The sequence below is a fragment of the Genypterus blacodes genome, unplaced genomic scaffold, assembly GCF_046128005.1.
Source record: "Genypterus blacodes isolate CSIRO-AG114 ecotype Tasmania unplaced genomic scaffold, CSIRO-AGI_Gbla_v1 ptg000053l_1, whole genome shotgun sequence".
Taxonomy (NCBI): Eukaryota; Metazoa; Chordata; class Actinopteri; order Ophidiiformes; family Ophidiidae; genus Genypterus; species Genypterus blacodes.
Window position 1 is genome coordinate 232,405 of NW_027466865.1, and position 51,591 is coordinate 283,995.

Here is a 51,591-nt window from a genome sequence, read left to right on the forward strand (position 1 = left end):
CAGAAATTACCAATAACAGAAATAAGTCAAGGAACACTTTTGACGACACATTTCCGTGTCTGTCCTGGAAATTTCTGCAATGCCAAATTTGGATATTTACACCTTCTGTTATACTTTGATATTTTTACCTCAAGATACACAAATGTATATTTTACATTAACAACTCTTTAAAGCTCATGGAGAAAGAGTAACGCTGCTCACCCTCATATTAAATAGATGTACATTTAATTTGTGCCAGTCTAATATACTAATTTACACCTCTAATGGTTCTTAATTTGAAGATTTGTTTCCTGTTAGTCCAAAAAGGTACCAGACGAATTAATAAGAAACTGAACACTACAATGCTGGAAACTTGGTGGTTTCAAAGTGCAGAATATTTAAAATAATAAATCCTTACACTTCATTGTCTAATTTGTCTAAAATAATGTAAGCATGATGAGTTATTGGTTGTTTCCATCTGTTGTGCATTTACCTGCTGTGTGTGAAGAAGTACATATTTCACTTCAAAGGTTAATGGAGAAAATACATTTACACCAAATAAACACTGGAAACCTTAAATTACCGTAAGAGTGTTCACATTTCAGTAAACACACTTCTGAGCATAATTAAAGATGTATTTTTCAGTGGAGAGGCCCAGAACTCCAACTGTCTGATAAAAGCTCAAGTGAAACATGAATGGCTCAACATAATTTATTTTTGTTTTATGTTAAAATGTACAGAGTTCTTTGAAAGTACTTGCTAAGAAAGAAAGAAAAACGAATAAATGGAGATACATACAGGGACAGATAGAGAGTGGAGGCCGCTGATCACAAATCAACCGTCACCGTGCGCTCAGCCATCGCTCCTCTCCATGTTTTGCGCTCTCTCTTAGCATACAACGCAACATGTACAATTACAAAGGATACAAAAAGGGAAGCGATATAAACAGACAGAAATATACTGAGCTCATTTTTACATGCCTCTTAAATGTAAGGAAGTCATCCTATACACACACAAGTAAAAAAAGAAAAGAATGCCAAGTGACCTTTAGATATTTGTTGTCCTTTTCTTTAAAATAGCATTAATATACTACACAAAGATAGAAAAACTCTAGAGATGAGATGGAATGGCGAGGTTAAAGGCATCTTAAAGTCACTAAAAGTGAGTGGTAATTTTTTTACGTTTTGAATTTCTTAGTAATTATTACCCAAGAGGCGAGCTAAAAAATATGTTGTTTTTTTTCCTGAAACAGAAGTGAAAAAAATGACAGTACCAATATCAATGTCAGAATTTCCTTTTTATATTATAGAAAAAACATTTTCTCTACAATAGGTTTTTCTAAAGTCAAAAAGAGTCAGCTTGTGTCATAAAAGAAAGCTGCCCGGTCTGATAAAATTCAGAAAGAAACAAACCGAAAAAACGAGTACAGAACAGAACAAATACACACAAATTGAAAGTATGCAACGTCTGCAAGGTCTGTAAGGAAACGGAAAAACCCTCGACTTTGAATACTGGTACACCGAGCGACGGGGTCGACCATTTCAACGCCGTCGTTAACCTCTCACTCGCCTCTCTGACCCTGCATTCGCACGAGCGCGCCTCTTGGCCGTGGGCAGATCCGCGCACTAGATCAGGCGTTCAGGTGCACCTTTCACAAAGGCAAACCTCCCGCCGCCGTGTCTCTAGCCAATGGGAGTGCAGAATCCATCAGGAAAGAAACTAAAGAATAAAAAAATACCAGCTTTAACAGAATACACCATTTCAAAAGCGACTCCTCGACCTCTTTGGGTCATTAACACTAAAGGAGGGGAGGTCAGCTAGTTAGCCGACTTTCCTTAAAGCAGTTACATGGAAATTCCACCTTTTTGTTCTGTATTCCCTAAACTGCTAAAACTAAACAGGCTGACATTGTTCACTGTATGCCAGTGGAGTGTGGTCAACAGTTTAATTGTTGCACTTCCCTGAGCTAGCCACCGGAGGGCGACAGCTAGCCAGTGTTGTGTTGGCGTGTATTGGTGAGTGTGTGTGCGTGTGCTGCTGGATATTGGGAAGTACCAGAATATTTACATCTAAACGTATCAGAGCGGTGGCAAACTGGAAAATAATGCTACTTGTTTCATATATGGACACTTGATATTTGTCAGTAACGTTCTCGTCTCTTACGACTCTCTGCTGTGGTTTGTGATACAACGCTGTCCATTTGGTAAGACAGAGGCGCTGGAAGCAGCTCGACTCCTCACGGAAAACGCAGAAGGCGCCGCGGCGTCTTGCGCTGATCTACAACTAAATGTTTTTTAAAAAAGAGCCTTCTGACAGGGAATTTCTGAGCGAGCAAGAGGGCGTGTCACCTTTCCAGAATGCCACACATATAAAGACCAAAGCATATAAGAGGTCGGACTGCACACGAGTATTTCAAAACGATAAACAAAAGTAACGACAAAAATAAACAATTCAGCATTATGTTTAACAAAAGAAGAGTCTGCCTACAATGTTCCATTGTCTCTTTTTACAAGGTAAGGCTTCCTATATCAATTAAAAGATTGTGTGCATGGTTGAATATATCAGTTAACCATTGTTTTTTCATTCGCAGTTTGTCAAAGCGAGGTCCTCCTGTTAAGTCTTTCTCTGTGCATCTTTCTCCTCGTCACAACTGCCTCTCCTCCTTTGACCCTCTTGTGCATCAAGAGGCGGAGGAGATTCTGGGGCCTGCGTAAAACCGCGTCACAGAGGACCGTAGGGGCCTGGCCTGGAGCAGCCGGCTTGGCCGAGGTCCGCGTACGCCCCCGACCCCGACGCGCTCGCTCCCATACACAGCCAGCTGGGAGGGGAGGGGAGACCAGCCCAAACAAAAGGACAATATGACAACATAGAAAAACAGGAAACCCAAAGACCCTCTCTCTGCGTCCATCTCCTCTCCCTACTGCCGGCTGCGGCACTGGAGAGGGTGAGTAGCAGTAATGGACGTCTAGACGACAGCGAGCGTCAGGTTTGGCCCTGTGCCTCCTTAGTAAAGTTCTCTGCTGTTCATCTGCTCATGTAAGGCGACTGTTTGGGGACACCAGCGTAGCTGTGATGGGAGGGGCCAGTGTACATCATGTTGCCATGGTGATTGGGCTGCATAGGCTGCTGTGGATAACCCTGCCCTCCCATCATGCCCATCTGCATCTGCATGGGGTACTGGGCCGGCTGATTCATGTAAGGGGGGTTGCCATGATAACCACTGTTCATCATTGGTTGGGGCATTCGGTAGCCAGCCGACATGGCATTAAGAGGGGTCATGTTCATTGAGTTATACGCGGCTGGCGTGGGCATGAGGTTTGGCATCATGCCGCGTTGCACGGCCAGGGTGCGCGGCGTGCTTTGCATGGCCACCGCCCCCGAGCTGCGCCCGTACAGCTGCTGCTGGTGAGGGGCCGGGGCCAGCTGCTGGGTGGCTTTGGACCGAATGGCGATGTGGCCTTTCACCGTCGCCATCTGGCCCTGCAACCGCTGAGTGTGTGGAGGGGGAGGCAGGCCAATGTTGGTGGTGGGCATGTTGCACTGTAGCTGAAGGGAGCCCAGGTTCATGGAGCCTGAGCTCAGGTTGGGAGGTGGCGTCATGGTGGGTTGGCCCTGGGGGAGGGAAGGGTGGGGCGAGGGGGCCAACTGCGCCAGCCCGGGGTTGGACAGAGAGACACTTGTAGCGTAGGAGGTGACGGAGGCCGAGTGGGAGTAGGACATGGCGTGGGGGTCCATGATGGTGTTTGTGAGCTGCTGGAGTTTGGCCAGGCTGAAGGTGGCTGAGGGCTGAGGGTAGCCCCCCGCGCCAAAGTCCTGACCCATGCGCTCATACAGGGTGCGGCCCCCACCTCCGCCTCCACTCTCTGGGATCTCCATGATCATGGGTGTGGAGGCAAAGCCATTTCCCATGCTGCATTGCGACAGAGACTGCTGCTGCTGCTGCTGCTGCTGCTGTTGTTGCTGTTGCTGTTGTTGCTGTTGTTGCTGTTGTTGCTGCTGCTGCTGGGGCGGCGGCGCCGTGGGCGGAGGCTGGGTGTTGGGGCCCTGCTGCTGCTGGGCCGGCTGCTGGGGGACCTTCTTCTGTGACTGCTGCTGCTGGTTGGTGCTGGGGGGCCTCTCGATCACTCCACAGCTCTGGGGCGATTTGATGCCACAGCCGGGCGTGTTGGACGGGGGCGGGGGCGGTGGGGGCTGGGGCACTGTGCCGGCTCCGTTGGTTGGGCCTGGTCCACTGTTTGGCCCCGGCCCCGTTTGTTGAATGAGGCTACAGCTGCCCATTGCTAGCTGGGATCCCACAGCTCCCGTAGAAGGTGTGAGGCTGGGGGCCGGCACGAAAGAGCAGCTGTTGGACTGCGACGTGGAGGAGGGTGTGGCTGAGCTGGAGGAAGAGGAAGCCGACGATGAGGAAGTTGCGGAAGCTCCTGCCACAACAGTAGCCGACATCCCCCCTCCATTCCCTGTTCCGTTGCCCCCTCCTCCCATGGTGGAGTCGTAGCTGCTGGGGTTGTCGTAGTTCTCAGTGGTGCTCTCGATGCTCCCCAGGTCGCTGAAACCGCTGTCCACCACCTGTTGAGAGTGGTCCGACACAGACGGCACGTCCATCATTGGCGACGTCTCCATGTTCTGTTGGGAGGGTGCAGACAGAGAGCTGGGATGCTCTGGAGTGATCTGGGTGTAACCCACTCCGCCCCCTCCGCTGCTCCCTGCTCCAGTGGGTCCAGGCGTCCCTCCCCTCTGCCCTGCCGACGGCGTGTCCATTATACCCGAGGACAGTCCCGGGCTGTTCACGGAGCGCACTGACTGACTTGGCAGCGGCGGCATGGGGGGATTGGGGAGAGGGCTGCTGTGCTGGGAAGCCCCGCACTCCTCCACCAGAGCCAGGGCCTCCTCCTCGGCCTCGCCTGTGTGGCTGTAACTCTGCAGGTTGCGGCACGCGGCCAGTGTCTCCTCACAGTCCTGGTACGCCCCGTGGTGAGGCTCCGGCTCCTCGTCCTGGGCTTCCCCCTGTGTCAGGGACTGGACGGCCTGCACCGTCTCCAGGTCCAGCTCGTTGGAGTGGTGATGAGGGTGGTGTTGGTGATGGTGGGCGAGCTCCTCTTTGAAGTCTGGGTGCTGGTGAGGGTGGGAGTGTGGATGTGGGTGCTGGGGTTCCATCAAAAGTGTGACAGATTTGTCCTCTGGGTGCAGAGGCTGGAGCTCCATGGGCTCGGCGGGGACGGACATGGCTGTGACTGTCTCCACCGCTGCTGCCGCTGCTGCAGACTCCTCCTGCTCCCTGCGCCGCCGCTCCTCCTGCTGCGGGTCGGCTGAAGAAGGTCGACACTTGGCCTCCTGTACTTCCTGCTCAGCCTCCTCCTCCTCTTCCTCCTCCTCCTGCTTGCTGACATATTCCTGGGCCACGTTGTTCTTCACGTCTAAAAAAGCTTCTCCTGCCTGAGGTTCCTCTTTCACAGGAGGAGAGCTCGTCCGAGAGGCAGGCTCTTCTTCCTCATCTTCTTCATCTTCATCGTCATCTTCAGAGTCCTGACTTTTTCGCTTCTTACTGTTGTTGCTCTTGTCCTCCAAGTGTCCGTCACCTTCATCGTCTGCATCGTGGTCTTCACTCCGCCTGCTTCCCGGGCCTGGTATGGCTGACGCTCGCCTGCTGCTGCTGCCACTGCCACTGCCCATACTACCACATTCCTCTTCCTCCCTTTCCTCATCATCGTCGTCTTCTTCCCGGTCACCTATATCCGTGTCCTGAGGCCGGGACTGTGGGGCCCGGGGCCCTGAGGTCGAAGAGGAGGATGAAGGGGAGAGAAGGGGACGCGATGGTGGGCGGCTAGGTTTGTCTTCTTCCCAGGTTCTTTCAGGCTCCTCTTCTTCCTCCTCCTCTTCATCTTCTTCCTCCAGCTCAGATGTGGGAGGTGGTTTGGGGGAAGGCTGCGGTGGCTGGCGGAGAGCTGGGTTCTTAGGTGGTCTCCCTCGTCTCCTGGGGACCTTCTGTTCCACAGGCTTTGGGAGAAACTCATCCTCTTCATCAGAGTCCCGCAGTTTGGCTTCTCTCTCTGCGTTGGTCCTGCAGACTCGCTTGTTGCTGCGGTCGTCCGTCTGCTGCAGAGGGTCTTTGTCAGACTGTTCCAACAACCTTCGTCTTTCCTCCTCCTGCCTCTGGGCTTCCTCTTGGGCCCGCTGCAGGTACCAACTCCGGGGTTTGCGGCCGGGCTTCATCTTGATTTTGGGGGCAAGAGAGGCACCTGCCTGGCCCCGGCTCTCGGCAGCCGCTCGCTGGTTGGCTCCGCTGCCAGGCGGTCTGCCAGGTGGTCTTCCGGGTCCTCGTTTCTTCCAGTGCAATGGCTTGCGGCTCTTGCCCTTGGGCCAGCCTTTCTTCTTCTTGACCGGTGCATCAGGGTCGGCCATGAGCGTCTCTGAGGGAGCTGAGGGCAGTGCAGCCACAGGCTTCAGCATAGCCGCTAGATCTGAAGACACAAGAGGACAAATCACCTAAATAAAGCTGCATACAGGACTTTACTCTGTGATAAACGAACATCCAAAAGCAACAATAACATCTTCATCTCCGCATCAAAACTCACCGTCTTCCTCTGACTCTGTGAGGTTGGAGTGCCGACCCCTTTTGGGTGCTGGGTCCAGCAGCCGCATGGCTGATCGTGCTGGGGGGTAGCGGCGGAGCGAGTGGGCCAGAGGCGTCTCCTCCTCTAGCCTTGGCATGGGCCTCTCCGAGTCAGAGTCCACAAAGGGTTCGTCCAAAACCTCGGTGGTCTCAGAAATGGTCTCCGTCACCACGCTGCTGTGAGGGTGGCTGCGCTGCCGAATGCGTCGCTTTCTCAAGTTCTTCTGTGTAGACAGAGGAGAAAATCAGCATTTCAAATAGGATAAATCTACATTGTTATGGTAGAATTTAAGATTTATTTGTACAATTTCTCAATTTCAAGTAATTGTTGTAACTGTTCCATCTTAAATGTTTGGCGCTGTTTAAACTGCTTTCCTGTCCACAGTGTGAAGCACTTTCAACTACCGTAATTTTCGGACTATAAGCCGCGGCTTTTTCCCCATTTTTCGACCCTGCGGCTTATATAACGGTGCGGCTAATCTATGGATTTTTACAGCTAACGGCCACTAGGCGAATTCCTAAATCTATGGATTTTACAGGTTACAGTCCAGAAAAGAGCGCGCAAAAGTAAAAGTGGAACAGCGAATGGTACGAGAGATAGAACGACAGCGAGACAGACGGACATTACGAGAGCGAGACAGTTTGTGAGACACCCTCATTATGGAAATTGATATTGCCTCGTCAAGCGCTGTAAGCTTTGTTTTTTGTTATGGTACTACTGTAGGCTATAATGTAGATCAGTGGTTTTCAATCTGCTGTAGATCACTGTACGTGCGCTGGGAGCGCACCGTTTAAGTTTGAAAGTTGAAAAGTTTGTGTGTCTGAAACGCTATGTGATACAGTACAGTTTACACAGCATAGTACATGTTCTGTAGCTACTATTGCACTAAATGGTAACACTTGAAAACGTTATGCAAATATGCAACTTGTTTGTTGAAATGTTAATAAATGGGAGCTTCCTCAAACAGCCGCCTCTTTCCCGACAATCCCCTCTGTGCACGAACCCTTACATATGGTAATTAAACATTAAAAAAAACTGCGGCTTATAGTCCAGTGCGGCTTATATATGTACACATCATTCAATTTAGCTTCTGCGTCTTATAGTATATATAGTATAATTACGGTATGTATATATTTTAGATGTTGGTTTTGTTTCCTGAGCTGGACTCATTTTATGAAAGGTGATATACTGTACAATTACTGTTGTAAATATTATTGTTATTTGGTAAATATGAAATGCATTTTAAATTCTGCCATTATTTGTCTTTTGTTAAATCTGGACAGCTTTAGGTTTGTACCTTGCATTTCAGCCCCATGGCAGGTTTGGTGAGGATGGGTGGGGAGCATGTTCTCCTTTCCTCATCGTCATCGTCGTCGTCATCATCATCCTCCTCCTCTTCCTCCTCCTCGCTGCTCTCACTAAAGCTCTTCCTGACAAGCGGGGGCTCAGTGAGCCTGGGGCCAAGGGGGAGCTGGGGCAGCCCGTCTCCAGGGCCGTCCCTCAGCCTGGGCTTCGGGCCTCTCTTTTTCCTGGGGGGTCGTCCTCTCCGTGGGGTTGTTATGGAGGGGTGCCTGGCCATGTCCAGCGGGTGAACTGCTGTGGCCTCAGGTTGTCGATCCAGGGAGAAAAGGGAAGGCGGGCTGTTGGATGAGTTTGCGGATTTCCGTCCCTCTATCCTCTCGTGATCATCGTCCTCGTCTACTGGCCGCACCTTAGGAGGCCGTCCCACCCGTGGGCTGTCCTTCACCTTTCCCCACGGCCAGTTTTTAGGCGGGCGCCCCCTCGGTCTGCGTTCTCCATTGGCTGGGGGAAGTGGTCGCGGTGGTGGTTCTGGGGCGGCTGGGGGACAGCGGACAGGAGACGAAGTGGGAGAGCTTTGGCTAATAGGAAACCCCAGGAAGCATTTTCTCTCCTCTTCCTCCTCCTCTTCTTCCTCCCTCTCCTTTCCTTGGCGCATATTCCAGGACAGTGGTGAGATCTTGTGACTTGGTTTGATCTGTTTACAAAAAAGCAAAACAAAAATAAGTAACTAATAAATTAAGAAAATTAGGCCAACTATGCAATAAAGGCATCATCTCCATTCATAGCAAACACATTACAGTAAACTCATAATCTTTTACCTCCTTGCGGTTGTCTTCCTCTGGTTCTTCATCATCTTCATCGTCGTCATCGTCTTCATCTCCGTCGGCATCGGAAACCACCGTGTTAGTAACAATAACGGGAGTCCAGCGGAGACTATCGGGGTCGACATCCAGCTGCCGCGGCCGGGCTTTGAGGCGAGTCATGTGGTTGTCCACCACCTTGTCCCGTCGCACCAGCACCAGTCTGACAAATCAGCAGGAGAAAGAAAGGAGCATTAAGTCTGTTTGTCTGGATGCATCTGCACATATATGTGATAAATACGGCCCAGTATCGTTTCAAAAAGGTGAACAATGTCCACGCAAAGGCCGGTGGGCATACACGTGTCTGACCTGTCCCCTCGCTGCTCCAGCATGTTGAGGTTGTGCAGGGTGGAGGTGATGTCCTGCGGGCAGATCCCCGTCAGCTTGCTGAGGTGTCGTATGGTGACTTGGCGGTCACGGACCTCGTGGAGACACTCCAGCACCACGCTGCGCCAGTAGGCCATGTAGGACAGACGGCCCAGGTCTGACAGCGGCTTCTCTGGAGAGCCCGGCTGACCCTCACGCTTGGACAACAAGTAGCCTGCAGGCAGAGGTGAAACAAACCCACAACTTACAGACGCTCAGACAAACATTACACACATTTTCATTGTTTTATTTTTGTAACACTATTGATATTTCTATCAGTGGAGGTAAATGGTTATGTACCACAGTCATTTCACAGTTCTAAATAAGCTATAAAGGGGTGTGTGTGTGTGTGTGTGTGTGTGTGTGTGTGTGTGTGGGGGCCTCAGGGCTCTTACTGAAGTCGATGAGGAAGCGTCCATAGCCCTTGCGCTGGTACTGTGGAAGAATCATGATGCATGATACGTTGTATTTCTGTTGACAGTGCTTCTCCTGCAGAGGGACACACACACACACACACACACACACACACACACACACACACACACACACACACACACACACACACACACACACACACACACACACACACACACACACACACACACACACACACACACACACACACACACACACACACACACACACACACACACACACACACACACACACACACAGAGAGAGAGTCAGAGAACCGTCCCATTATCCAGCAGAGGCGGCGATAATGGCGCATTCCCCTACTAAAGTGCTGTGTTTTAGCAGCGATTTGGCATATTAATGAGAGCACCTGCAACTACAAACTGCAGCGGGGCAGAGAGGATCACAGAATCAGGCTTTTTATCTGGGACTGAAAACAGCCATTTGAGCTTGAGGAATTGGGCAGTGTGGGCTGCTGCTGCTGCTGTTACGCTGCAATTTCCTTTAATTAGAATGCATTTACCCAAACCACTCCTCAGGTTTATTTCACACGCTGAACTTTGTGCGATTACAACTCAAGCTGCAATATACAAAAGTCGACCGCTTTGTCATAATACATTTACATCCATGATTACATGTGTCTCATATCTCATAGTTACAGCTTGCCAATGTATTTGTATGAATATGTTTATGTATAATGTTGTTTTGGTCCATTTATGTATTTAATTATTTGAACAGCTTTCCTCTATATATTGTATTCGATAAACAGCTGAGGTCTGTACAAGAAGGGTTTAAAGGTGTTTAAAAAAGTCCATCATCCACTTCATGTGTTTTGTTTTCCGTTTTTGTCTAACTCGGTCCAATGATTCAAGTGTGTTGTTGCATTGTGTGTCTCTTTCAGACCTGAACTGATTGGTGCAACTGTCTCTGTAACGTTTTCCACATAGAAAACCTGTTTTAAATGCTACAAACTATATTCGTCAAATAGTTTCAGAAAATAAATTTGACAAATGAGGGACACCTGAGGGAAAGCGTGAGGTTGTGAGGTGTGAGGTTGCAGCCCGAACCTTGGAGAAGTAGCCGACGAGATGGCAGCCTTTGCTGTCGTTCTGCGTCAGGACGTAAAACAGGAAGGGCTCCACGTCGTAGTACAGAGTCTTGTGGTCCAGGAAGAGCTTGGCCAGCAGACAGAGGTTCTGACAGTAGATTGTGCTCACGTTGCCATCAACCTGTCAGGGAGAAAACACCAAATTTAACAAGCGAGCTCCTTAAACGACTTCAAACTGCTGCTGGGGAGCTGCAGAACAGAGTGGAGGTGGACAGAGTGGACGCAAGTGTCAGGCAATGATCTGCACTCGGTCCCAGGAGACCCTGACAGATAGAGAGGGTGGAGGAGATTAACACAGAGCTGTAACCAGAGAGAAAGGGAGGCAGGTTCAGGCTGGCAGCTCGCCAGTCTCCTCTGCCAGCGCCACAGCTGAGCGAGGACAGAAACGAGAGCTGCAGTGGCCATCGACAGCCATCCAGTAAATTAAACTGGGTGCAGCGCCGCCAGACTAGGGGTGCCGCTTAACGGGATGATCTTAAGCGAGTACATAAGAGTAAGACAGTATTGTGATTTAAATACATGAATGAAGCTTCAAGCCGACAGCATTTGGTTTTTGTTGCCACTCTATCAGAGAGGGGTTGATTCAGCTGGGTGGTAATTGCTGAGGCCACCGTCAGTTGTGCTGTTATACACTCAGCAGCCACTTAATTAGGTACACGTGTGTGATCCAATAACAAAAATAACAGCTGAATGGAAAGCTGAATTGGAACCACCTTTCAACCAAACACAGTCTAACATAACCACCACCCAACTGTGGACACAGCAGCCACAGCGGAGTAAAAGGCATTTAAAGGCTGATTAGTGGAAGAAAAGGTTGAGAAGAGCAGCACATGTACATCAGGTATAGGACTGATTTGTAAAGTGAGTTCTTTAAAACACTGACTTATCACTGCGCCCACCTCAAATACAGAGACGTCGTCCTTCCTGTAGATCTCGTTGGCAGGGGGGTGGAACCAGTTGCACTTCTTCATGTGCTGGTAGAGGATGCTGCGACTCTTCATGTAGCGCAGGCAGAACTCACACAGGTACAGCTTGGGGAGTCTGGAGGGGAACCAGAGGAGGCACATGTGAAGTTTGGTAGTTTAAACATCACATGTGCACATCAAACCGAACTCTAAACATGAATGTTGTTTTAGGTTTGACCGTTTACTGACTGAGATCAATCAGAATCAAACAGCCTCCCTCGTCTTCAGCACTCAGCACATCAGGCTGCTGTGTTTAAATAAGAAGATGATGCCTCACCTGCTGTATTCCTGTGGGTACGGAGATGAATACCAAGTCTGGATCTCAAACTTGCCGAATTCAATGACAGAGGGACAGCGCATCTGAGGGTCCGGTGGGCCGGTCACGCCCACTTTCTGTGAGGGAAGAGGGGAGAGGGAGAGAGAGAGAGAGAGCGGGAGAGAGAGAGATAGGTCAGGTTTGCTAAAGCAGAGATGAAAAAGAACACGCAAACAAACTACACACACACACACACGCACAGCATAAACATTGAATTCCTGCAAGATCACATAGCTGAACACACCAACAACATGCAGAGGAATATGGTTGACACACACACACACAAACACATTCCTCACTCATTTGCTCTTGATTAGTGGGGGAGGGACAATACAGCGACATGTAGGGTTTTGATGTTTTGTCTTTACTATTGAATCAGTTTGTCTCTCGATCGCAGCACCAAAACAAGATCTGTGACGTAGGTAAAGGAGTGTATTCAGATCCATCCCATTTTTACTCCAAAGTAATGCCCCATACTCCATAGTCATATTAATAATCACATTAGGGCTGCACCTTACGATTTATCTACAAATTATTTTTTCCATTAATCTATAGATTGTATTCATTATGCAATATAGCAATTATTATCCCCAAAATAAATATCAAACTTTTCTAAATATTTTCTTCAATCATCTCTTGAAAACAAACAAATGTAACAAAGATTATGCAATGCATTATTCCACAAATAACAGCCAAGTTTTGACTGATACTCTCCGTTTTACAATTCAACATATTGCTTATTCAATTCAAGTAAAAGTGATCGAGTGCAAACTGCATTCAACAGCAACATACATGAGGTAATGTGATATTCAAGTCACTTCCAGAAGAAATAACTGTGCAACCTCAAGTTTAGCAGCCCAACATAAAGTCCTCTTCAATAGATATTGACATAAATAATTTTATTATATTTATTTTAATAATGTCAATATACAATTAAAAATAAAATGAGTGCATTTTGAGTAACACAAGTATAACTAAAACTTGCAATCTGAATCTAATCTCAATTAAAACACCCAAGCATACACACACACTATCTCCCATTTTTTCGTCGACGCGTGGTTATGTAAACTAACGTATTTATGTAGTCGGGTGCGCCGGTTACGTTGACCTGTCACCCCACCCCTAAATCACATCATGTGGTTTTCTCGCTCTGCTCTATGAAACTCTTCTGGTCAATCTGCTGTGACGTCAGGCGCTGATCTGCCTAATCTAATTTTGCTTTACTGAATTTACAATGCTCGAGCTGCCCTGCTTAAGCTTCCCTCCATCGGCCTTATGGGCATCATTGAGACATCCGACTTGAGTTTATACTGTCCGGCGCCTCACACATGGCGGTAACTAATGTGAAATTAAAGCAAATCGTACAGACACACCATCAACAGAAAATCTACTGAGATTTTGCGTGTGTGTACCTGTAGTGCCAGCTCCTGGATGTGTCTGAACAGTTCAATGTCTTTCTCCGTCAGGTTCTCGTGTCCGGGCAGCTTGTCATCGTCATCGCGCCAGTCGCTGCCATCCTGATTGTCTGGAAAATGAAGGACAGCGATGACATCGGGTTTAAGTTTGCAACGTCAAAAATCTACTGCAGAAAGAAACTTTCAGTAGGACAAAATAAAACTGAATCAGTGGCGTTTGAGGTGAATGCCATGTGGTCCACCCCATGAGTGTGTGTGTGAGTGAGTGAGTGAGTGAGTGAGTGAGTGAGTGAGTGAGTGATGCCTGGGCCCTTCTCCTTACCTCCCCTGTCATCTTCGTCCTTGCGGCAGGCTTTCTTGCGGATGCGGCACTGCTGCGAGTAGTCCACCACCTCCTGCCGCGCCTTGCGGCCCTCTGGCGAAGGTGTGAAAAACTTGGTGAGCGCGTCGATGAGTCCCTTGGTCTTGTTGTTGAAGCGCAGGCTGCCCTGCGACAGCTCGTCGTCATCATGCATGGAGAATAGCCGCCGGTCGTCGCCAGGGTAACCCTCGCAGGAGGAGCTTGAGGAAGAGTGTGGAGAGGCCGAGCGCTTCCGCCGACCGCGTCCACCCAACTTCTTAAAAGGCCGGCCCGGCCTGCAGATGAGGGAGGACAGAGGGTAAGAAAAGGGTGTGTGTGTGTGTGTGTGTGTGTGTGTGTGTGTGTGTGTGTGTGTGTGTGTGTGTGTGTGTGTGTGTGTGTGTGTGTGTGTGTGTGTGTGTGTGTGTGTGTGTGTGTGTGTGTGTGTGTGCGTGTGCGTGTGCATGCGTGCGTGCGTGTGAGTCCAGAAATGATAGAGCTCAACTCCTCTGCCTCTAGACTTACATGTGCACCTGCTGGATTTACACAGCTGATGAAAGAGACATGAGGGCAGATAGAGCAACACAGATAGAGAGGAAGACAGTGAAAGTCATGCTCTTCCTCGTGTTGCTACGGTCTGTCCACATCTGTCCATTCATTTCCTATTTCAACCATTATGTCCACTGTTATCACCAACTTTTTTTTGGTGTTTATTATTAAGTGGGGCACGTGGTCGACATCGTCTATGGACAGGACAAACAATTACTTTCAGCATTAAACTCTAGCTTCTATGTGATTCAAGTGCAGAAGCACCAAGACAAAAACTTAACAAGGATCTCTGCCAGACGAACCCCTGAGAGTGGAGCAGCATCTCTGTGTGTGTGGATGCTGGAGGTGAAGCTGTTAGCTCGTTTGCACACTAATGAAGCTGACGCGCAGCATCTTGCTCTGCTCCTTCATTATGCTGACAGGGAGGAAGACGCCATTAGCCGCCAGCGGGTCTTTACCTGTTTTTGGGCCGTCCCAACGGTGCGTTGTAACGTCGCTTGATCTGCGCTGCCTTTTCGTGTAAGAGCCTTTTTCCCTTTTTCCTGGGCTGGCAGATTTGACAGATCCACATGCCTGCGAACAGAGAACACACAGGTTCACACACACACAGGTACACACACACTTGAGTGTATCAGACAAGACGGGATTCAGTTAATCGTTTGACATATTGAGTCCCATTAGCAATAAAATGTTCCAGCATTTGGTCCTTTGTTTTGATTTGGATGAGAAGACTCCAGAGTGGCTTCAGGGATTTATGCTTCAAACATCAGGCTCAGCAAGGAGGCATTCTGCTGCTTTACCTTTTGGCATCCGTGTGAGTGGAGGATCGCAGCACTCCATGTGGAAGCCCCGGTCACAGGAGTCACAGAACAACATGTTCTCCTGTACAGGCAACACACACACACAAACATATATCTTTTAGTCACATTAGTGAAGACAGGGAAACATCAGCATAAACATCACTGGTCCAACCATTCCCTAATTACATAACAGGTGTGGAGCCGTCCATGGCCACTGTGACCAACACTGGTTGATGAATAGGTATGTAATGTATTTAGTTTGATAACGTATTTACTGCTGATGATAACAAACCTACAGCTCCTGTTTGTATTATCATCTATGTGTGAAAATGCATTTCTGACCAGATACAACAGTCACCAGGGTTTGGTGTTTGGAGGCCAGCTGCACGTTCGAGAATGTTGTCTACATTCTAGTGGTAAACTGGTGTAAACACAGGATAAGTAGTCTAAATGGTTGTCTACTGCCTAAGGATAATGTTAATAACTATTATACAGATCTGTTTCTAAATCAACAATAATATTCCTTGGCTCACTAAGCGTCTTAATGATCCATCAATAACTTTTCGAGTTAACCCTCTAGCTCTCACACACACACACACACACACACACACACACAAACACACACACACACACACTCTTCCTTGGCGAAGATAATTAGCCATCAAGTCAGAGTGAAAAGTGAAACGGTTTAATCCCAGAGCCGCACATCCATCAGCAGCTCTTGTGGTCCTGAAGCAGAGCGCGGCAGCGCACGGCGCTGCTCCGCCGTTATGAACTCACCGCGTTCTTGCCTTGATCCTGACAGTTGCTGCAGGTCTTGCATTCGATGCACTGCCACCACAGCGCCTTGACTCGCGTCGTGAGCTCCGGGGAGAATTTCAGACAGGACGGGTGGCCTGCAGGAAGGAAAGCACACGCACACCCCCCAACAAGTGAATAAATGTCACACACGCTCCGTTTGAGTGCTGACTGACAGCTGTGGCCCACTTGCATCATTGCTGAATAGGAAAGAAGCTCCTTTTGGAATAAAAGTGCCCTCGCTGAATCGCACCTGACAAGAAAGACTCTCTTCAATGCTAAACGACAAACTGTCAGAGCTTCACATTTGGTCTGAGAGAAGAGAGGCAAACAAGACGGCAAAGTGTGAAACTAAAAGGAATGAGAAAAGAGGAGGAACATCAGCTCTGCTCTGCACTCACTACACAGCGTCTGGCTGTAGCAACACCACCAGCACCGCCCGATAGATTAAACATCATTGTTTAAGAAAACTGGGATTGTTCTGAATATTTAAAGTTAAGGGTCAGTGCGTCTAAATTACTAAAGCATCCAGGCTACAACTGTTTCAGCTTGGTCCCATATGTCGGAGCCAAAACAGGAACAAAGCAAGGCTGATGAAGATTAAAAGGAACAACTGAGAGCTCCCAGCCAGGATAAGCAGTGCAGTAGCTTCCTGTGTTGTGAGTCCCACACCTATGGATGCTTACATGCTGTACTTCATTCTCAAACTCCCGGCAGGTTACGCTCAGACTACAGGACGATGGCTACAGTTTGCAGAGAGCGTATTGGCTGCTTTGGGGTCGAGCCCCCCGCACGCAATGTGTGCGCCGGCCAAAGAACAGAGAGCACGTGGGCCACGCGTACATGAGTGCAACTGACAAAACAAGTAAAGAAAACAATAATCAAATTAGGTGCATTAAAACAACAGCATTTTCATATAACAACAAACGCAAGCAACACTTACCACTATTACCACAGTCGGCACAGGAGATAAGCTCCTCGGGCTTCTTATCGCGGTTCTGCTCCTTGGTCCCCAAACAGAAGCTGCAGATGGGGATCGGTTCTGCCACCGGCTGCCAGAGGGAGGGGAGGGAAGGGGAGGGGGCACACAGACATGTGATGGAAGGGAGTGAGGGGGAGAGAGAGGGAGAGTCTGTCAACTTACGGTGTCATTATAGAAATTAAACAACGACCAATGTCCTTGTTGACTCACTGTTGCTGTGTGTGTGTCAACAAGCAAACAAAGCACTGAGACGTGCACAACCACAACATAGAGCAGATCTGTGAGGCGACGCTTTTGTGATGATTTAGAGCGGCAGAGTTGAGTTACTGCCATGAGCCACACTGTATCATTTATGTGCCGTGTCATGATGGAGGCTGCCATCATGTGACGCCACCGTCTGCTGCGCTGCTCCATCAGACGCCATCACGCCGTTACCTTGGTTGCACCGGCTGACGACATCGCAGCGCCTCGTTTTAGCACTGAAACGTACCACCTGACATTTCATTTTGCATAAATATTTTAGTGTGTGTGCGCGTTTCCCAGAATACACACAGCATGTCAGCAGGTGTGTAAAGAAGATACACAACAATCATACACTGGCATTATCAGACACACACACACACACACACACACACACACACACACAGTGACAACACAAGCTTGCGTGTCCAGTACATGTCTGGATCTGTGATCAGCGGGGACAAGAACACAGAAGAGAGAGGAAGAGTGAGGAAGATGTCCCTGCCTTAGGTCCTGAGGGGATGAAGGCCTGCAGCTACAAACCTCAGTATCTATTGTCTGTTTACTACCGAGTAGTGTCCAAGTTCACCAGGGCGAGGACGACCTGTAGTCAAGTTAAAACTTTAGGTTTTCACACGCTGGCTGTAGGTTCTCACTGATCACACCCACGTCGACTGTCAACAAACGGATCCTGATAACGTTAAACAGACGCTTTAAGACTGAACATACTGAGACGACACGTCAAATATGCAAAGCTACAGTGAAGGAGGTGTTTTATTCCCATTTATTCATATTTGCACATTCAGAGAGTGCTTCAACTCCAAAGCACACAGGCATCTGACACTGCTGAAGTGTGTGCGAGAGAGTTGACGGTGGCCATCTCGTACTGATAGCAAAACAGCTGTTGCTATGGTTATTGACTGCAACTAACTTACAATATGTTAAGGGCGGCAGGTTAAAAAATCTCTACAAATTCAAATATCAAATTTTCAGTTTCAGTTCAATTTCAGCAAATGAGCCTGTATGGAACTGTAGGAGAGAAGAGAAAGAGAGAATAACTCCCCGTCATCTTCCTCTCATATGTTTGGGTTTGTTCACTTGTATGTGTGTGTGTACGGCTGAGGAGCCAAACCTCCACTGAGAAAAGCAACAGCCTCACAGCGTCCAATCAATCCAAATGTGCGTCGTGTCAAGATTTGTGTTTTAACAAGTGCATCACGGCTGAATGAGTTTAAATGAGTTATTTATATCAACATTCACTCTCATCAACGCTTCCATACACCACGTTCCAAGTCAGATTTAATCATTTTGTAGGTCTAATATGATGGAATTCACAAAATATTGACTGCAATCGTTTCATTTCACTGGTAATGGTGGACCGTTTGTGAGGAACTAATGATGTAATGATCCTCCCTCATATAATCACACCTACATGCAGACATCCATATAGATGAAGATGACCATTGTATTATTAGCAGATAATGGAGCCTCGCTGGATGACAGCCACCATAACGAGCGCATCCCGCTGCAGGCTGAACATCATCTTCATCAGCGTCACCCTGCTCATGTTAACGCTCCCACGCCGACTGTTTGTTTGAGGCTGGGCTGCCGACAACCTCCATCTTTAGTCGATGCCAGTGGATGCTAAACTGAACTACCTGGTCTCACACACACGCGCGTGTGTGTGTACATATATACACACAGAGGGAGCGAGTGTTTATTCAGAATGTGGCTCCAAAACCTTTGAAGATGGTTTAACTGTGATGTTTCATAGACTCACTCACACGGTTCATCTGCACGCCCTGTAGGTCTGCTGTCCTTCGGGGTTTAGTGTGTTCAGACACTAAGCGTCCAGACCCCCCTCTCACACACACACACACAAGCTCACCACATAAGCCAGCTGCTCGACACACCGTGGTGGTCGGTTATCAGTGTATTCATTTTGGACTCCTACGCTTCGACCAATGTCGGTCAATTCCAAGTCACAATGCCACCCTGAATCTTTTAACTCTACATACAATTTCATAGGAAGTGATTGACATGTTCTCTGCCTCGTTTCTGCCCCTTGTGCTGCTGTTAACGCCGTGGCGAGCCTAACGTGTGCTCCTTCGGTTATGTAGGCAAAGACGCGACACGATAATGGACAAACTTGCGTTGTTCTCTGCAGCCCGGCGGTGTAAATGTGGCGTGGCTGCAGAGAGCAGAGCAGGCCCTGGCAGGGAGGAGACGGGGACCAGAACTTGATTTATTGGGTTCATTTCCTCGCGATTCAGGCTACTTCCAACAAGGACACACACACACACACACACACACACACACACACACACACACACACAGAGAGAAACAAAAGGTACAGAGTGAGAGAAGGAGGAGTGAGTGGAGAGAGGTAAACAGAGAGGAGGGCTGAGGGGAGGAGGAGAGGAGAGGAGAGCGGGAGCGAGAGGCAGATAAGCCGAGACATCCAGGGTGCATAGCAACAACGCGCAAGCACCGGCTCCTAATGAGTGAAAACATTCGCATTTGTAAACATCCTGCAGATCGCACACGGCTTCGTACCAAACGGTTTGAAACATTAACAATCTCCACATGAGCTGAAAGCGTGCGGCCCATTAACATTGGGATCAACAGAACGACAGTCGCTGCAGAAGAGCGGGAGCAAGGAATCACAGAGAGAAAGAGGAGGAGAGATGGGGCAGAATATGAAAGCACTGAATGGGAAGACAAGGGGGGATAGAAATGAGAATCCGGGGAGGAAACGGACGGCGTACAGGAGAAGGAGGAGGAGAATGTGTAGCGGCGGCTCTCTGAGTCACCCCGCGTGCGACCAACACCTCAATCACTCCTGACACTTAACTCCTTCCTTGCCGGAGGAGGTCAACCGCTCTCTCTCCCTCTCCCTCCCTCTACGTGCTTGGGCAAACACAAGCAGAGAGAGCGGGCGGGCAGGTGGGCGGGCGGGCAGGAGTCGACTTCCACACTCACGCACACACACACACACCTTGTATATAGAGACGTGCACATTACAGTGTGGCTTTAGTTACTGCCGCTGTAAATTAATCCCCAGCAGATACTAAAAACTGAAAAGCTAATCCTCCCCCTCTATGACGGGGATATTGGAGCGGGTGAAACACAATCCTGGAATTCCTCCTGAGAGTTATTCTTCCTGCCTCTTTCAGCTTTCCCTCCCGCTGCCAGCTCTGGCTGCGAGGACGCCGCTCACGCCATTGCCGCCCTAGAATTTTTTACATGGAGTATTTGTGTTTAGTGTCACGGCTGACATTTGACTTGGAAGTTTGTGCTCGTGCGTGCGTGTGCGCGCAAGCTATTTTAAGGCCCGTGTGTGCCTTGAGGTGTGCGCTCGTGTGTGTGTAGAAACAGGATTCGGGAACGGTCGGAGCCACACAGACACGCCTTGCAGCGACAACCAGCCCGCTGGACAGACTTGAAATTGGAACGATACATTACAATACGAAATGGAAGTCAATACGAACATGTCCCGCAAGTGACAAGCTCGTGTCAACAGACAAAACAAAGTCGCTTTGCCCTGACTAAACACACTGAACGACACATTTTGTTAGGCTGTTGCAAAACATCTGCAAACAGGCTGTGTGCTGAACGGCGTGAACCTGTTTTTCAGGGTCATTTCCCTTTTCAAATGGCTGAAATGAATATTTGCCGCGACACACTTTGGCAGAAGCCTTGCACGAGCAGATAACAAGCTGGAGAGGAGGACCAGCCGTGGCCCTGTTTTCCTCTTACACAACCAGCCGCGGTTTGTCCAGGGACAGAGTAAGAGCAGAGAGAGGAGGTGGAGGAGGGAAAATAGGAAACAGCCGAGAAAGGACAAAAGGATAAAGATAAGTGAAGGAGGTAAAGTGTCAAAGGGAATGAAAGAAAAAAAGAAAGAAAGGGGAAATGTTGTCCTTGTCTCAAGTCAAGGATCTCATTAACATGGGAGGCCACACACACACACACACACACTTCCCCTATACTCAACCCAATCCCCAACACAAACTCATTGATCACCGTTACAGGACATGCCGTGGCAGCACACACATGCAACCACAGACGTCATTGGAAGCTCTCGGCACTTGCACACCCGTCACCACATATACCACGGGACGGCGTCCTCCCACAACGCAAAGTGAGAGCACACAAACGAGGGCGCATGCTGCTCTAAGTAACGGATGAGTTTGGGGCAGGCAGCATTTCACTCCAGCGTCCCCCATGTAGCCCGCGCAGACTGGAAATGGCGTTTGACATGACCCGCCCCCTTCTGTCTACATTTTGCAGTGGCCTTTACAGCAGGCGGTGCAAGGCCTCCCATCGTGCCGAGGCGCCCTCGCTGCAGCCAAGTGCAGCCTTCCATTAGGAGGCGGGTCAGGCGGCGAGCGCTCGGCTAAGCGGCCGTATGAGGTGGCCCGGGGCTAGACGCACTCCAACCGTCGCCACCACAACTGCTCTGCTCGCCACGCTCTCTCTATTTGGGTGCTCGTGAGGTTTTGCCACAAACACACACACACTGGCCTCGTAGCTACACTCCCCCTGCCAAACACCATTCACGTAACTGTGGAGCCGGAGCTGGCTGCTACTCCGCATTCCAACACAACAACATGAGCGGTCAAATGGTATATGAGTAAATAACACAAATATGTAGACCATGTAGTTGTAGATTCAGTCTATTACCACACACACACACACACACACACACACACACCATGCAGAGCAGAGGACAGTCAACAACAGACACAGGTGAGGACATTCCATCATGTCCACCTTCGTGTCTTGAAGACAATTAAATCATTTCCCAGCATTCAGCGCAGTGACAATAACCCGTGAGAATATTTCCTGCCGTCCGCCCCCCCCACCCGTGACAACATTAAATGATGCAGGACTAGAGGGACAGACTGACAGAGATGAAGAGAGAGAGAGAGAAGAAGAGAGAGGCTGAACCTGAGGCATATAATCGATGTCTGGGCGCATTACGTATTCATGGACCTCCGAGTTACAATACATGATGTCTTCACCTTGAGCAAACACAGGCAGGAGTGATGTGTGTGGTGTTAAGGAGACAGAAGGGGGTCAGTCCAATACGGGGGAAGTAGAACAAACGAGTCGGGGTAAATAGATTCATAATACTTCATAATAAGCAAAGACTAACGGAGTAGCACAATTACCACTTCAGGGGAAAGAGCCATTAACCTGCTGGCATTGGCGGTTAAGGGGTCAGTGGGACATTTGGAGGGAAATCACCACAACGTAACGCCGTGTACAAGCAGAGTGCAGCACATGTGCGTGTGTGTGTGTGTGTGTGTGTGTGTGTTGTTGGCGGGTTCCTTTTTTCACACGTCCTCGCCGTGACACTGCACATCAGCATGGAGAACTCTGGTTCACCCTGCTCCAGCTGTTGAGGAAAGGGCAACCGAAGGGCAGGGAGATTGCGCTGGCCTATTATGATGAGGGAAACATGGCACGCACGTTTATATACACTATATACGCACACAGATACACACAAAGGCTCAGCGTCAGGCCCATCCCACCTAATGGCCATAGCCTCATACTTCTAACAGGCGCTCAGGGAGGCAATGAGGTTTGCCATCTATATATCTGTGACCCCTGGTTGACTTCTCTCCCCCATTCAACTCCCCCATTCATGACCTGGCAATGGCACCCTATTAGGGTGAGAGGGGGGAGACAGAGAGGGGGAGAGAAATAGGTCCTGGGATCCCGTTTGAATGGAGCGCTCTGACACAAACATCGAGCTGTTGAGTATACAAATCTCCCCACAAATGGGGTCAAAGCCAGTGCTCGGCCATTTGTTTTGATTTTCCTCCCCTCCACCATCACTCACTAACACACACACACACACACACACACACACACTCTTTCACTCACTCCCTCTCTTCTTTTCCTTTGGAAATCATAACTACCAGCAATCATGTGGGGCAATATGGCAGTGATGAGCCAGGGGAGAAATAGGAAAATGGAGAAAAGTGATTGTGCGATGCACATCTCTCTTAATGCACATAGTTCCTAGCGCTTTCTAGCTGCTCACACACACAGTGAGAAACCAAGCGCCAAAAGCACACCGACAGCACCCACCTCAGCCGCCTGTGACCTGATACGCAGCCTCACAGGCTACAAAAACTCATGACTATATTTCATGTTCCCAGAACGATGAAGTCTTTTACAGATGTGACACGGAGGCATTTCAACTGGCATCACCTTTACAAAGTTCAGTTTGCTTCACTCCGGTGCTTCAGTAGCAGTCAACAACTTGATTGTAATAGCAAATAGTAAATTCAACAAGCATTACTTTAACATTAAGATGGTGTGTGTGTGACAAGTTGGTGGTGCCTTTGTTTGGTTTTGCAGCGTGGCCCAGGAGAGGAGGCTGATCAGGAGCTGAGTCAGAGAGGGGGAGGTCGGCTCTGGCTGACTTAAGAGGTGAACCATCTGCAGCCAAGCAGGTCAGTGTGTTAGGCAGACCCCATGTGACTCTAGTCTGCTCTTCTAGGCTAATCCAACTCTATGTGTGTGCGTGCGTGCGTGCGTGCGTGCGTGTGCGTGTGTGCGTGTGTGTTTACAGTGAGCTTCTATGGCTACACAGACAGAGCCCACAGCCATACATGATGCCATATTATACCAGAAGACGGCCAAAACATTGTTTCGGCAACATTTGCTTAGTGGAGAGATATGGCATATGGCCTGATGAAGGATCACATGGGCAGATACCAGTGCACAGCACCAGCAGGCATACTTACTAAATGGTTGTTTGAGTGTGTGTGCATGTCTGAGTTAATGCAGTAGGGTGCACGATGACACGTGTGTCAGGTGGGAGCATCGTTATGTATGCGTGTGATTCACTGTTAGAATGCACTGTGACTTCATGTCTTGAGTGTGTGAGGGGGCAAGTGTCATCTGTGTTCCTCTCTCTCTCTCTTGTGTGTGTGTGTGCATGTCCCTTCCACTCAGCAGCAGAGGTTAGCAGCCGGCTGCCGTCTGATCAGGTTACAAAAGTGGGTGTGTTCCCTCTCTCCTCTGTCGCCTGCATGTCTGCCTCTCCCTGTTTCTCCAACTCATTCTCTCTCTCGCTTTCTTCCCCCTCTGTGTCTCTGCCTCCCTCTCTGCTTAGAAGCCTGTAGCTTGCGTCATCCAGGCCTCTTCCTCTGGCACCAGTACAGACCATCTCTCTCCTCCCCTTCTTTCTCTTCCTCTCTTTATCCCCCCCCCCCCCCCCCTTTCTTCCTTACATCTGCTGTTAGGGAACAGCCCTGCAGCTGGTCCACATTCCCTGCAGGAGGCTGGGAGCCACATGACTCTCCTCCCTTATCTCCACCTCAGCTCAAAATTGGACCGCCAACCACCAAACTCTCAACACTCTGGCAGCGCTCGTGTGGACCACAGCAAACATAGCTGGGACCTGAGCAATGTTATGATGATATACTGGTCTCTTTGCAACACGTCCTGAACAACTGGCCCCTGACCTTCCAAATGAAAAGCCTCTATTACATGTTAAACACAAAGTGGTAAGATTTGATTTAGTGAAAGATGCCTCAAGGACACATCTGCCTCATCTTACATCTGCTGTCCAGTTCTTCTGAGTTTTCTCTAAGATAACTTTGCAAAATCCAAACCACTAAACTCCATGTACCGCTAGAAGCCTGGCACCATACAAATGCACAGTCAAACCCTTATTATTATGTAGTAATTACAGCTTTGCACATCATGATCGACATTAACACGCAGGGAAATTGCAGGGACAATGTCAGAAGCATTTCTTAGTGTGCAACAGCTAATATTCAAGCACAATGAGTGACGTGGCTGGCAAAGAGACCAAACAATTGAAAAGAAACAAATGCACCTTCAGGCAGAGTGAGTCTCTCAGGTCAGGGTCAGGTTACTTTACACTTTCTTATCCTACTTTGAATTTGTTTGCAAGACTTAAAGTTTTTGGGATGATACAAACTCCTGTTATCAAGAGCTTGATCTTCTTCAGCACTGCTCACATCATCAGCAATGGACTCAAAATCAATTAATGAACCATGTGGAAAGATCTGAATTTTAAAAGTCACACACACACCAACACAGAGATGCTAAAGAAATATCATCATGTGTGTCACTTCATGGCTTTCCCTTTACTCACTGTATGTTTGTGTTTGAGGTGTATGGATACATGATTGTACTTGTTTATGGTGTTTGCATGTGCAGATATTACCTTGTCTTTCTCATGAGGCAGCAGACGAACAGGTGGCAGTGATTCCAGCGACACAGTCCCGGTCCCATCATCCAGGGTTGTGCTGCGGCTGACTAGTTGGAAAAGCGGGCCCTGTTTAGCCACGCGCCCATGGGCCACGGCCCTTTTCAGAGCCACCCTCAGCTGCTGGTGGAAGAGGCCAGGGCCCATGGAGCCGCTCCCCGACAAATAGGCTGCTACGTCAGCCTGGCACTTGAGGAAGCGCTCAATGTTCTTTAAGCTGGAGCCGCCAGATTCGTGCAGCCCCTCCAGTGCACGCTTGATCAACTTGTTCCAGTCCAGTCCTGGCCTCTTCCCTGAACTGGAGTGTGAGCTGCTACCACCACCGCCGCCACCGCCGCCGCCGCCGCCACTGCTGCTGCTACCTCCACCTCCACCCCCACTACCTCCTGAGCTGCCACCACTACGGGGTTTAGGCAGTATGACCCGCCCAGGGTTGTCAGGGTCCTTGTAGGAGTTAAGACCTTTGTTGGTGACTTTAAGGATGGTACCATCCTTAACACTGAGCTCCAACTGCTCCAGAATAGTTTTGCGGTCCAAACCATGGGACATGGACACTGCATTGCAGATGCGTTCCTCTGACGGCCGTTGCTTCTGCTTCTTTATCTTGTGAATGGCCTCGAGGATCCATTGGGTGTACATGGGGTTGGCCAACTTCACCATGGTTGTGGTCTAGGAGGATGTGGTAGCCTTACCACAGCAACCACACTTATAAAACACAGGGACTGTAGGCCAAGAAAAGTCCTGGCCTGCGCCGTAGCGCCGCCTCCTCCTCTTTCTTCTCCTCCTCCTTGCCCTCTACCTGCTGTCTATCCTTTGTCCTGGGGCCGCACGGAGATTCCCTCAGAACCTGAGTATGAGCAGCACGGTAAAGAGCAGCTGACCATAGCATAAACCCCCTGAGCCAACCCTCCACCCAATAAAATCTGGTACACCTTGCACCCACTCCCAGCCAGGTGACGTTTCCTGGGGGACAGCAAGGAGTCGATTGAAGTAATCGGTCTATTAGCCACAAAACCGCAATCCACGCCACCGTTGAAAAAAAAATTCACACACTTAAACCTGTTCAGTCAGTTTACAGTCATTGGCAAGCGAGCCAGGTCTCAATGCGACTTGTGAAACATGACCATGGTCTCTCTGAGGGGAAAGTAGTGTTTCAAACGATGGAGGTTTTGGTGGTGGAGTAAAAATGTTCACAAAAATGAAGATTTCATGACCAATATCCACTGTCCCTCGTCTTCGTCGTTTGCTGTTTCAGCAGTATGGGCTTCTCAGTTCAGAGACGGAAGAGATATCTCACCCCAGGGAGTAGCCAGGCCCGATCACATTTATGCCCATTGCACTTCAGTAGCCAACACACCCTAGAGAGAAGAAAAAGAAAATAACAGTGTCAGAGATCAAAAAAATCTTAATATAGTGCATACATGTATTTATTAGATAGGCAAGTAAAAGCAGAGCAGGAAAGTTAGAGACTAATTCACCCAAAGACCTCAAACTACCCTGGCTCACCTCACCAGAACACATAAACAAAGCCATGCTTGCCTCCAGGAGGCTCCAGCAGGCTCGGTAATGCACTACTCACAAAACTAAACATTAGGAAAATAAGGAAACGGATCAATCACTTAACTGTTACCTTTTAACTCTACACATCTTTCAAATCAAATTACAAACAGCCTCGCAGCTCTCTGGTTTCAGTGATGCCACTGGCAGCATCACAACAGAGGCAGAGATACAAAACCAGCATCACCGAAGTGTCTACAAACTCTGGCCGGACAGAGCTGCGCAGAGGAACATGTCGCACCGCGATGTAAATAAACGAGCACGAGTGCGAGATCTACCCCACAAAAAGGCACTAGCAGTGGGACTGTTAGCCAGGGGGGCTCGCTAACATAAACACAATGCAGTCAAAACACAGACTGTTAGCAAACATTAGCCGAGGTGCTAACTAAAAAGCCCAGCCGCGTCCCTCGCCGCATCGCCACAATGTGTCTTGAGCTGATATTTACTCTCACCAACGCACCAAACAGACAAATATCTCACAACAAGCTTCCCGGTAACTGCTGTTGTTAAGCACGCTAGTGTGAGCGGCTAGCCAGCGAGCTAGCATTACGACAATGTTACCGGGACGTAAACAGCACCAACTAGCCTGCGCTTAGGTAAAGAACCGCGGCTACGTTTCCTCCTCGGCCGATGTTTCCAGCGCTAGCAGCCGCCACACCACAACTACCACGGCCAACAATCTCATTTTCAAAGTCATTCAAATATTCACGGTTAGACCGCGGCCTTGCGAAGGCACAATGCAAGTTGCAGACGGCCATCTCGGCTAATGGGCAAGTGCAAAAATTAAGATATCATAGGTGCAAATTCTGTCGTGTTACATGTTCCGCGGCCTCCCGCTCAGCCCGCGGTGTTGCTGGCAGGTCCCTGCCCGCTCAGACGCGCTCGCACAAGCGTTCCCCACCTCGCTGACTTCCTCCCTCCACCAACCGCCCTCCCACGTACCGCTACAGCCTGCGGTGCGGCGAAGACAAGGCCGTTGGAGCGGAGGAGCTAGGCCTCAGCGTCCCCCCTCCGAGCCCCCCACCCCACCTCCGCGTTCGCCATCCCTCCGTACCCCGCGCTCCCTCTACCTCTCGCGGTTCCCCTGAAAGCCTGAGCTGGTCCGGTTCTGGTTTCGGAGGGAAGCTCGGGTAGAGCAGGCCGTGCGAAAAATCTCATTCACCCCATCCGGCTTCCGCTGCTACTCACCGGAATTTCGTGTCGAGCCGCCGTAGAGAAGGTGCCAAAACCGTGCGAAACGGAGACAACAACAAGCCTTAAAATGCAGCCAGAGACTAGAGGCTCCAGAGCCGCCGCCATCTTTGAGTGAAACAGGAGCACGGCTGGTGGGGGAGGGGGGAACACTGAACCGTCAGGCATGGACCAAGGGAGCGTCTGCATGGTGCGGGGCGAAGATCCAGGGGAAGAAAAACCCACTGCAAGGCGCGGGGGGCGGCGGCGTGCTGTTGCCAGGAGAGAGCTGTGGATGTCGGCTGAGCGCACGAAATGGAAGAAAGGGACAGATGGTGGAGGTGCCGGAGGAGGAAAAAAATAAAAAGGGCCGGATAGGTGTTCTCGCATTCTCTGCTGCACGCCTGTACACACACACACACACAGGAGCAATTCAAGGGAGCGTCTGCATTTTGTCCACCAGCTGTAGAGAAATCAAAGCCAATGAGTGTGCCTTAACGTTAGAGGGTATTTAAAGATCAAAGTGAGACACCCCTCCACTCTGCAGTCTATTGTAGCAGCTGTGTGTTTTTAAGCTGAAGATGGGAAGGGAGCAGCACGCATCCAGCCCCTAGAGATGATCGGTTGTTGCAGTATAGCTCTCTGGAGTAGTAGACTATTACGTGATAAAGCATGTTATTATCTGTCTTTGCAGAGTACACCACTGATGCATTGCTCGTCAGACTGTGAAACTGAGTATTATCTTCTCACCAAAGGAGACGATTATGTAAAATGTCTGCGACGCCGATCCACTTTGTTACATTTCATTAAATGACAGCTGAGTCGAACATCTTCGCCTTATAATTTATGTTTGGCGAAAGGAGGGGGCTTTACAGCTTTCAGTGCTACATAAATTGCAGCATCTGGTGACAGATGGACCCAGCATAATGTAATGGTATCCCTCTCAGTGCTTGTGAATCCGCAGCGTTCCATTTGTATGGAATATTCACACATTACCGATTGTGAAAACAAAACATGCACCATTAAAAGTAAGAGAGTATCAGTCACGGTTTCAACATTTTTAGGGGCTGGCAGGTCACACAACACTAAATCCTCCCTCACCTCCATGCGCCTATCCATGCTTGAGAAAATCCAGCCTGAAGTAAGACACTGCACTATACAAGCTCCTCTCATCTGCTGTTTTCAAGCCGAACAGGGTTTGTAACCTCTGTTCATGTGGACTGGAGAAAAGAGCCTTGTGTGCGCGGATCGATAAAGTATCACATCTTGCCCTGTAATTTATGTATCTGTCATGCCACAGGGAAGTTTGAACAGCCTCAGTAAAGCATATCTTACTCAGAAGAAGAAAAGCAATCAATAGAGGAAAACTGATTTTGTAGGTTCCATTTCATGATCATAATGATACAGAGATACTTGTTTTGGAAATCTGGCAGCAAACTTGCTTTTTCTATTACAGGCTAATGCTGAGAGCTCCCTGGGAGGAAATTAAATTATCTACAGCTTTGTGTAAAATGATGTGTACAGCGGTCCTTAGAGAGGGATTATAGGGTGTCTTATAGGGAGCAATTAAACCCGAGGTTTTCCCATGTTAGAGGTGTCTTGTGAGAGGGTGACGCGCTGAGAGCCCACTGGTGATCAAATCAAACTGGTAAGGTCATACTTTATTCACTGTTTATCTTGCACTTCTTCTGGGACAGATAAATCACATGCCAACGATGAGGCACTAATTATAATTAACGGTAGTGTTATTACACAGATAAATTGTGTGAAGCGTTAACACATGAGGAGCTATTAGCACTCCTCCTGAGGACGCACACATTACTTCAGTGTGTACAGTACAGTAGGCCGGCTAACAGATGGACAACACTCAGGAGAAGCTCGCGCCACATCTATCGTCCCCGGACATAAATAAATAATGCCAAGCGCCATGAGCCAGAGCAGAGGCCATGTTCACTGATAACAACAGCAGAAACAAAATCACCTTTGTGTGTGTGTGTGTGTGTGGGGGGGGGGCAAGTCAGGGTTTGGGTGGGAAGAATAAGATGGAGTGTAATTTCAATGGAATTTTGATAAGGTGGTATTGATTTTCAATCCGATAAGGCGACGCACAACTTGAGGAGTTTTCCATATTCAGATAAAAGATACGTAGTGAGAAATGCAAACCACCACAAGCCCAAAACAGCCAAACCTGCATTTCTGTCTGCATTTGACTTTCAGAATCTGACTCCTTGACTTTGAAAGCCTCCCATGCTAGCTTGAATAATCTATCTATCTTTATCCAGTTAGGCTATAAATCAATAATCAATAATGGCTCAGCTGCTCTGAGGGAGGTCTGGAGCTGTTGAAGATACAGTCAAACTGTTAGTGTTGAATCAGACAGCAGAGGTTATCATTATCAGTAACTCAGTGGCCGAAGATAACTCACCTGAAGGAAAGGTCACCACACGTCAGGGTTGACTGAAGTTCTGAGCCCGACACTTAAAGGTGTGAGCGGTAGCTGCAATAGTTTTTGCTACAAAATATGGACAAACTAGTCAAACGTGTAGGGTCTGTGTACTTACTGGCAGCGTGTTAAGTGACTGTTGCCACGCCACTCGCAGGATTTAACACTGTCATGTTTAATCTCTACACAAACAGACACAGATGAAGGCATGACAGGCGGGACAGCCCTGTGGAGGATTATACTTTGTAGATATAATTGCAACAAATCAAAGTTAGAGGGTTGTGTGACTTATCAATCAACATTAAATGACAGCTTCTGATTACCTACATGGTAGAAGCAACAAACAATGGGCACAGGGTAATAAATATGCCCCTGCACCCAAATGGATGTTTTGGTATGAGAGCCCTGTGTTCCCTATGGGACGGGGGAAAGGGAGCGACGTCATCCCCGCCTTCCTTTCATCCTCCTAATCAGCCCTTTTTTAATTTCTGTTCTCTGTGCATCCACCTGCTAGGGCCCCTGAGCCCCCAGCAAGCAGCACCAGTGTCCACCTGCCCCCTGCAGCCCTCCCCTCTCCAACAAACACACAAATCCCATCCACCTCACACACACACACTTGGCCAGCTAGCTCCTGCCCTGCTTTGCTTTCCTTCTTGCTGAGGCTGGAACACCGCCAACCCAAATAAGCGCGCGGCATCCTTTTGACTCTTAAAAGTATTTCTCGCTACAGCAACCGTGTTTGTTTTCTTGTCGCTGTTCCTCTTTGTCGCACAGTTTTTGATTTTTCACAGTGTCGCTTTAACGCTTAACTGACACCAAATGCTTCTTTCCCCCAAATAAACCATTGTGTCTTGGCCCTTTGCCACGCGGCCTATAAATAAGTTTCCTCTCTCAGAAACATCAGATCCCCATTGTGAGCAGCACTTAAAATACAGCATGATTGATCGGCTGTTTAGTTTTAGTAAATGAGGATGTTTATGAATCAAGTCCAGCTGAGGAGTCCAAGGGGACATTCAACAAGTAAACAAAGCTCCTCCACACACGATTGATTGAATAGTAAGCAAAACTGAAACCTTGGCAGCTTATATTCAAATGTAAAGTGTTTTCGTGTTGCAAACAGTTTATGTATTTGTATAATTGCACATAATCGGTCTATAGTTCTGTAATTCCACCTCCTGCACCCTTCTTCCTTTGGGTCTACACCTTCATTTCCAGCTTCACCTGGCCGCTTCCCTCTTTTCCGTTCCCAAACTTAATTAATCTTGTGTTTCTTACCAGCTATGAATACATTGGATAGTTAATTTTTGTCAGACTGAAGTTTTTGTGGTGGGTGTTGTTTCCGTTTGTGCAGGAACTTGTGACGAATGCGGAGTTTCCCTTCCTTTCATGTCACCTGTTTAACTTTAACTATATCACTGATTGTAACAGCTCCAGTTCACCTTCCCTCCCGTGGGAGAGGAGCTACTGACTATACTTTAGACTTTACTCTCTTTTCTTTCATGTCAGAAATAAACAATCAGGAAATACCAACAGCAAACCCACCTGTTACTTATAAAGACTCACAGAAGAATCAGCCATTGTGTATTTGTGTTGTATAGAAGTTTGGAAGCGACTCCAGTGAAAGGAAAACGGGTTTGTGCATCCCTGACCCATTAGTATGTCAGCAGAGCATAAGTAAATATAATGTGTGTGCTGCAGTACGGGTGTGTGTGTGCGTGTGTGTGTGTGTGTGTGTGTGTGTGTGTGTGTGTGTGTGCGGCCCGTGCAGACCTCATATTAACATAGAGTTCAAGTTCCTGTTTTTTGGGTGATGACTGGAGTCCTGTGGCAGTGGCCAAAGCTGCTTTTTTGTCCGTGTGAAACTACCAAGCTTCCTGCTGTGGCTGGCCCGTCGCCAAGTCCCAAAACCCCAACCACTCCCACGCCCCCACCCCACCCCACCCCCGCAACCCCCGATCCCAACTCCAACTCCAACCCCTCCCATCCTGGAAAGGGCTGCATACAACATACAACGGAAATTTCCAGGGCCTGTCTGTCTAAGAGCGTGCCCCCACCCGTCCAGTCCACCAACACTGCCACCGCCGCCTCCCTCCTCCTCCTGCCCTCCTCCCTCCCTCCCTGCGTCCCCCCGCCCCACCTTGATTCCAAAGGGACAGAGAGCAGCTGGAAGGTGAAGTGCAGCCTGTTGGCGCTGGGCTGACACGCATTGAAGCTGAGAGTCGAGCCAGACACCTCTCAAGATCTGAACCCCTTCTGTCAAATAAAAGGGGGTTTATGACAAATAAACTTGAATTTGTCTGCAGCGTTCCTGAAAACACAACCTCCTCCACTCCACCCCAGGAGTGCTTCAGAGCGTCGTGGAGGACACTTATGTGCCGCTGGCATTAGCGGTGGAGAGACGGCGAGGGCAAAGTGAAGAAGTACTTGGTTTGACAAATCAATTGTGCTCGCGTGTTTCACAATCTTTTTAAGTGTAGGTACATTTGAAGCAGGGGCCTCTGACAAGGAGATTAAGCAGCATAAACAGCTCCGACTTTAACACAGTTAATCGCAGCACAGAGGAGGCACCAGTCACAGGAACAGATAGAACCTGAGCAGGAAAACACCTGACGCATCCATTTCCCGATTTTCCAGTCACGTTCTACTAAAAGCCGCCAAATCAGCTTTTGGATTTTAGAATGATTGTTGTTGGAGATTCTTGTTGTAACTCCGGAAAAACTTTCCTGCTATTGTCCTGGACAGCAGCAGTGTGCAGGAATGTGCTTGTGAGGAGGAATGCAGGACAGGTCCTGGATAGAGATGGTAAAATGGGAGACAAGACATTTTAGGTCAAGCAGTCGACGACATATTCACTCAGGACAAGACGATACCCTCGAGACGAAGGTCAACGCTGTTGGTAGAACCCGGACTGACTGGGAGATCAGGGAGCACTTGGGCATTTGGGCAAAGGAGGAAATAATTCATCAAATCAAAGAAGCGAGATTATTCGTCAGTTGTTGGCTCTCTGCAGCAACACATCTTACTCCTTCACTATGGTCCTCTTTGTTCCAAGTGTCGGTGGTTGCTGAGTCAGCTTTTGGGTGCTTTACTCTTTGGAAAGAGTTTGATCGAGAATTTCAGGTTGCAGTTTGTCAACTTGGTAACAACTGGCTGCAAAGTGTGAAAGCGATGAGTCAAGGAACAAACCTGCCTCAGGTCGCCATTCTTCTTCGTATGAATGCAGGAACTTAATCTTTGCTCAGAAGTGACCTTGTCTTGTTGTACATTTAGTAGAACACAACACATGAACAGATTAGGAGACAAAAAACTCCACATAGACGAACACATCAGTAAATCTGAGCTGCTCACACAAGCATCAACGTCCTCAACTCGTCCCTTACAAATACTGTAGGTCAAACATATTGGCTAGTATGACTCTCTATAGGAAGTCTATATCTATATCTATACACATATGTCACTGTAAACAGCTTCACCCTGCAAGCTCCACAGGCTTCTGCTGGTCCTACAAACGAGGGACCGGCAGGATGATGGACAACAGGCTGCATAAGATTTTGACGCTATATCGACGACATCATGGACATTGATGCTTTTGTTTATTATTGTCTCCTGAAACAGCAGGGTTGACCAGACGCCAAGCAGTCTGCTTGATGATGTTTTCTGAGCCAGCGGGGCTCATCAAATGTCTTACTGTAACAGACAGGACGAGCCTCTGAAACTCAGGACTCAGATTCTAAACTGTGGCACCAGAAATCCACCACCACTCTGGTTCCTGTGGATTATTTGTGAGTGTGTGAGTTTGCTGGTCTCACACAGATGCAGGTAGTCATAGTGTTAAATGCAGCAGACGCCAACCTCTGGATCACAAATTGCACCTCCCAGCTCTCCTCTCCTCCTCTCTTGCTTGGCTGTTCTTGTACTCAGACCTCCAACGTTCCAGGCTCCTGCCCAAGTCCAAGTGGTGCAGCAGTGGTCTGGTGTTTCCAGAGCAGGATGCACCACAGACAACAATGCAGCCTGCAGGACTCGCTCGCTCACACACACACATTCCTGTGGGCCTGGTGGTGGGGGGGCTTAACCTCTGGAGCTCAGCAGGCTTTGTGTCCCTCCCCCCATCTCGACTGCAAGCCACCCCCACCTCTTTTTAAGACGCGTTCACTTACACAACAAGCTCCTCTCACTGCAGCCACCGTCACCGAGCGCTCCAATACCTCGTTAATCAATTCCGCTGAGGGCCGAGACTAAGATTTATGTCAGATAGGATATGTTGTTTAATGGACGAGTGAACGCAAATGATGTGTGATTCCTTGATTTCATCAATATGAGCCATGCAATATATATTTAAAGCCATTCAGTGCACAGTCATTTATATTAATGATGCCACTTTGGAATTACTGCAGGGTAATGGGGGCAAAAGCGTGTACATTTCCATGAATGATGAGGCCTCCACGGCCGCCCTAAATTGCATTACAGAGCCAGTAATGATCTGTGTTGCTATTATGTAAACTGTGGTGAATCAGTTATTCATTCAATACGATCCCTAATTGAATAATTAGATTCTTGTCTGTGTAAAGATATGCATGTTTGTCTCCCCCCTGTGCTGGCAGGATGCAACAGATGGAGCGTGTTATGTAATCACGGTGATGAAATTAAGATCACAGATTATCCTGAGAGGAATCTAATGTGGCGCTGCTCGAAGTATAAGAGATAAATACGTTCAGCGCGTATCTGCGTCAGATGACACAAGGTTCACTGTGTTTCCGTGCGTGGAGACAACACACACACTCACACACACATCCGCACAGAGGATAAGATCACCTCTCATCCATCAGGGTTTCCACACAAACACTTCCTGGTTGGAAAAAGGCTGCAGAGATGAAGAGGGGGGCAAATATTTACTCCTCTACCTCTTAATCTGCTGTTTGATTATGTACATTTCTAGTACTTAAATGAATATCATACAGCATCAAATTGTATCAAATGCAAAAATTAAAATAAGATATTGTTAATATTCATGTGCCTCAGCTTTTCAAATCTGATGTAACCATATTCATGTACATTAAAGTGACATGGACAGAAAATAGACAAAAAAAAACATGTTTAGCAAATAAGGAATATTCTCTTCTTTGTCGACTGAAAGCAGAAAATTATAACACCACAATCTGTGTGTCAGATGTGATTTGGAAGTTGCGAATAAAAACACTAGATTTCCTAATAAGAACAAACACAATAAGCCCCTTAAACACCAATTAATTGAAAACTTTATAATAATATGTATAATAAAAAATAAAGTACATTTCCTCAAAATATCTATAATAGTTTAACAGTAAAGGCTTTTGTACTGGTCTGTTCATACATTCATAATAATGTTACACGTAATGTATGAAATGCAGTTTTACATATGAATAAATTCATTACAATAATATTAACCCTGTTTTTTTACAGATTTCCCCTGAATGCATCGTGACCACATTTTGTATCTATGGAAACTCCTCCAGACATGGTATAGTAAGACCATAAATGAGTCATCATCGTCTGTCCTCTGCGGTCATAATGACAGCAGTGTCCCCCCCCCCCCCCCCTGAACTTCCCTCTGTGGGGGTCACCAGTCTAACTCCACTTCACCCCGGCTCAGCAGACGGATCCTGGCCCCGGGGCTGTCCGTCCTGCCCTGACCCGCACAATCACAACATCCCCTTTTTACTGCGGCGACGCCTGGAAGTCATCAGTGCTACTGGCAGCAGACGAGCGGCTGGAGGGGTCGTCATCAATAACCCCTCCATCCACTTAACACCGCGCCCAAACACCTGCTCATTCATCACGGACGACACGTGTCAACATGGAGCCATTTCTCACCCGGGACCCAGCCAGCCTCTGTAGATCCTGATCGGGTCACCTCTGATTCACACCCACACACACACACCAAGAAAAGACTGCTGCTATTTACTTAAACCCCATATCACATACAATTCCTAAATATTTTGTCACAAATTGAACACGTTATGACAGATTTCATTGAAGCAGGTTGTAAAGGATCCAGGGAAGAAACATTTTGGTAGCAGGTTTAAATCAGTGGTGTATTTGAGTTAAACTGCAGATCTGTGTCCATCTTAAGGAGTTTGAGGAGGTTCTACGAGTCTACGTGAACAGAAACAGGAACGTGAGATGGTTCTATTGATCTTCAATAAGAGCTCTGCTGCCTGACCTATTTTTACAGAGAGAAGGTGAAGGACATGGAGTGTAAGTCTAAGTATGTGAGGAAGAGCTGCCCTGTGACATACCTGCACAAAAAACAAAATATCTGAGCAAGTCTGAACCTGATTCTACATCTGGGAACCTGCGACGTGGAGAAGCGGAGGACCAGCTGGAAGTCAAGTCAGAATACTGAGTCTGAATCTGATTTGATCAATCTCCAACTTCATCGCTGTCTTGAAAGATGAACTTGACCGCAGATCCGTCCTTTGTGTCGTAAACCTTCTTCCTGTTTTGAGTCAGAGCACAGGCGATAGTGCAACTCCAGATGTTGCTGCGTTTTAGTTTTTCCCATGTTGCCGTGCATTCGCTTCACATTCCAGGCGCAGCGGACTGTAAATCCCTGCAGGCGTGGACGTGATGGACCGCTGACCCGCGCAGGGCGTTTCCACTGTGTGCATGCTGGGAAAGCCTCCAAGAGCCGAGGCCCCGACCTCCATGGGACCACGGACAGGCGTGAGCGCATGTGGAAAAGGAACATATGGAGAAAATCGTTATAAGACAATGTCAAGAGATGTCAGGCTCACCAAAATCATGAGCAAGGTGTGGTGGCCAAGTGGTAAGGCGTCGGTCTCGTAAACCGAAGATCACGGGTTCAACCCCCGTTCATACCTCAAAACTCAGGTCTCACATTATGGATGAGTTTGGAACAGAAACCCGCAGGTATCAGAATGTTACAAAGATGCTTCAGGCTGGGTCAGAGGCGTTTTCATGAAACCAAACTCACATACTGTATGTGTCACACAAGAAGAAACTAATTAAAGTGTCTTTACAGTCAATTCACTGATACAATTCCCAAATCTTCCTGTGATTTTTCTGTGGTTACTGTGTCATTAAATCAATCAAATTTACCTCTAGGGTGAATAACTTAATAGAGCAGTAAATCAGGAACCATGGTAACTGAGACTTCGTCTTACAGACGCACAATGTCTCCACAATAATACCAATGAAATGAAACATAAAAAAAGTATGCAAAGTTATAAAAATACTGTTTATATACAACATGAGTTTAGATGGAACAAACTGCAGGATTTTATGAAATTAGTTTTGTCTGATTGCAAATACTTGATGGCCTTTTTCATAGTTTGTGTGGTTTCATGTTAAAATATAAAGATGATTTAGTTTTGAAGCCTATTTGAACACTTTTGTAACTGAAACTTGGTCCGAAATCATTAAACTGTCTGACAGTAAAGCTCAGCGTCACATTTCTCTCCCTGGAAGCATTATCATGACAGAATTATGCAAAAGTTGAAGCTCTCCTCCCTCTCCTCTCTCTCCTCTCCCTTACAGCCTCCCTCACACATGCTGGGAGCCGAGCCGAGCCGAGGGTCTCTTGTTGCCGTCTGGCCTTTGTTTGCTGTCCTCCTCCTGCTGTCTCCGGCCTCACAGCAGCGTTGTGCCTCCGTGCATCAATAATGGAGAGAAGCCCGCGACAACTTAATACCATTCAGATACTAATTAACTAATTGAAAAAGGAAAGTCTGTAAATCGGCTTGTACAAATAACTAACTCGCCCTTTTGTGTCTGTACAGAGGATCCTCATCCGCTTTAAAATGAGGCGGAAAATCCGGCGTACAGTGAGTGTGAAATCTGGTGGCTGGGCTCGTATTTATCAGGGAGATCAATGCTGCCTCATTACGGGAGGAACAAGAGCCGCCAGCCGCTTGATTTACCGTCATCGCTTTAAACTCTTTGAGCCTGGAGGGGTTTGATGGCCTGCAGGCGGCGAGTCAAACCCATAAGATCAATCACGCCAAGTTGCACACACACACACACACACACACACAGACAAACACACACACACACATGGCCCGGCGAGGACGGAGGCGAGGCAGAGGAGGGAAAGATACAGAGCCCAGTGAAAAGAAGTGCACTCCATTTTTTGCGAGTCCTCCTCTCCAGCTGTCAGCCCGCTCCCGTGTCCCATGGGGGGTTGCCACGGTGACAGGGAGGCCACATGTCTTTGGGGGTGTCGTTTTGGTCAAAGGACCCCATTGTTCTCGTGTTAAGCCGTCTTCACTATGCCCGTCTGCCAGGCACAGGGGCTTCGGCTTCCCCTCTCTCTCTCCCTCTATCTCACACACACACACACACATACACACACACACACACACACACACACACACACACACACACACACACACACACACACACACACAGAAAACACTCCCCCGTCACATAGAGGCGCACAGTCGTAGCTGTTAGCTCACAATAAAACAGTGTGTTCACAAAGACGCTGCCAGTTACAAGTTGTAACTCCATGCAGAGGATAAACAGTCGTAAACACGGGCAACTGAGCGCAAACACGCCCGTCTGATACCTATGAACCCTGTAACTGCTGCTGTCTCACACACATTCTCATCACTCTCAGTAAGTTGTTGAAGAAAGCAAGCAAACTAACTGAACCTGTTGAGAATCTCTGCCAGACACTTAAAGTAAGATATTCCCCAGAGTGTCCATTAGGGGGCAGTGTTGGGCAGGTGGCAAGCACAAACTGAATCCTAATGAAAAGCTGAATTATAAACTACTACATAAAACAAATACAATTGTGTAAATATTGAAATACGATCAAATGGGTCAAATCCTCACGTAAACAGGCCAAACAGATGATATCAAGTGGTGACAATGTTATAAATGAATTTGCTGTTGCTGGACCAGAACATCAAGCTTCCTTCATTGACAAAGTTTATCTGCTCGAAAACTTCATAATGCTGAAGCTGCATTTCATTGGCACCTTGAAACTCTTCTTGTTCTTATTTTGCGTAATATATGCAGGCGATGAGTTCCTGTCTGCAGTGTGTGTGTATGTGTGTGTGTGTGTGCAGAGCTGTATCACCTCTGTGCAAGTGAAACCTGTGTTTGTAATATATTCAAGCTGTGTCAATGTGAGTATTGAGGCAGTTTATTGCAGACTGGAGACCATAATAATGCATTTTTGTCAGTGTTTGTATATAACAAACACTTGAACCCAAAATGTATAAACCTTGAGTATTCATTGGGATTTTGTGCATCTCAGCTCTGCCTGTCACTTAGTTTGTGAGTGAAATATTCATTGCTAAACTCATATTCTGGTTACTGAACAGCACAATGTGAAAGTATTTTGGAAATACTTGCGTAATCATTTTCTAAAAACTCATTTTAATTCATTTACTCAAATCTCTATTGAGATCATAAATATTCCTCATCTCTATCAACATCACCAAGTTTTTTTGTTAGTGTCTAGCTGGAAGAAAATGACAATCAATCAAGCTCAATAGAACAGAAAATACTTTGATTTATTTATGTATTTTGACATGTTTGTCAAGATTGTTATTTTTGTCTTGAACAGAGAAAGAAAAATTCAAAAAGACAAGTAGGTTTTAAAGTATGTTGTCCAGTTTGGTTTCTACGGAGACAGATGTTTTCTGCTCTGCCTCAAATCACTCCAAACAGAAATTAATTAAACTTGAATTAAGTAAATGATTGATTAAAATAGCTTGAATGAAATAATTTAAACAAATTATGGTGGGGAGGCACGGTGGGGCGGTGGTTACAGCAAGACAAGACCAGGGCCCTTCTGTGTGGAGTTTGCATGTTCTCCCTGTGTCTGCGTGGGTTCCTCCCACACTCCAAAGACACGCAGGTTCATTTGGTGGATCCAAATTGTCCGTAGATGTAAATGTCAGAGTGATAGTTGTTTGTGTCTATGTTTGCCATGTGATAGACTGGCGACCTGTCCATGGATGAATTATGGTGGAGATTAAAGAAGTCTGGTGCATTTGTTTGCTCTGAAGATGATTTTTTTAACACAGTGGTTCCCAAAGTAGGGGATGGTAAGAGGAGCGATTTGAATAAGTACCGCCTCGGGTGAAGTAATGAGGCAATACTTCTTCGTCTCGCTGCAGGAGAATGAGCGTCTAGATAACATTATTGCTCCATGTATTCGTATTTGGTGCGAAACTATTCTGATCTATAATAGGGTGGCCCTGCAAGAAAAGTTTGGGAACCACTGATTTGACAAATAAAATCAAAAGATTTACAAAACATGAGGAGATTAATATCTACATTTGGCTGATGAATCCTGATTTCTTCCTCGTGTGAGCATTAAAGTATTCACAGATCTACTAAATGATGTCCTCTTCTGTTGACATCATGTCACACCTGCTTCCTCTGTGGTTAGAAGATGTGAAATGCAGCTCCTCCATATCACCACTAGATGGCGGTGTGGCCCCAGCAGCCCTGCGCCACGTAGAGCCTCCATCAACCTGTCCATCCATCCTCCTGGGGTGGTGGAGGGGACAGGGGGGTGGCGCGGGGCCTTGGCACCGCCAGAGCTCCATAAGCCCCTGGTGTCCTTCAGCAGAGTGACTGTGCCTCTAAGTGAAATGAGCGACTCCATTACGCGGTGATGGATAGTTCACAGCCATGCATCATTCTGCAGCCAATTCTTCTCTGAACTGAATGAGAAACTCAATCTGACTCCGGGCGTGGCGCTCCTGTCAGATGGATGGAAGCTGCACACCGCCGCTGAGTTATGCGCCACGGCGACGATGGCTTCAATCTGAGGTTAGAGGTCAATTTAGCTCCAGTCAGGTGACACAGAGCAGGGCGGTAAATTTGCCCGGTGAGGCGAGCCGACCGTGTCCTGAGATTTCATTACTCCGGATGATTTCATTCAGGAATTTAAATGAGACCAAAGCGTCTCATCAGCTCACGCAACTCAAAGGCATATTAACCTCATTCAGAGGCATTTTTGACTTTCCCACAACTTCTCTGTAACTTTGCCGTGATGCAATAATTTAATCAACCTTCACAACTTTTATGTAATGAAGGCCAGAGAGAGCAAGTGAAGGTTTGTCCAGATAACAGAACATCATTGAAGATACTGTGTGACGCACAGGAAGACCTTTTCTCAATATCTTAAGAAAACAAATAGATGAACTATGTGTGTGTGTGTGTGTGTGAGTTGTGTGTGTGTGTGTTTTGAAAGGTTTGTAGCCATTGAGAGCTTGTTTGTGTAACTCAACAAAACATAAAACTCATGAAACATAAATGTTTGATTGTAAACATTCAGTTTAGATCATGTGGCTGTCACATTTGCCTGCAGGCCTCATCTTCATCTTCACACATTCGGTAAATGACCATGCAACTGTGCCTGACCTACAGGTGACCTGACACTGCGTTACCATGGTGACTCACGTCCACAGCAAGGTTCTTCTCAGGCCACATCTGGATTCTCATCCAATTATAGCCGACGGAATTAAACTCGTTAAACGTTCATATGATTGATTAAAACAATCTGTCAAAACTCGCATAATAAAATTGATAAACGACTTTTCCAGGATGTCCAGAGCCGGACGAAGACAAATATGATACCAGAGAGGCAGTCTGGGAGACAGAACGACCTTCATGGTTTCATCTGTAAGCTGTATTCAACCGCAATCGCAACTCGGGTCCGAACCGAATCATCTGACCTGAGACCGCCTGCAAGAGGGACTCCGATCGGTTGCAGTCACTTCCTGTACTGTAAATGCTATGAAACAGTTTGTTGATCACGTGTACAGGCTCATAGGTTTCACAAATATCTAACCAAGCATAACTGACGTCTTCAGAAGAGAAACAGTTTGTTTATATTTGGTTGTTTGCCTCCCTCAGAGCGATTTGTAGCCTTGATACTCGCTCAGAAATGAATGTATTGTTGATAATGGTGCTAAATCAACGACAAAGCAAAGCGCCGTTTATGAATATGTTTGTGATTTTGTCTGGACGAACAAGAAACCATTTTCCAGGTCACAAATCAGTTTGCAAGCCTGTGGCGTTTGTTTACTAATTCTGGAGCGCCAGTAAATGTTCCTGTGAACACAAATCCAACCAAGGATCGTTTGTAAACATTATTCCATGAATAAAGCGAGCAAAGCAAACAGCCACAGGTCTGAATACAGACTAATCAACATATTGGTCATGATTACAGGTTTCAAACTCTGACTGATGCAGGATTTTGGTGAAGTGTTATTTACTCTGGAGTGAGGCTGTGGAGCTCTGCAGACTCCCATGTTCAGCTCACAAACACTCAAACACAGGCAAACATCCATCAATCGGACTCGTCTGATTTGTGTGCGAGTCACATTTTCATTCATCTTGACCCTGAAAGAGGCTGAAGCATCTTTATCTGCCCCTCAGCAGGAGGTATCGACCAGCAGGACGCCATTACCCACCGGGCGGCCGGCTATTGATTCCATCGGCTGGTGGTCAGCAGAGATTATCGGGTTCTCTGCTTATTGATCAGTTTGGTTAGTGAAGTGAAAGTGGTGATCAACAACTGATCAGGAGCCATATTCACTCCCCAAACAAAGACAAGCGGACTTGACTTTGGATAATCACTCATTTAATTGAGGGGAACAGGGAAGGATGAACATTGGATGGAGGTGTGATAAACGTAGAACTTACCCCCGGAAATCTCATTTTAAAACAATAATCACCAACTGTAGATCTCAAACACAAACCAGTTTCTGTTCCATTTACAAATCTACCTGGTAGAAACCAGCTGTGGAACATTCTTTTAAATAAGCAGGCGGCGTCTCGTGTGAGCAGGCAGGGTCACGAGGCGTTCACTGTCACTGCGGCGTCTCATATTCCAGGGGAGCAGGGCGGCCCCGGGTCCTCCTGCGAGAGCCTTTGCTGGACTCGGGGGAGGTCCAGGGCAGCCAGGCGAGGCCGGAGGTGCCGTCGCTCTGCTCCGCGCCGTTCTGGTTCCTCAGGCTCCGCCGAACCGAGCGCTGCCCTGAGCGCTGCCCTCTGGTGGCCACAGGTTTGAACACGTCTTCAAAATTAAAGTCAGCCTGCCAGGGAGCCAGACATCCCGAGCCTTCCTTCTGCCCCTCCTGGACGTCCGCGCTCAAACAGCTACTGTTCTCCTGCTGGCTGAAACGTTCCTCCTCTGCGTCTCGGCTGTTCTGGTGCTCCTCTACCCGGCCCGAGCCCATTATAGAGCTGCCCTCCGACTCGCTCTGGCTGTTTCTCTGCGCCGACTCCATCTCCCGCTCTGCCGGCAGACTCGTGGCGTCGCTGGATTCTTCTCCTAAAGGTTGGGGTGGGTCGGCTGAGGCCGGCACCTTCATGCGTGTGCCTGGAGCGTTGGCAGGGCTCTGGGAAGGACACTCGGAAAATGCAAATACACCATCGTCAGGCACAGAAAGATCACTCGAGTTCTGCTTGAGCTCCTCCAGTTGGGCTGTTTGATCTTGGCAGCTCTCGCCTATTTGCCCTTCAGTCTCTGGCTGCGCCTGAGGATCCTCGCCCGACTTTCTTCCCTTACGTCCTCTCCCTGTGACCTCCTTCCTGGCCCGGGAGCTATCCCTCCTCCTCCTCCCCCTCGCCCTGCTGCCTTTACTCCGGGTGGGTGATACGGTGGAGGGTTCTGTAGGAGCTTCAAGTGCGTCCTGCTTGGCGTTGTCAAGCAGATCCTCACTGCTGATTGGCTCGTCTGCGTGAGGACAGTTGAGCTGCGGCGTCTGATTCAGGGCTGTTTAGACGGAGAGAGACGACGGAGATAATGTGAAGATGAGATGATAAACTGAAAACTCCTTACTTCATTAAGTCTCCAGAAACCAGAAAACAAACAAACTTGTGATGCAGTGTGAAACATTACAGAAGCAGAATGAAACTTTCATGAAGACCAACAGGCTCAAAGAATCACCTCACAAACAATACACATTATCATCACAATAGAATCTGACAGATAAAAGTGTCGCCTGCATTCTAATAATCATAAATGCAGCACGAAGAATCAAATCACAAATCAAGACAATCCGTCAAACTACCGGCAGTCAACAAACGGCTGACAGATACAGACGTTATGTAAACATGTGAGGTAATACTGTGTACATTAAAGACACAGGAATACATTTGTACTTCCTGTTCCCCTGCACGTGCTGTCTGTGTTTTACCTGCGTGAGCCTGTGAGGGAGGCAGCAGAGGCGCGGCTGGCGAGTGGCCGGCGAGGAGCAGGCTCTCCGTGATGGGGCTGAGCACTGGGTTCTTGGAGGCGTACGCTCTAGAGCCGTACAGGGAGCGATCCACGTCCTTGTTCCATCGCCGCAGCGCTTGAGAGGTCGCCTGCAGGAGGACGAGCCACATGGTGAACAGGTTTGGACCTCCGCTAAAGCTCTAACGCTCTTTAGATCAAACAGATTTCAGAGTCAGGCCGAGTGATGTCACTGTCCTCATGTGACCGTGCACCAGTATCATTACATAATCACTCCTAAAAGAATAATTGAAATGAAAGTCAGCGCTGATCTTTAAAATCCCACTGAGGTCAATCTCTGATTAGAAATTGAACTTCATTAATGCAAAATGACATTTTAACAATTTAATGAGGCTGTGAAGTCTGAAGCTCTCCCTGCCGACGTTCATTAGTGTTTAACCTTTGTAATCGCCTGCAATGGTGGCAAGTGTGTGAATGACACGTCTCCACGTGTGCAAACATGCGGCGAGAAACTCAAATATGCAGCCTGCTCACCCTCATCTTCCCCGAAGCCGAAACAGCAGCTGAGCGCGTCGACCTCTTCGCAGGCTCGCCGTCGTCTGGCTGCTGAGGGAGCAAACAGGTGATGTCAGCAGATGGCACACACACACACACGCACGCACGCACACACACGCACACGCACGACTAACTGCAGGTCCAGTCGAGTTACATAGTAGATTTGATGGGAGCGTGTTAACATCCCTAAATTATTAAGGAGACAATCTGGCCCGAGCTTGTGTGTGTGTGTGTCTGTGTGTCTGTGTGTCTGTGTGTCTGTCTGTGTGTCTGTGTGTCTGTCTGTGTGTGTGTGTGTGTGTGTGTGTGTGTGTGTGTGTATGTGTATGTGGTGGAGATGACAGCAGCGATGGTGACAGCAGACCTTTCTCTTCCGACTGCTGGGCTGAGATGGAGCCTTGCCGCCAGATTCACGCCGAGGTCCAGCCTGCGAAGGGAAGCATTCCACAGTTTGAGTTAATTGGAAATATCCCAGTATGGGATGTCAGCAGCAGTGGGAGGGAGGGAGCGAGAGAGACAGAGGGAGGGAGGAACAGACAGACGGCTAGATGTTGTTCCAGTAAACTGTACGGTGTGGGAGTGTGAAGCAGACCTTTCTTTTACGGTGGCTTGATGGACCCGGAGCCTCTGAAGCTTTGTGAGGTTGGATCAGGGTCTCGGGGGGGCGTTCACACTCATCCTCATCCTGTAGGGACACACTGTCTACAGCCTCAGGCTGCGGTGGAGGATCTAGAATACAAGCTAAGGTTGAGTCAAGCAGTAAGACGCTACAGAACCATTTGTGTTCACACCACAAACACACGTTTGATGCCAAGCTGGAGGAGTGCAAACCTGCTGTGTTCATGTGCAAACCTCTCTCACACACACACACACACACACACTCTCCTCCTCCCTTTGAATGGCACTGGACCAGCAGGAAACATGACTTCCTGTGCACTCGTGACACTATGGTAAGTAAAGGCAGATGTGTGGCTGAACTTCACCTGTTGGACATTCAGAAAGTGTCTCCGCCTCCTCGTGGAAAGCAGCGTTCAAGTTCACCAGCAAGGGGCTGCAGGGAGGTTCTGAAGATGGAATGAGGGGAAAGTGCCGTTAATTCAAACTCAGTGGATCAGACTTCTCTGGTCAGTGGTTGGGACGATAAAATGTAATAACCTGCTTCAGCCGTCACATCACAGTCGATATCCTCCATGGACGGGAACGTGATCTAGGAAGGAGCAGAGGGAAACATGCTGGAGTTACACACATCACACTCATCCTAATCTGTGTACACAACCTGCCTGCATGTGCACAAACAAATCGGTGTGTGCAGCTGAGGGCAACTATCCATCAATTACACACATTCTACATGGCTGAGCTGCTGCACAATGAGGCTCGTTTACAGAAAGAAACTAATGTACAAATGGAAACATGCCACGTGACTGAAGGAGCAACAGGATCATACAGGCAGACGCCATGTTCATGTGCAGTCATTGGGTCCATTATGGATTCAGTGACATACAGAGTAAAAACACATTCTCATGTTCAGTCTCCACTTACGGCTCCACACATCTCTGCACCGTCTTCCTCCCGGCCCTCTCTCACTCTACACACTTGAGGCATCGCGAACGTAGGCGAGGCTCCGAACGCTGAGGGGCTGCAGAGGTCTAGCTGAGCCTGGGGGGTCCGGCGCTCGCTCCTCTGGGGGGTCTTCAGAGCCGAGAGCAGCAGCAGGGCCCCGCCCGGCGTGGGTGCTCGGGCCGGGGTGCTGCCCCTCTGCAGGGGGGTGCTGGGGGGCAGGTTCCTATCAAACAGCTCTGGGGAGAGCGGACCTCCAAAGCGAACTCGCTTCTTCTTGACGACGGAGGTCCCAGCTGAGTCGTCGCCCTCTGCAGGCGCAGGCGCGCAGGCGCGCACACGCACACGCACACGCACACGCACACGCACACGCACACACACACACACACACACACACACACACACACACACACACACACACACACACACACACACACACACACACACACACACACACACACACACACACACACACACACACACACACACACGTAGAGATGTTCAGTGTAACAGGAGGTGACACTGCAAGTGATCGGTGCACATCTATCTGATGTTGGTCAGCATTTCACAGGGACCATTAACACACTCCCTGCAGCTAAACACACACACTGTCATCTCCAACACACAATGATGTTAATAAAGCACACAAGAGGTTTCTCAGCTTTGACAGTGTGCAGCCACTCGAGTGTGGATATCAAAGCCTGAGACGCTCAGCAGCTCTGGCGTGGCTCTGTTTACCTGTGGACTTCATCTCCGGCTGAGCGAGGAAGCGGGCGTGGAAGGAGGGCCGGGCCGGTTGAGCGGCTGCTGGGGCGTCGGAGCTCTGCAGTGCGAACACGCTCTCCTGTCCAGAACATTCACAAGATGTTTCAAATAGTTAACAAGGCTCAACCAGCTCAGAGTGTTTCACAGAAGAGCTTCCTCTGTAACAGATGAATGTTGCTGAAACACAGTTTTAATGCTGGACAATAGGTCGCTGCATATTCACATATTTCCAAGCAATCACATTTTTCATCATAATTACCTTGGGTTGACATATTTTATTTTTGAGTACAAGTGACTTTAATGAGGTTGTGTCTTGTAAGTGTGCTGACTCATTCTGCAGGATGACCCCCTGCTGTGTGAGGCTGCAGCTTACCGCCACTTTCTGAATCTAGCCATCAATCAGTCATTGTTTGTTTGACGTTGCCGTGTTTATGCACAGCTGACGTGTTTCCATGACATTCAAGTGTATTGGTCCTCTGCATCGTGTTTAACATAAAGGTGCTCCTGTACTTTGTTGCGGCCCTGATCTGGGTGATGACCTCACCTGTTGGGATACGGGGGGCTGGGGGTCAACCAGGGCGGGTGGGGTTTCTGGATCCGACTCCGACACTGAAAGCAGCAAAGCTCGGGCCTGTTCCGGGGCCTCATCTGGAGCTGCTCGGGTCGCGACCTGTTCAGAGGCGTGAAGAGATGCTGTTACTGCGAGTCACTGCACTGCACTGAGCAGACATCCCTCTGAATTGAGCAGCGGCTTTAGTGTGTAGAAGACGCAAGTTCTCTAATATTCCGGTCTTCTTCTTTTAAGCCACCCATGTAAACATTAAACAGATCAACACAAATAAGACCCTTTGGATGAATGTTATCAGAGGAATAAAAACAATCAGCAGAATCAATGTCAGCCAGAGGAAGCTGACAGTAAATAAGTAAGTAAGTGAGTCTGGACCTGCTGCTGCTTCCGGCTGAGGTGAAGCGTCGGCGTGTCTGACCCACTTATCTGCAGCTCGCAGCCTCTCAAGGGGGCCGCGTGCCTCCTCCTCTTGCTCTGCGGGGGTTCGCTGAGGCTCGGGTGGTTCTCCTTCTCTTCGTCGAGGCTTCCCCCATCTTGAGAGGAACGCATTGCACCCATCAGCAAGGAAAATTACATCACACACGCCTCAGAAGACACAAAACTTGCTAGAACACAAACAAAATAGAGATAATAAAGCCAAACTCCAGCAGCACACGGCTCACACACTCTCTATTTCAGCAGCTGACGGAGCTTAGAGGACGTGACTGTGGTCAGATGTTGCAGGATCCGAGCTTATACCTCGTATTAGGCTACAACTGTCTGCTTTTTGATCAGTGCCTCCAGACGTGATAAAGAAATCCTGCTGGCATGAATCCCCAGCCAGAAATGAAAAACTATTAATCCTGAGCCTCACCAGACAGATAATCTCTTGTCTTGATGCATCCGCCGGCGTCTCCGTCCTGCTTTGACGCGGGATGGCAGACCCCGCTCTCCTCCACATCCATCAGGCTCTGGAAGGAGGCCATCTTCTGCCTCAGCGTGGAGGCACGTCGGGGGAGGAAGGGGCTGTTTGTGACAAGCTGAGAGGCGAGACAGCAGAACAAACATATTTGCTTGGCACAGCATGACAGGCCACACAGACTTCAGCCATTACACCACAAGTGTTTGTGACACGCTGCACATCTATCAGATTGTTCTCACACAACCAGGAGTGTTATGGAATGTTCTCTGTCCAATGTGTCAGAGACGATTTATAGAGGCCCGAACAAACAGCTAGAGGCCCAACAAGGGGAAACTTTCTCTGATCAGTCACCTGAAAAAGAGGGAAAAGCAGGCATGTCTGCACCAGAGCTGCCCAGGGCCAAAGGTCAAAAATGGCCGCATCTTATCTTCTTTCTTCTCTATTACAATTAGAGAGCAGTGTGGAGCATCAACAAGCACCGAGCAATAATAGACAGCACCTCCATAACGACATCCTGACAAGTTTGGTTGAATGGTTTGGTTGAAATCAAACATAGGGAGAGTGAAGTTCAGATTCCTCCAAATGACTTGGTGAAGGATCTGATGACTGATAGCGGAGACCTTCACTGGCCTCCAGCATGGATGATGTGACACAGAGAACCTTCTCTGGCTGTGTAAACTCCTCTGAACAAAGATATTAGAGTCATCAACAACATGTGCTTGGCTGTGTTCCCAGGAGGAGATAAAGGCTCTCGGCTGACTCAGCTCTGAGAGACAACGAGCGAGCTGTGGCTCCACCTTCCTTTCCTCAGCCTGTGCGGCTCCACACTGGCTCCTCCAGGGGAGGAGAGGCAGCAGAGGGAATGTTTCCATTAAAGGTGAAGTTATTTGTTATAACAAATCAATGTGACTGAATAACAGTAGAAATATCTCCTGCTTCTAAGACAGTATGACATAAATGTTAGATAGCCACATATTTCCTACTCTCAGCACGGCTGTGATCATTCCTGAGAAAAATGGGCGCATACATCACATGTTGACATACTGTCTGTACTTCAGTTCATCTGATGTCATAAATAGGCCTTATTCCACATGAAAGCAAACATCCCGATGACTGGTTCATTTTCAGTTCAGTTTGATCAAATAAAAGCAGATTAGAGTCTACACGGCTTCATTTGTAATCCTTCTGCTTAGATCAATGAGTAATTATCATGGTCAGTTAAGAGGTATCATGCCTAAACGTGCATTTAAAATGTCTCCAAAATAAGCGAGAGCAAAATCTGTCACATACAACACTCCCTCCCCAGAGTAACGTCTTATACATCTGAAACAGCGGATGATCTAATCTATGTTGATCTTATCCCGTCTCTCTTTGTTTAGTCATCATAGAACGAGGGGACGGGACTGTAAGATCTGCTGCGTGCTGACAGACTCATCTTACCTGGATAGATTGGGAGGCCGGTGGGGTCTTGGATCTCTGCTGTGCCACAAAGCGAATGAGGGAATTTGTCTCTGGTGAGCCTCGAACGCCAATATTGGACCTGCGTCTCGCCTTCAGCTGAGCCAGACGAGACTTATCTGCAGCACCAGAAGGAATGTTCTTACTTCAACATCACATCGTGCCACATTTACAGATGACCATTGTCTCAACATCACATCAGAGAGGAACTCGCCATCTCACCTTTGCGGTTTGACGATGACAACGGGGTGAAACTTTGTGTAGAGATGCCAAACTTAGACGGTGTGAGGTGTGAGAAGTGTGAGAAGGCGTCTGCTGCGTCACTCTGAGGGGGACAGAGGTCTTCTTCTGAGGGGGCCAACACGGACGCATTGGGAAGTTCCTCATTGGCAACAACGCTGAGCTCCACATTATCCATGTTCTGTACACACAACATATGAACATGTCATCGTCATCAGACATCATCGTCATCACATCTACTTTACAATAGAAACAGAACATTGGAGTTTTGTAAAAAAGTATATTTATACACACCCATCCCTTATTTGACTTATATCCAGCTGAAATTGCATTATTTCTTGATGAATGCATCGTTATTTTTCACTTTCACTATGACAAACAATTTACTGTGGCCCTTGTTTAGCTTTGTTGTTGTTTTGGAAGGAAACAGAAAACTGATATTGTGTTAATTATCCTTCAGGGGCTAGAAGTGATAACAGATTCACTAATCAATACAATTATTGACAATAATATCTCAATCTAATGGGGTTCCTACTTTACAGTTGATTACACTCTTCCCTTACTGTTGGTAAAAAAACAGGGTATCAGGCAGAATGAGACCTTTACAACATATTCAATCTGATATAACAGCACCGCCACCGAACAGTCACATGGTTACTCGTTGCAGCTACAGTTTCGCTTAAGGGATGTAGGTAGAAACCAATATCGATTACAACAGTTAACAGTACTCCCGGGAGTGTGTTTATGCCGCATATACATTGAGAGTGAGGTGATACAAGTAAAGATGACACAGCGTTACTTTATAGCTGCAGCGTGGGGCGAAGCTAACATGAGCTGCAGGTCACAACATAACGTGACAG

The 51,591-nt window shown here is 48.1% G+C and overlaps 2 protein-coding genes and 1 non-coding gene across 3 annotated transcripts; 1 reads left to right on the forward strand and 2 right to left on the reverse strand.

The window, feature by feature from the left end:
- Positions 1–675: 675 nt before the first annotated feature.
- On the reverse strand, positions 676–28,192 carry kat6a (K(lysine) acetyltransferase 6A). The gene is made up of 17 exons (XM_076150699.1): positions 28,051–28,192; positions 25,264–26,663; positions 16,767–16,875; positions 15,806–15,921; positions 15,026–15,107; positions 14,684–14,798; positions 13,659–13,972; positions 13,334–13,446; positions 11,883–11,998; positions 11,540–11,681; positions 10,600–10,761; positions 9,514–9,607; positions 9,062–9,293; positions 8,711–8,915; positions 7,888–8,586; positions 6,552–6,813; positions 676–6,437 (listed from the first exon to the last, which is right to left on the reverse strand). Exons 2-17 carry the CDS (start codon positions 25,963–25,965, stop codon positions 3,004–3,006), a joined length of 6,897 nt encoding a protein of 2,298 aa, XP_076006814.1. The 5' UTR covers positions 25,966–26,663; positions 28,051–28,192; the 3' UTR covers positions 676–3,003.
- A 9,074-nt stretch (positions 28,193–37,266) lies between these two features.
- Positions 37,267–37,338, forward strand: trnat-cgu (transfer RNA threonine (anticodon CGU)). Its single transcript has one exon. It is a non-coding gene; the product is annotated as a tRNA-Thr (tRNA).
- Positions 37,339–43,089: 5,751 nt separating this feature from the next.
- On the reverse strand, positions 43,090–51,180 carry cdca2 (cell division cycle associated 2). The gene is made up of 14 exons (XM_076151099.1): positions 50,714–51,180; positions 50,474–50,610; positions 48,986–49,151; positions 48,508–48,665; positions 48,109–48,234; positions 47,538–47,643; positions 46,782–47,110; positions 46,398–46,449; positions 46,226–46,306; positions 45,835–45,971; positions 45,607–45,669; positions 45,222–45,293; positions 44,650–44,818; positions 43,090–44,225 (listed from the first exon to the last, which is right to left on the reverse strand). The coding sequence occupies exons 1-14, from the start codon at positions 50,925–50,927 to the stop codon at positions 43,318–43,320; spliced, it is 2,718 nt and encodes a 905-aa protein (XP_076007214.1). The 5' UTR covers positions 50,928–51,180; the 3' UTR covers positions 43,090–43,317.
- Positions 51,181–51,591: the final 411 nt, after the last annotated feature.

What these genes read in the sequence shown, in the direction of transcription:
- kat6a (XM_076150699.1), bottom strand. Translation starts at nt 25,965, where the DNA reads ATGGTGAAGTTGGCCAACCCCATGTACACCCAATGGATCCTCGAGGCC. An exon ending in AGGATCAAGGCAAGAACGCG is followed by an intron (nt 15,108 to 15,805) that starts GTGAGTTCATAA and finishes TTGCCTGTACAG; the next exon opens with GAGAACATGTTGTTCTGTGA. An exon ending in CTGGAGCAGCGAGGGGACAG is followed by an intron (nt 8,916 to 9,061) that starts GTCAGACACGTG and finishes CTGATTTGTCAG; the next exon opens with ACTGGTGCTGGTGCGACGGG.
- cdca2 (XM_076151099.1), bottom strand. Translation starts at nt 50,927, where the DNA reads ATGTTGTGTGTACAGAACATGGATAATGTGGAGCTCAGCGTTGTTGCC. An exon ending in CAAGCCACCGTAAAAGAAAG is followed by an intron (nt 45,670 to 45,834) that starts GTCTGCTTCACA and finishes TTCCCTTCGCAG; the next exon opens with GCTGGACCTCGGCGTGAATC. An exon ending in CCAGCAGTCGGAAGAGAAAG is followed by an intron (nt 45,294 to 45,606) that starts GTCTGCTGTCAC and finishes TTGCTCCCTCAG; the next exon opens with CAGCCAGACGACGGCGAGCC.